Source organism: Schistocerca nitens, chromosome 5 (genome assembly GCF_023898315.1).
Source record: "Schistocerca nitens isolate TAMUIC-IGC-003100 chromosome 5, iqSchNite1.1, whole genome shotgun sequence".
In the NCBI taxonomy this organism is placed as follows: Eukaryota; Metazoa; Arthropoda; class Insecta; order Orthoptera; family Acrididae; genus Schistocerca; species Schistocerca nitens.
Window position 1 is genome coordinate 30,837,523 of NC_064618.1, and position 72,089 is coordinate 30,909,611.

A 72,089-nucleotide genomic window follows, 5' to 3' on the forward strand; every position below is an offset into this window, starting at 1 on the left:
AAACATCTGAATTACTATTATGTCAGTACACAAGTGTGACAGAAAACTCTCTATGTGTAAAAAAACATTGTTACCATGTTTCCAGAAACAAATGTGCGAGCTGTTAATTATCGACAAAGTTCTATTACAGAATAAATCCAACTCTAAATCTCCAGATACATATAGAACTCAATGTATGATGTAAAAATAGCAGCACCATCTATACCACATATCCTCCATACATACTCGTATATTTCTCTACAGATAACTGTAATACAACACCTTTTCAGCACTCACACTCCACATATCAAACCATTTACACTAACACTACATGAAGAATGAAGAAAGAAGATTTTGTCTCATGGAGATATATGTCTCTACAAAACACTATATAAGCTACACAACATACCCACTCACACAAACACATCATAACACAACTTTACTACATCACTCTACATATGAAACTATAAACCCAATTACACTCATTTTACATACTTCTCAGACAAATGACATGAAGAATCAAGAGAGAAGAGAACCCCACATGAAGAAATACGACTCCGAAGTACAACATTAATACAATGCATCAAACACACTTCAAATATCTCAACTGGACACACACTCAACAACACAAAGCATTCATACTACAGAACTATTTTACACAGTATTTACACAATACAAAATTAAAAACAACAAAAATTAAATTACATGATGAATCAAGAAAGAAGATTTCCAAACATGAAGAGAGAAGATTAACTTCCACAAACAATGAGTCTATACAACGCTAAACAAGCAACCAAACAAACTTCAGTACACTGACACAAAACATGCAATGGAGGATATGTGACGGTCACTGAGACCTACAAAGCCATTAGCTGCATCTTAAAATTGATACATATTAGGTGATGACACCTAACACAAATGGTTCTCTAAATGAACGAACTTGAATTTATCTCGAGAGTAATTGACATATGCAATTGCGTACTGTGATGAATACAGGAAATAACTGAAAGAGATGAAAAGATATTACCAAAAAAACATGACTAATGTAGCGCACTATATGCTAAGTACATGGAAGGATTAAAGTATCAGACACCTCGGCATTGAAACGGATTACCACTTATGATGTATGCAATTCTGGTATGTATCAGTTACAAAGGAAAATGGGAAAAAACCTAATAAACCTAAACATCTGAATTACTATTATGTCAGTACACAAGTGTGACAGAAAACGCTCTATGTGTAAAAAACATTGTTACCATGTTACCAGAAACAAATGTGCAAGCTGTTAATTATTGACAAAGTTCTATTACAGAATAAATCCAAGTCTAAATCTCCAGATACATATAGAACTCTATGTATGAAGTATAAAATGGCACAAACATCTATACCACATATGCTCCATACATACTCGTATATTTCTCTACAGATAACTGTAATACAACACCTTTTCAACACTCACACTCGACATATCAAACCATTTACACTAACACTACATGAAGAATGAAGAAAGAAGATTTTGTCTCATGAAGAAATATGTCTCTACAAAACACTATATATGCTATACAACAAACCCACTCACACAAACATATCAGAATACAATATTACATCACTCTACATATGATACTATAAACCCAATTACACTCATTTTACATACTTCTCAGAAAAATGACATGAAGAATAAAGAGAGAAGATAACCCCACATGAAGAAATATGTCTCCAAAATACAACATTAACACTATTCATCAAACACACTTCAATTATCTCAACTGGACACAGGCACAACAACACAATGCATTCATACAACAGATCTCTCGTACACATTATTTACACAATACAAAATTAAAAATACCAAAAATGAAATTACATGAAGAATCAAGAAAGAAGATTTCCAAACATGAAGAGAGAAGATGAACTTACTCAAACAACGACTCTAAACAACACAAACAAACTTCCTAATACATTTCAGTACACTGACATAAAACATGCAATGGAGGATATGTGATGGTCACTGAGACCTACAAAGCCATTAGCTGCATCTTAAAATTGATACATATTAGGTGATGACACCTACCACAAATGGTTCTCTAAATGAACGAACTTGAATTTATCTCGAGAGTAATTGACATATGCAATTGCGTACTGCGATGAACACAGTAAATAACTGAAAGAGTTGAAAATATATTACCAAAAAAACATGACTAATGTAGCGCACTATATGCTAAGTACATGGATGGATTAAAGTATCGGACACCTCGGCATTGAAACGGATTACCACTTATGATGTGTACAATTCTGGCATGTATTAGTTATAAATGAAAATGGGAAAAACCTAATAAACCTAAACATCTGAATTACTATTGTGTCAGTACACAAGTGTGACAAAAACTCTCTATGTGTAAAAAAATATTCTTACCATGTTTCCAGAAACAAATGTGCAAGCTGTTAATTATCGACAAAGTTCTATTACAGAATAAATCCAACTCTAAATCTCCAGATACATATAGAACTCTATGTATGATGTAAAAATGGCAGAACCATCTATACCACATATCCTCCATACATACTCGTATATTTCTCTACAGATAACTGTAATACAACACCTTTTCAACACTCACACTCCACATATCAAACCATTTACACTAACACTACATGAAGAATGAAGAAAGAAGATTTTGTCGCATGGAGATATTGGTCTGTACAAAACACTATATAAGCTACACAACAAACCCACTCACACAAACAGACCAGAACCGTACATTACATCACACTACATATGAAACTATAAACCCAATTACACTAATTTTACATACTTCTCAGACAAATGACATGAAGAATCAAGAGAGAAGAGAAACACACATGAAGAAATATGTCTCCAAAATACAACATTAACACTATTCATCAAATACACTTCAATTATCTCAACTGGACACAGACTCAACAACACAAAGCTTTCATACTACAGAACTATTTTACACAGTATTTACACAATACAAAATTAAAAACAACAAAAATTAAATTACATGATGAATCAAGAAAGAAGATTTCCAAACATGAAGAGAGAAGATTAACTTCCACAAACAATGAGTCTATACAACGCTAACAAGCAACCAAACAAACTTCAGTACACTGACACAAAACATGCAATGGAGGATATGTGACGGTCACTGAGACCTACAAAGCCATTAGCTGCATCTTAAAATTGATACATATTAGGTGATGACACCTACCACAAATGGTTCTCTAAAAGAACGAACTTGAATTTATTTAGAGAGTAATTGACATATGCAATTGCGTACTGTGATGAATACAGTAAATAACTGAAAGAGTTGAAAAGATATTACCAAAAAAACATGACTAATGTAGCGCACTATATGCTAAGTACATGGATGGATTAAAGTATCGGACACCTCGGCATTGAAACGGATTACCACTTATGATGTGTACAATTCTGGCATGTATTAGTTACAAATGAAAATGGGAAAAAACCTAATAAACCTAAACATCTGTATTACTATTGTGTCAGTACACAACTGTGACAGAAAACTCTCTATGTGTAGAAAAACATTCTTACCATGTTTCCAGATCAAATGTGCAAGCTGTTAATTATCGACAAAGATCAATGACAGAATAAATCCAAGTTTAAATCTCCAGATACATATAGAACTCTATGTACGATGTAAAAATGGCACAACCATCTATACCACATATCCTCCATACATACTCGTATATTTCTCTATAGTTAACTGTAATACAACACCTTTTCAGCACTCACACTCCACATATCAAACCATTTACATTAACACTAAATGAAGAATGAAAAAATAAGATTTTGGCTCATGATTAAATATGTCTCAACAAAACACTATATATGCTATACAACAAACGTACTCACACAAACATATCAGAATACAATATTACATCACTCTACATATGATACTATAAACCCAATTACACTCATTTTACATACTTCTCAGACAAATGACATGAAGAATCAAGAGAGAAGAGAACCACACATGAAGAAATACGACTCCGAAGTACAACATTAATACAATGCATCAAACACACTTCAAATATCTCAACTGGACACACACTCAACAACACAAAGCATTCATACTACAGAACTATTTTACACAGTATTTACACAATACAAAATTAAAAACAACAAAAATTAAATTACATGATGAATCAAGAAAGAAGATTTCCAAACATGAAGAGAGAAGATTAACTTCCACAAACAATGAGTCTATACAACGCTAACAAGCAACCAAACAAACTTCAGTACACTGACACAAAACATGCAATGGAGGATATGTGACGGTCACTGAGACCTACAAAGCCATTAGCTGCATCTTAAAATTGATACATATTAGGTGATGACACCTAACACAAATGGTTCTCTAAATGAACGAACTTGAATTTATCTCGAGAGTAATTGACATATGCAATTGCGTACTGTGATGAATACAGGAAATAACTGAAAGAGATGAAAAGATATTACCAAAAAAACATGACTAATGTAGCGCACTATATGCTAAGTACATGGAAGGATTAAAGTATCGGACACCTCGGCATTGAAGCTGATTACCACTTATGATGTATGCAATTCTGGTATGTATTAGTTACAAATGAAAATGGGAAAAAACCTAATAAACCTAAACATCTGTATTACTATTGTGTCAGTATACAACTGTGACAGAAAACTCTTTATGTGTAGAAAAACATTCTTACCATGTTTCCAGATCAAATGTGCAAGCTGTTAATTATCGACAAACATCAATGACAGAATAAATCCAAGTTTAAATCTCCAGATACATATAGAACTCTATGTACGATGTAAAAATGGCACAACCATCTATACCACATATCCTCCATACATACTCGTATATTTCTCTATAGTTAACTGTAATAAAACACCTTTTCAGCACTCACACTCCACATATCAAACCATTTACATTAACACTACATGAAGAATGAAAAAAGAAGATTTTGGCTCATGATTAAATATGTCTCTACAAAACACTATATATGCTATACAACAAACGTACTCACACAAACATATCAGAATACAATATTACATCACTCTACATATGATACTATACACCCAATTACACTCATTTTACATACTTCTCAGACAAATGACATGAAGAATCAAGAGAGAAGAGAACCACACATGAAGAAATACGACTCCAAAGTACAACATTAATACAATTCATCAAACACACTTCAAATATCTCAACTGGACACACACTCAACAACACAAAGCATTCATACTTCAGAACTATTTTACACAATATTTAGACAATACAGAATTAAAAACACAAAAAATGAAATTACATGATGAACCTAGAAAGATTTCCAAACATGAAGAGAGAAGATGAACTTCTTCACACAACGACTCTAAACAACACAAACAAACTTCCTAATACATTTCAGTACACTGACACAAAACATGCAATGGAGGATATGTGACGGTCACTGAGACCTACAAAGCCATTAGCTGCATCTTAAAATTGATACATATTAGGTGACGACACCTACCACAAATGGTTCTCTAAATGAACGAACTTGAATTTATCTCGAGAGTAATTGACATATGCAATTGCGTACTGCGATGAATACAGTAAATAACTGAAAGAGTTGAAAAGATATTACCAAAAAAACATGACTAATGTAGCGCAATATATGCTAAGTACATGGATGGATTAAAGTATCGGACACCTCGGCATTGAAACGGATTACCACTTATGATGTGTACAATTCTGGCATGTATTAGTTGTAAATGAAAATGGGAAAAACCTAATAAACCTAAACATCTGAATTACTATTGTGTCAGTACACAAGTGTGACAAAAACTCTCTATGTGTAAAAAAATATTGTTACCATGTTTCCAGAAACAAATGTGCGAGCTGTTAATTATCGACAAAGTTCTATTACAGAATAAATCCAACTCTAAATCTCCAGATACATATAGAACTCTATGTGTGATGTAAAAATGGCAGAACCATCTATACCACATATCCTCCATACATACTCGTATATTTCTCTATAGATAACTGTAATACAACACCTTTTCAACACTCACACTCCACATATCGAACCATTTACACTAACACTACATGAAGAATGAAGAAAGAAGATTTTGTCTCATGGAGATATATGTCTGTACAAAACACTATATAAGCTACACAACAAACCCACTCACACAAACAGACCAGAACAGTACATTACATCACACTACATATGAAACTATAAAACCAATTACACTAATTTTACATACTTCTCAGACAAATGACATGAAGAATCAAGAGAGAAGAGAACCACACATGAAGAAATACGACTCCAAAGTACAACATTAATACAATTCATCAAACACACTTCAAATATCTCAACTGGACACACACTCAACAACACAAAGCATTCATACTACAGAACTATTTTACACAATATTTACACAATACATAATTAAAAACACAAAAAATGAAATTACATGATGAACCAAGAAAGAAGATTTCCAAACATGAAGAGAGAAGATGAACTTCTTCAAACTACGACTCTAACAACACAAATAAACTTCCTAATACATTTCAGTACACTGACATAAAACATGCAATGGAGGATATGTGACGGTCACTGAGACCTACAAAGCCATTAGCTGCATATTAGAATTGATACATATTAGGTGATGACACCTAACACAAATGGTTCTCTAAATGAACGAAATTGAATTTATCTCTAGAGTAATTGACATATGCAATTGCATACTGCGGTGAATACAGTAAATAACAGAAATAGATGAAAAGATATTACCAAAATAACATGACTAATGTAGCGCACTATATGCCAAGTACATGCATGGATTAAAGTATCGCACACCTCGGCATTGAAACGGATTACCACTTATGATGTATGCAATTCTGGTATGTATTAGTTACAAATGAAAATGGGAAAAAACCTAATAAACCTAAACATCTGAATTACTATTATGTCAGTACACAAGTGTGACAGAAAACTCTCTATGTGTAAAAAAACATTGTTACCATGTTTCCAGAAACAAATGTGCGAGCTGTTAATTATCGACAAAGTTCTATTACAGAATAAATCCAACTCTAAATCTCCAGATACATATAGAACTCAATGTATGATGTAAAAATAGCAGCACCATCTATACCACATATCCTCCATACATACTCGTATATTTCTCTACAGATAACTGTAATACAACACCTTTTCAGCACTCACACTCCACATATCAAACCATTTACACTAACACTACATGAAGAATGAAGAAAGAAGATTTTGTCTCATGGAGATATATGTCTCTACAAAACACTATATAAGCTACACAACATACCCACTCACACAAACACATCATAACACAACTTTACTACATCACTCTACATATGAAACTATAAACCCAATTACACTCATTTTACATACTTCTCAGACAAATGACATGAAGAATCAAGAGAGAAGAGAACCCCACATGAAGAAATACGACTCCGAAGTACAACATTAATACAATGCATCAAACACACTTCAAATATCTCAACTGGACACACACTCAACAACACAAAGCATTCATACTACAGAACTATTTTACACAGTATTTACACAATACAAAATTAAAAACAACAAAAATTAAATTACATGATGAATCAAGAAAGAAGATTTCCAAACATGAAGAGAGAAGATTAACTTCCACAAACAATGAGTCTATACAACGCTAAACAAGCAACCAAACAAACTTCAGTACACTGACACAAAACATGCAATGGAGGATATGTGACGGTCACTGAGACCTACAAAGCCATTAGCTGCATCTTAAAATTGATACATATTAGGTGATGACACCTAACACAAATGGTTCTCTAAATGAACGAACTTGAATTTATCTCGAGAGTAATTGACATATGCAATTGCGTACTGTGATGAATACAGGAAATAACTGAAAGAGATGAAAAGATATTACCAAAAAAACATGACTAATGTAGCGCACTATATGCTAAGTACATGGAAGGATTAAAGTATCAGACACCTCGGCATTGAAACGGATTACCACTTATGATGTATGCAATTCTGGTATGTATCAGTTACAAAGGAAAATGGGAAAAAACCTAATAAACCTAAACATCTGAATTACTATTATGTCAGTACACAAGTGTGACAGAAAACGCTCTATGTGTAAAAAACATTGTTACCATGTTACCAGAAACAAATGTGCAAGCTGTTAATTATTGACAAAGTTCTATTACAGAATAAATCCAAGTCTAAATCTCCAGATACATATAGAACTCTATGTATGAAGTATAAAATGGCACAAACATCTATACCACATATGCTCCATACATACTCGTATATTTCTCTACAGATAACTGTAATACAACACCTTTTCAACACTCACACTCGACATATCAAACCATTTACACTAACACTACATGAAGAATGAAGAAAGAAGATTTTGTCTCATGAAGAAATATGTCTCTACAAAACACTATATATGCTATACAACAAACCCACTCACACAAACATATCAGAATACAATATTACATCACTCTACATATGATACTATAAACCCAATTACACTCATTTTACATACTTCTCAGAAAAATGACATGAAGAATAAAGAGAGAAGATAACCCCACATGAAGAAATATGTCTCCAAAATACAACATTAACACTATTCATCAAACACACTTCAATTATCTCAACTGGACACAGGCACAACAACACAATGCATTCATACAACAGATCTCTCGTACACATTATTTACACAATACAAAATTAAAAATACCAAAAATGAAATTACATGAAGAATCAAGAAAGAAGATTTCCAAACATGAAGAGAGAAGATGAACTTACTCAAACAACGACTCTAAACAACACAAACAAACTTCCTAATACATTTCAGTACACTGACATAAAACATGCAATGGAGGATATGTGATGGTCACTGAGACCTACAAAGCCATTAGCTGCATCTTAAAATTGATACATATTAGGTGATGACACCTACCACAAATGGTTCTCTAAATGAACGAACTTGAATTTATCTCGAGAGTAATTGACATATGCAATTGCGTACTGCGATGAACACAGTAAATAACTGAAAGAGTTGAAAATATATTACCAAAAAAACATGACTAATGTAGCGCACTATATGCTAAGTACATGGATGGATTAAAGTATCGGACACCTCGGCATTGAAACGGATTACCACTTATGATGTGTACAATTCTGGCATGTATTAGTTATAAATGAAAATGGGAAAAACCTAATAAACCTAAACATCTGAATTACTATTGTGTCAGTACACAAGTGTGACAAAAACTCTCTATGTGTAAAAAAATATTCTTACCATGTTTCCAGAAACAAATGTGCAAGCTGTTAATTATCGACAAAGTTCTATTACAGAATAAATCCAACTCTAAATCTCCAGATACATATAGAACTCTATGTATGATGTAAAAATGGCAGAACCATCTATACCACATATCCTCCATACATACTCGTATATTTCTCTACAGATAACTGTAATACAACACCTTTTCAACACTCACACTCCACATATCAAACCATTTACACTAACACTACATGAAGAATGAAGAAAGAAGATTTTGTCGCATGGAGATATTGGTCTGTACAAAACACTATATAAGCTACACAACAAACCCACTCACACAAACAGACCAGAACCGTACATTACATCACACTACATATGAAACTATAAACCCAATTACACTAATTTTACATACTTCTCAGACAAATGACATGAAGAATCAAGAGAGAAGAGAAACACACATGAAGAAATATGTCTCCAAAATACAACATTAACACTATTCATCAAATACACTTCAATTATCTCAACTGGACACAGACTCAACAACACAAAGCTTTCATACTACAGAACTATTTTACACAGTATTTACACAATACAAAATTAAAAACAACAAAAATTAAATTACATGATGAATCAAGAAAGAAGATTTCCAAACATGAAGAGAGAAGATTAACTTCCACAAACAATGAGTCTATACAACGCTAACAAGCAACCAAACAAACTTCAGTACACTGACACAAAACATGCAATGGAGGATATGTGACGGTCACTGAGACCTACAAAGCCATTAGCTGCATCTTAAAATTGATACATATTAGGTGATGACACCTACCACAAATGGTTCTCTAAAAGAACGAACTTGAATTTATTTAGAGAGTAATTGACATATGCAATTGCGTACTGTGATGAATACAGTAAATAACTGAAAGAGTTGAAAAGATATTACCAAAAAAACATGACTAATGTAGCGCACTATATGCTAAGTACATGGATGGATTAAAGTATCGGACACCTCGGCATTGAAACGGATTACCACTTATGATGTGTACAATTCTGGCATGTATTAGTTACAAATGAAAATGGGAAAAAACCTAATAAACCTAAACATCTGTATTACTATTGTGTCAGTACACAACTGTGACAGAAAACTCTCTATGTGTAGAAAAACATTCTTACCATGTTTCCAGATCAAATGTGCAAGCTGTTAATTATCGACAAAGATCAATGACAGAATAAATCCAAGTTTAAATCTCCAGATACATATAGAACTCTATGTACGATGTAAAAATGGCACAACCATCTATACCACATATCCTCCATACATACTCGTATATTTCTCTATAGTTAACTGTAATACAACACCTTTTCAGCACTCACACTCCACATATCAAACCATTTACATTAACACTAAATGAAGAATGAAAAAATAAGATTTTGGCTCATGATTAAATATGTCTCAACAAAACACTATATATGCTATACAACAAACGTACTCACACAAACATATCAGAATACAATATTACATCACTCTACATATGATACTATAAACCCAATTACACTCATTTTACATACTTCTCAGACAAATGACATGAAGAATCAAGAGAGAAGAGAACCACACATGAAGAAATACGACTCCGAAGTACAACATTAATACAATGCATCAAACACACTTCAAATATCTCAACTGGACACACACTCAACAACACAAAGCATTCATACTACAGAACTATTTTACACAGTATTTACACAATACAAAATTAAAAACAACAAAAATTAAATTACATGATGAATCAAGAAAGAAGATTTCCAAACATGAAGAGAGAAGATTAACTTCCACAAACAATGAGTCTATACAACGCTAACAAGCAACCAAACAAACTTCAGTACACTGACACAAAACATGCAATGGAGGATATGTGACGGTCACTGAGACCTACAAAGCCATTAGCTGCATCTTAAAATTGATACATATTAGGTGATGACACCTAACACAAATGGTTCTCTAAATGAACGAACTTGAATTTATCTCGAGAGTAATTGACATATGCAATTGCGTACTGTGATGAATACAGGAAATAACTGAAAGAGATGAAAAGATATTACCAAAAAAACATGACTAATGTAGCGCACTATATGCTAAGTACATGGAAGGATTAAAGTATCGGACACCTCGGCATTGAAGCTGATTACCACTTATGATGTATGCAATTCTGGTATGTATTAGTTACAAATGAAAATGGGAAAAAACCTAATAAACCTAAACATCTGTATTACTATTGTGTCAGTATACAACTGTGACAGAAAACTCTTTATGTGTAGAAAAACATTCTTACCATGTTTCCAGATCAAATGTGCAAGCTGTTAATTATCGACAAACATCAATGACAGAATAAATCCAAGTTTAAATCTCCAGATACATATAGAACTCTATGTACGATGTAAAAATGGCACAACCATCTATACCACATATCCTCCATACATACTCGTATATTTCTCTATAGTTAACTGTAATAAAACACCTTTTCAGCACTCACACTCCACATATCAAACCATTTACATTAACACTACATGAAGAATGAAAAAAGAAGATTTTGGCTCATGATTAAATATGTCTCTACAAAACACTATATATGCTATACAACAAACGTACTCACACAAACATATCAGAATACAATATTACATCACTCTACATATGATACTATACACCCAATTACACTCATTTTACATACTTCTCAGACAAATGACATGAAGAATCAAGAGAGAAGAGAACCACACATGAAGAAATACGACTCCAAAGTACAACATTAATACAATTCATCAAACACACTTCAAATATCTCAACTGGACACACACTCAACAACACAAAGCATTCATACTTCAGAACTATTTTACACAATATTTAGACAATACAGAATTAAAAACACAAAAAATGAAATTACATGATGAACCTAGAAAGATTTCCAAACATGAAGAGAGAAGATGAACTTCTTCACACAACGACTCTAAACAACACAAACAAACTTCCTAATACATTTCAGTACACTGACATAAAACATGCAATGGAGGATATGTGACGGTCATTGAAACCTACAAAGCCATTAGCTGCATCTTAAAATTGATACATATTAGGTGATGACACTTAACACAAATGGTTCTCTATATGAAGGAACTTGAATTTATCTGGAGAGTAACTGACATATGCAATTGCGTACTGCGGTGAATACAGTAAATAACTGAAATAGATGAAAAGATATTACCAAAATTAAATGACTAATGAAGCGCACTATGTGCTAAGTACATGGAAGGATTAAAGTATCGGACACCTCGGCATTAAAACGGATTAGCACAAATGACATGAAGAATCAAGAGAGAAGAGAACCACACATGAAGAAATACGACTCCGAAGTACAACATTAATACAATGCATCAAACACACTTCAAATATCTCAACTGGACACACACTCAACAACACAAAGCATTCATACTACAGAACTATTTTACACAGTATTTACACAATACAAAATTAAAAACAACAAAAATTAAATTACATGATGAATCAAGAAAGAAGATTTCCAAACATGAAGAGAGAAGATTAACTTCCACAAACAATGAGTCTATACAACGCTAACAAGCAACCAAACAAACTTCAGTACACTGACACAAAACATGCAATGGAGGATATGTGATGGTCACTGAGACCTACAAAGCCATTAGCTGCATCTTAAAATTGATACATATTAGGTGATGACACCTAACACAAATGGTTCTCTAAATGAACGAACTTGAATTTATCTCGAGAGTAATTGACATATGCAATTGCGTACCGTAATGAATACAGGAAATAACTGAAAGAGATGAAAAGATATTACCAAAAAAACATGACTAATGTAGCGCACTATATGCTCAGTACATGGAAGGATTAAAGTATCGGACACCTCGGCATTGAAGCTGATTACCACTTATGATGTATGCAATTATGGTATGTATTAGTTACAAAAGAAAATGGGAAAAAACCAAATAAACCTAAACATCTGAATTACTATTATGTCAGTAAACAAGTGTGACAGAAAACTCTCTATGTGTAAAAAAAAATTGTTACCATGTTACCAGAAACAAATGTGCAAGCTGTTAATTATCGACAAAGTTCAATTACAGAATAAATCCAAGTCTAAATCTCCAGATACATATAGAACTCTATGTATGAAGTATAAAATGGCACAACCATCTATACCACATATCCTCCATACATACTCATATATTTCTCTACAGATAACTGTAATACAACACCTTTTCAACACTCACACTCCACATATCAAACCATTTACACTAACACTACATGAAGAATGAAGATTTTGTCTCATGAAGAAAAATGTCTCTTCAAAACACTATATCTGCTATACAACAAACCTACTCACACAAACATATCAGGACACAATATTTCATCACTCTACATATGACACTATATACCCAATTACACTCATTTTACATACTTCTCAGAAAAATGACATGAAGAATCAATAGAGAAGAGAACCACACATGAAGAAATATGTCTCCAAAATACAACATTAACACTATTCATCAAACACACTTCAATTATCTCAACTGGACACAGGCACAACACAAAGCATTCATGCTACAGAACTATTTTACACAATATTTACACAATACATAATTAAAAACACAAAAAATGAAATTACATGATGAACCAAGAGAGAAGATTTCCAAACATGAAGAGAGAAGATGAACTTCCTCAAACAATGACTCTAAACAACACAAACAAACTTCCTAATACATTTCAGTACACTGACATAAAACATGGAATGGAGGATATATTTCTCTACATATAACTGTAATACAACACCTTTTCAACACTCACACTCCACATATCAAACCATTTACACTAACACTACATGAAGAATGAAGAAAGAAGATTTTGTCTCATGGAGATATATGTCTATACAAAACACTAAATAAGCTACACAACAAACCCACTCACACAAACAGACCAGAACAGTACATTACATCACACTACATATGAAACTATAAAACCAATTACACTAATTTTACATACTTCTAAGACAAATGACATGAAGAATCAAGAGAGAAGATAACCACACATGAAGAAATATGTCTCCAAAATACAACATTAACACTATTCATCAAATACACTTCAATTATCTCAACTGGACACAGGCACAACAACACAATGCATTCATACAACAGATCTCTCGTACACAGTATTTACACAATACAAAATTAAAAATACCGAAAATGAACGAAGATTTCCAAACATGAAGAGAGAAGATTAACTTCCTCAAACAACGACTCTAAACAACACAAACAAACTTCCTAATACATTTCAGTACACTGACACAAAACATGCAATGGAGGATATGTGACGGTCACTGAGACCTACAAAGCCATTAGCTGCATCTTAAAATTGATACATATTAGGTGATGACACCTAACACTTATGGTTCTCTAAATGAATGAACTTAAATTCATCTCGAGAGTAATTGACATATGCAATTGCGTGCTGTGATGAATACAGTAAATAACTGAAAGAGATGAAAAGATATTACCAAAAAAACATGACTAATGTAGCGCACTATATGCTAAGTACATGGATGGATTAAAGTACCGGACAACTCGGCATTGAAACGGATTACCACTTATGATGTATACAATTCTGGCATGTATTAGTTATAAATGAAAATGGGAAAAACCTAATAAACCTAAACATCTGAATTCCTATTTTGTCAGTATTCAAGTGTGTCAGAAAAAAACTCTCTATGTGTAAAAAATGCATTGTTACCATGTTTCCAGAAAGAAATGTGCGAGCTATTAATTATCAACAAAATTCAATGACAGAATAAATCCAAGTCTAAATCTCCAGATACATATAGAACTCTATGTACGATGTAAAAACGGCACAACCATCTATACCACATATCCTCCATACATACTCGTATATTTCTCAACAGTTAACTGTAATACAACACCTTTTCAACACTCACACTCCACATATCAAACCATTTACACTAACACTACATGAAGAATGAAGAAAGAAGACTTTGACTCATGGAGATAAATGTCTACAAAACACTATATAAGCTACACAACAAACCCACTCACACAAACACATCAGAACACAACTTTACATCACTCTACATATGAAACTATAAACCCATTTACACTCATTTTACATACTTCTCAGACAAATGACATGAAGAATCAAGAGAGAAGATAACCACACATGAAGAAATATGTCTCCGAAATGCAACACTAATACAATTCATCAAACACACTTCAATTATCTCAACTGGACACAGGCACAACAACACAAAGCATTCATACTAAAGAACTATTTTACACAGTATTTACACAATACATAATTAAAAACACAAAAAACGAAATTACATGAAGAATCAAGAAAGAAGATTTCCAAACATGAAGACAGAAGATGAACTTACTCAAACAACGACTCTAAACAACACAAACAAACTTCCTAATACATTTCAGTACACTGACATAAAACATGCAATGGAGGATATGTGATGGTCACTGAGACCAACAAAGCCATTAGCTGCATCTTAAAATTGATACGTATTAGGTGGTGGCACCTAACACAAATATTTTTCTAAATGAACGAACTTGAATTTATCTCGAGAGTAATTGACATATGCAATTGCGAACTGTGATGAATACAGTAAATAACTGAAAGAGATGAAAAGATATTACCAAAAAAACATGACTATTGTAGCACACTATATGCTAAGTACATGGATGGATTAAAGTATCGGAAATCCTCGGCATTGAAACGGATTACCATTTATGATGTATACAATTCTGGCATGTATTAGTTATAAATGAAAATGGGAAAAAACCTAATAAACCTAAACATCTGAATTCCTATTACGTCAGTATACAAGTGTGACAGAAAACTCTCTATGTGTAAAAAATACATTGTTACCATGTACAGAAACAAATGTGCAAGCTGTTAACTATCGACAAAGTTCAATGACAGAATAAATCCAAGTCTAAATCCCCAGATATACATAGAACTCTATGTACGATGTAGAAATGGCACAACCATCTATACCACATATCCTCCATACATACTCGTATATTTCTCTGCAGGTAACTGTAATACAACACCTTTTCAACACTCACACTCCACATATCAAACCATTTACACTAACACTACATGAAGAATGAAGAAAGAAGATTTTGTCTCATGGAGATATATGTCTCTACAAAACACTATATAAGCTACACAACATACCCACTCACACAAACACATCATAACACAACTTTACTACATCACTCTACATATGAAACTATAAACCCAATTACACTCATTTTACATACTTCTCAGAAAAATGACATGAAGAATCAAGAGAGAAGAGAACCCCACATGAAGAAATATGTCTCCGAAATACAACATTAATACAATTCAGCAAACACACGTCAATTATCTCAACTGGACACAGGCACAACACAAAGCATTCATATTACAGAACTATTTTACACAATATTTAAACAATAAATAATTAAAAACACAAAAAATGAAATTACATGATGAACCAAGAAAGAAGATTTCCAAACATGATAAGAGAAGATGAACTTCTTCAAACGACGACTCTAACAACACAAACAAACTTCCTAATACATTTCAGTACACTGACATAAAACATGCAATGGTGGATATGTGATGGTCACTGAGACCTACAAAGCCATTAGCTGCATCTTAAAATTGATACATATTAGGTGATGACACCTACCACATATGGTTCTCTAAAAGAACGAACTTGAATTTATCTCGAGAGTAATTGTCATATGCAATTGCGTACTGTGATGAATACAGTAAATAACTGAAAGAGTTGAAAAGATATTACCAAAAAAACATGACTAATGTAGTGCACTATATGCTAAGTACATGGATGGATTAAAGTATCGGACACCTCGGCATTGAAACGGATTACCACTTATGATGTATGCAATTCTGGTATGTATTAGTTACAAATGAAAATGGGAAAAAACCTAATAAACCTAAACATCTGAATTACTATTATGTCAGTACACAAGTGTGACAGAAAACTCTCTATGTGTAAAAAAACATTGTTACCATGTTTCCAGAAACAAATGTGCGAGCTGTTAATTATCGACAAAGTTCTATTACAGAATAAATCCAACTCTAAATCTCCAGATACATATAGAACTCTATGTATGATGTAAAAATGGCAGAACCATCTATACCACATATCCTCCATACATACTCATATATTTCTCTACATATAACTGTAATACAACACCTTTTCAACACTCACACTCCACATATCAAACCATTTACACTAACACTACATGAAGAATGAAGAAAGAAGATTTTGTCTCATGGAGATATATGTCTGTACAAAACACTAAATAAGCTACACAACAAACCCACTCACACAAACAGACCAGAACAGTACATTACATCACACTACATATGAAACTATAAAACCAATTACACTAATTTTACATACTTCTAAGACAAATGACATGAAGAATCAAGAGAGAAGATAACCACACATGAAGAAATATGTCTCCAAAATACAACATTAACACTATTCATCAAATACACTTCAATTATCTCAACTGGACACAGGCACAACAACACAATGCATTCATACAACAGATCTCTCGTACACAGTATTTACACAATACAAAATTAAAAATACCAAAAATGAACGAAGATTTCCAAACATGAAGAGAGAAGATGAACTTCCTCAAACAACGACTCTAAACAACACAAACAAACTTCCTAATACATTTCAGTACACTGACACAAAACATGCAATGGAGGATATGTGACGGTCACTGAGACCTACAAAGCCATTAGCTGCATCTTAAAATTGATACATATTAGGTGATGACACCTAACACTTATGGTTCTCTAAATGAATGAACTTAAATTCATCTCGAGAGTAATTGACATATGCAATTGCGTGCTGTGATGAATACAGTAAATAACTGAAAGAGATGAAAAGATATTACCAAAAAAACATGACTAATGTAGCGCACTATATGCTAAGTACATGGATGGATTAAAGTACCGGACAACTCGGCATTGAAACGGATTACCACTTATGATGTATACAATTCTGGCATGTATTAGTTATAAATGAAAATGGGAAAAACCTAATAAACCTAAACATCTGAATTCCTATTTTGTCAGTATTCAAGTGTGTCAGAAAAAAACTCTCTATGTGTAAAAAATGCATTGTTACCATGTTTCCAGAAAGAAATGTGCGAGCTATTAATTATCAACAAAATTCAATGACAGAATAAATCCAAGTCTAAATCTCCAGATACATATAGAACTCTATGTACGATGTAAAAACGGCACAACCATCTATACCACATATCCTCCATACATACTCGTATATTTCTCAACAGTTAACTGTAATACAACACCTTTTCAACACTCACACTCCACATATCAAACCATTTACACTAACACTACATGAAGAATGAAGAAAGAAGACTTTGACTCATGGAGATAAATGTCTACAAAACACTATATAAGCTACACAACAAACCCACTCACACAAACACATCAGAACACAACTTTACATCACTCTACATATGAAACTATAAACCCATTTACACTCATTTTACATACTTCTCAGACAAATGACATGAAGAATCAAGAGAGAAGATAACCACACATGAAGAAATATGTCTCCGAAATGCACCACTAATACAATTCATCAAACACACTTCAATTATCTCAACTGGACACAGGCACAACAACACAAAGCATTCATACTAAAGAACTATTTTACACAGTATTTACACAATACATAATTAAAAACACAAAAAACGAAATTACATGAAGAATCAAGAAAGAAGATTTCCAAACATGAAGACAGAAGATGAACTTACTCAAACAACGACTCTAAACAACACAAACAAACTTCCTAATACATTTCAGTACACTGACATAAAACATGCAATGGAGGATATGTGATGGTCACTGAGACCAACAAAGCCATTAGCTGCATCTTAAAATTGATACGTATTAGGTGGTGGCACCTAACACAAATATTTTTCTAAATGAACGAACTTGAATTTATCTCGAGAGTAATTGACATATGCAATTGCGAACTGTGATGAATACAGTAAATAACTGAAAGAGATGAAAAGATATTACCAAAAAAACATGACTATTGTAGCACACTATATGCTAAGTACATGGATGGATTAAAGTATCGGACAACTCGGCATTGAAACGGATTACCACTTATGATGTGTACAATTCTGGCATGTATTAGTTGTAAATGAAAATGGGAAAAACCTAATAAACCTAAACATCTGAATTACTATTGTGTCAGTTTACAAGTGTGACAAAAACCTCTATGTGTAAAAAAATATTGTTACCATGTTTCCAGAAACAAATGTGCGAGCTGTTAATTATCGACAAAGTTCTATTACAGAATAAATCCAACTCTAAATCTCCAGATACATATAGAACTCTATGTATGATGTAAAAATGGCAGAACCATCTATACCACATATCCTCCATACATACTCGTATATTTCTCTACAGATAACTGTAATACAACACCTTTTCAACACTCACACTCCACATATCGAACCATTTACACTAACACTACATGAAGAATGAAGAAAGAAGATTTTGTCTCATGGAGATATATGTCTGTACAAAACACTATATAAGCTACACAACAAACCCACTCACACAAACAGACCAGAACAGTACATTACATCACACTACATATGAAACTATAAAACCAATTACACTAATTTTACATACTTCTCAGACAAATGACATGAAGAATCAAGAGAGAAGAGAACCACACATGAAGAAATACGACTCCAAAGTACAACATTAATACAATTCATCAAACACACTTCAAATATCTCAACTGGACACACACTCAACAACACAAAGCATTCATACTACAGAACTATTTTACACAATATTTACACAATACATAATTAAAAACACAAAAAATGAAATTACATGATGAACCAAGAAAGAAGATTTCCAAACATGAAGAGAGAAGATGAACTTCTTCAAACTACGACTCTAACAACACAAATAAACTTCCTAATACATTTCAGTACACTGACATAAAACATGCAATGGAGGATATGTGACGGTCACTGAGACCTACAAAGCCATTAGCTGCATATTAGAATTGATACATATTAGGTGATGACACCTAACACAAATGGTTCTCTAAATGAACGAAATTGAATTTATCTCTAGAGTAATTGACATATGCAATTGCGTACTGCGGTGAATACAGTAAATAACAGAAATAGATGAAAAGATAATACCAAAATAACATGACTAATGTAGCGCACTATATGCCAAGTACATGCATGGATTAAAGTATCGCACACCTCGGCATTGAAACGGATTACCACTTATGATGTATGCAATTCTGGTATGTATTAGTTACAAATGAAAATGGGAAAAAACCTAATAAACCTAAACATCTGAATTACTATTATGTCAGTACACAAGTGTGACAGAAAACTCTCTATGTGTAAAAAAACATTGTTACCATGTTTCCAGAAACAAATGTGCGAGCTGTTAATTATCGACAAAGTTCTATTACAGAATAAATCCAACTCTAAATCTCCAGATACATATAGAACTCAATGTATGATGTAAAAATAGCAGCACCATCTATACCACATATCCTCCATACATACTCGTATATTTCTCTACAGATAACTGTAATACAACACCTTTTCAGCACTCACACTCCACATATCAAACCATTTACATTAACACTACATGAAGAATGAAGAAAGAAGATTTTGTCTCATGAAGAAATATGTCTCTACAAAACACTATATATGCTATACAACAAACCCACTCACACAAACATATCAGAATACAATATTACATCACTCTACATATGATACTATAAACCAATTACACTCATTTTACATACTTCTCAGACAAATGACATGAAGAATCAAGAGAGAAGAGAACCACACATGAAGAAATACGACTCCGAAGTACAACATTAATACAATGCATCAAACACACTTCAAATATCTCAACTGGACACACACTCAACAACACAAAGCATTCATACTACAGAACTATTTTACACAGTATTTACACAATACAAAATTAAAAACAACAAAAATTAAATTACATGATGAATCAAGAAAGAAGATTTCCAAACATGAAGAGAGAAGATTAACTTCCACAAACAATGAGTCTATACAACGCTAAACAAGCAACCAAACAAACTTCAGTACACTGACACAAAACATGCAATGGAGGATATGTGACGGTCACTGAGACCTACAAAGCCATTAGCTGCATCTTAAAATTGATACATATTAGGTGATGACACCTAACACAAATGGTTCTCTAAATGAACGAACTTGAATTTATCTCGAGAGTAATTGACATATGCAATTGCGTACTGTGATGAATACAGGAAATAACTGAAAGAGATGAAAAGATATTACCAAAAAAACATGACTAATGTAGCGCACTATATGCTAAGTACATGGAAGGATTAAAGTATCAGACACCTCGGCATTGAAACGGATTACCACTTATGATGTATGCAATTCTGGTATGTATCAGTTACAAAGGAAAATGGGAAAAAACCTAATAAACCTAAACATCTGAATTACTATTATGTCAGTACACAAGTGTGACAGAAAACGCTCTATGTGTAAAAAAACATTGTTACCATGTTACCAGAAACAAATGTGCAAGCTGTTAATTATTGACAAAGTTCTATTACAGAATAAATCCAAGTCTAAATCTCCAGATACATATAGAACTCTATGTATGAAGTATAAAATGGCACAAACATCTATACCACATATCCTCCATACATACTCGTATATTTCTCTACAGATAACTGTAATACAACACCTTTTCAACACTCACACTCGACATATCAAACCATTTACACTAACACTACATGAAGAATGAAGAAAGAAGATTTTGTCTCATGAAGAAATATGTCTCTACAAAACACTATATATGCTATACAACAAACCCACTCACACAAACAGACCAGAACCGTACATTACATCACACTACATATGAAACTATAAACCCAATTACACTAATTTTACATACTTCTCAGACAAATGACATGAAGAATCAAGAGAGAAGAGAAACACACATGAAGAAATATGTCTCCAAAATACAACATTAACACTATTCATCAAATACACTTCAATTATCTCAACTGGACACAGGCACAACAACACAATGCATTCATACAACAGATCTCTCGTACACAGTATTTACACAATACAAAATTAAAAATACCAAAAATGAAATTACATTAAGTATCAAGAAAGAAGGTTTCCAAACATGAAGAGAGAAGATGAACTTCCTCAAACAACGACTCTAAACAACACAAACAAACTTCCTAATACATTTCAGTACACTGACATAAAACATGCAATGGTGGATATGTGATGGTCACTGAGACCTACAAAGCCATTAGCTGCATCTTAAAATTGATACATATTAGGTGATGACACCTACCACACATGGTTCTCTAAAAGAACGAACGTGAATTTATCTCGAGAGTAATTGACATATGCAATTGCGTACTGTGATGAATACAGTAAATAACTGAAAGAGTTGAAAAGATATTACCAAAAAAACATGACTAATGTAGCGCACTATATGCTAAGTACATGGATGGATTAAAGTATCGGACACCTCGGCATTGAAACGGATTACCACTTATGATGTATGCAATTCTGGCATGTATTAGTTATAAATGAAAATGGGAAAAAACCTAATAAACGTAAACATCTGAATTACTATTGTGTCAGTATACAAGTGTGACAGAAAACTCTCTATGTGTAAAAAAAATTATTACCATGTTTCCAGAAACAAATGTGCAAGCTGTTAACTATCGACAAAGTTCAATGACAGAATAAATCCAAGTCTAAATCTCCAGATACATATACAACTCTATGTACGATGTAAAAATGGCAGAACCATCTATACCACATATCCTCCATACATACTCTTATATTTCTCTACAGATAACTGTAATACAACACCTTTTCAACACTCACACTCCACATATCAAACCATTTACACTAACACTACATGAAGAATGAAGAAAGAAGATTTTGTCGCATGGAGATATATGTCTGTACAAAACACTATATATGCTACACAACAAACCCACTCACACAAACAGACCAGAACAGTACATTACATCACACTACATATGAAACTATAAAACCAATTACACTAATTTTACATACTTCTCAGACAAATGACATGAAGAATCAAGAGAGACGAGAACCACACATGAAAAAATATGTTTCCAATATACAACATTAACACTATTCATCAAATACACTTCAATTATCTCAACTGGACACAGACTCAACAACACAAAGCATTCATACTACAGAACTATTTTACACAGTATTTACACAATACAAAATTAAAAACAACAAAAATTAAATTACATGATGAATCAAGAAAGAAGATTTCCAAACATGAAGAGAGAAGATTAACTTCCACAAACAATGAGTCTATACAACGCTAACAAGCAACCAAACAAACTTCAGTACACTGACACAAAACATGCAATGGAGGATATGTGACGGTCACTGAGACCTACAAAGCCATTAGCTGCATCTTAAAATTGATACATATTAGGTGATGACACCTACCACAAATGGTTCTCTAAAAGAACGAACTTGAATTTATTTAGAGAGTAATTGACATATGCAATTGCGTACTGTGATGAATACAGTAAATAACTGAAAGAGTTGAAAAGATATTACCAAAAAAACATGACTAATGTAGCGCACTATATGCTAAGTACATGGATGGATTAAAGTATCGGACACCTCGGCATTGAAACGGATTACCACTTATGATGTGTACAATTCTGGCATGTATTAGTTACAAATGAAAATGGGAAAAAACCTAATAAACCTAAACATCTGTATTACTATTGTGTCAGTACACAACTGTGACAGAAAACTCTCTATGTGTAGAAAAACATTCTTACCATGTTTCCAGATCAAATGTGCAAGCTGTTAATTATCGACAAAGATCAATGACAGAATAAATCCAAGTTTAAATCTCCAGATACATATAGAACTCTATGTACGATGTAAAAATGGCACAACCATCTATACCACATATCCTCCATACATACTCGTATATTTCTCTATAGTTAACTGTAATACAACACCTTTTCAGCACTCACACTCCACATATCAAACCATTTACATTAACACTACATGAAGAATGAAAAAATAAGATTTTGGCTCATGATTAAATATGTCTCTACAAAACACTATATATGCTATACAACAAACGTACTCACACAAACATATCAGAATACAATATTACATCACTCTACATATGATACTATAAACCCAATTACACTCATTTTACATACTTCTCAGACAAATGACATGAAGAATCAAGAGAGAAGAGAACCACACATGAAGAAATACGACTCCGAAGTACAACATTAATACAATGCATCAAACACACTTCAAATATCTCAACTGGACACACACTCAACAACACAAAGCATTCATACTACAGAACTATTTTACACAGTATTTACACAATACAAAATTAAAAACAACAAAAATTAAATTACATGATGAATCAAGAAAGAAGATTTCCAAACATGAAGAGAGAAGATTAACTTCCACAAACAATGAGTCTATACAACGCTAACAAGCAACCAAACAAACTTCAGTACACTGACACAAAACATGCAATGGAGGATATGTGACGGTCACTGAGACCTACAAAGCCATTAGCTGCATCTTAAAATTGATACATATTAGGTGATGACACCTAACACAAATGGTTCCCTAAATGAACGAACTTGAATTTATCTCGAGAGTAATTGACATATGCAATTGCGTACTGTGATGAATACAGGAAATAACTGAAAGAGATGAAAAGATATTACCAAAAAAACATGACTAATGTAGCGCACTATATGCTAAGTACATGGAAGGATTAAAGTATCGGACACCTCGGCATTGAAGCTGATTACCACTTATGATGTATGCAATTCTGGTATGTATTAGTTACAAATGAAAATGGGAAAAAACCTAATAAACCTAAACATCTGTATTACTATTGTGTCAGTATACAACTGTGACAGAAAACTCTTTATGTGTAGAAAAACATTCTTACCATGTTTCCAGATCAAATGTGCAAGCTGTTAATTATCGACAAACATCAATGACAGAATAAATCCAAGTTTAAATCTCCAGATACATATAGAACTCTATGTACGATGTAAAAATGGCACAACCATCTATACCACATATCCTCCATACATACTCGTATATTTCTCTATAGTTAACTGTAATAAAACACCTTTTCAGCACTCACACTCCACATATCAAACCATTTACATTAACACTACATGAAGAATGAAAAAAGAAGATTTTGGCTCATGATTAAATATGTCTCTACAAAACACTATATATGCTATACAACAAACGTACTCACACAAACATATCAGAATACAATATTACATCACTCTACATATGATACTATAAACCCAATTACACTCATTTTACATACTTCTCAGACAAATGACATGAAGAATCAAGAGAGAAGAGAACAACACATGAAGAAATACGACTCCAAAGTACAACATTAATACAATTCATCAAACACACTTCAAATATCTCAACTGGACACACACTCAACAACACAAAGCATTCATACTTCAGAACTATTTTACACAATATTTAGACAATACAGAATTAAAAACACAAAAAATGAAATTACATGATGAACCTAGAAAGATTTCCAAACATGAAGAGAGAAGATGAACTTCTTCACACAACGACTCTAAACAACACAAACAAACTTCCTAATACATTTCAGTACACTGACATAAAACATGCAATGGAGGATATGTGACGGTCATTGAAACCTACAAAGCCATTAGCTGCATCTTAAAATTGATACATATTAGGTGATGACACTTAACACAAATGGTTCTCTAAATGAAGGAACTTGAATTTATCTGGAGAGTAACTGACATATGCAATTGCGTACTGCGGTGAATACAGTAAATAACTGAAATAGATGAAAAGATATTACCAAAATTAAATGACTAATGAAGCGCACTATATGCTAAGTACATGGAAGGATTAAAGTAGCGAACACCTCGGCATTAAAACGGATTAGCACAAATGACATGAAGAATCAAGAGAGAAGAGAACCACACATGAAGAAATACGACTCCGAAGTACAACATTAATACAATGCATCAAACACACTTCAAATATCTCAACTGGACACAGACTCAACAACACAAAGCATTCATACTACAGAACTATTTTACACAGTATTTACACAATACAAAATTAAAAACAACAAAAATTAAATTACATGATGAATCAAGAAAGAAGATTTCCAAACATGAAGAGAGAAGATTAACTTCCACAAACAATGAGTCTATACAACGCTAACAAGCAACCAAACAAACTTCAGTACACTGACACAAAACATCTAATGGAGGATATGTGATGGTCACTGAGACCTACAAAGCCATTAGCTGCATCTTAAAATTGATACATATTAGGTGATGACACCTAACACAAATGGTTCTCTAAATGAACGAACTTGAATTTATCTCGAGAGTAATTGACATATGCAATTGCGTACCGTAATGAATACAGGAAATAACTGAAAGAGATGAAAAGATATTACCAAAAAAACATGACTAATGTAGCGCACTATATGCTCAGTACATGGAAGGATTAAAGTATCGGACACCTCGGCATTGAAGCTGATTACCACTTATGATGTATGCAATTATGGTATGTATTAGTTACAAAAGAAAATGGGAAAAAACCAAATAAACCTAAACATCTGAATTACTATTATGTCAGTAAACAAGTGTGACAGAAAACTCTCTATGTGTAAAAAAAAATTGTTACCATGTTACCAGAAACAAATGTGCAAGCTGTTAATTATCGACAAAGTTCAATTACAGAATAAATCCAAGTCTAAATCTCCAGATACATATAGAACTCTATGTATGAAGTATAAAATGGCACAACCATCTATACCACATATCCTCCATACATACTCATATATTTCTCTACAGATAACTGTAATACAACACCTTTTCAACACTCACACTCCACATATCAAACCATTTACACTAACACTACATGAAGAATGAAGATTTTGTCTCATGAAGAAAAATGTCTCTTCAAAACACTATATCTGCTATACAACAAACCTACTCACACAAACATATCAGGACACAATATTTCATCACTCTACATATGACACTATATACCCAATTACACTCATTTTACATACTTCTCAGAAAAATGACATGAAGAATCAATAGAGAAGAGAACCACACATGAAGAAATATGTCTCCAAAATACAACATTAACACTATTCATCAAACACACGTCAATTATCTCAACTGGACACAGGCACAACACAAAGCATTCATGCTACAGAACTATTTTACACAATATTTACACAATACATAATTAAAAACACAAAAAATGAAATTACATGATGAACCAAGAGAGAAGATTTCCAAACATGAAGAGAGAAGATGAACTTCCTCAAACAATGACTCTAAACAACACAAACAAACTTCCTAATACATTTCAGTACACTGACATAAAACATGCAATGGAGGATATGTGATGGTCACTGAGACCTACAAAGCCATTAGCTGCATCTTAAAATTGATACATATTAGGTGATGACACCTACCACAAATGGTTCTCTAAAAGAACGAACTTGAATTTATCTCGAGAGTAATTGACATAAGCAATTGCGTACTTCGTCGAATACAGTAAATAACTGAAAAAGTTGAAAAGATATTACCAAAAAAACATGACTAATGTAGCGCACTATATGCTAAGTACATGGATGGATTAAAGTATCGGACACCTCGGCATCGAAACGGATTACCCCTTATGATGTGTACAATTCTGGCATGTATTAGTTACAAATGAAAATGGGAAAAAACCTAATAAACCTAAACAGCTGAATTACTATTGTGTCAGTATACAAGTGTAACAGAAATCTCTCTATGTGTAGAAAAACATTGTTACCATGTTTCCAGATCAAATGTGCAAGCTGTTAATTATCGACAAAGATCAATGACAGAATAAATCCAAGTCTACATCTCCAGATACATATAGAACTCTATGTACGATGTAAAAATGGCACAACCATCTATACCACATATCCTCCATACATACTCGTATATTTCTCTACAGTTAACTGTAATACAACACCTTTTCAGCACTCACACTCCACATATCAAACCATTTACATTAACACTACATGAAGAATGAAGAAAGAAGATTTTGTCTCATGAAGAAATATGTCTCTACAAAACACTATATATGCTACACAACAAACCCACTCACACAAACATATCAGAATACAATATTACATCACTCTTCATATGATACTATAAACCCATTTACACTCATTTTACATACTTCTCAGACAAATGACTTGAAGAATCAAGAAAGAAGAGAACCACACATGAAGAAATACGACTCCGAAGTACAACATTAATACAATGCATCAAACACACTTCAAATATCTCAACTGGACACAGACTCAACAACACAAAGCATTCATACTACAGAACTATTTTACACAATATTTACACAATACATAATTAAAAACACAAAAAATGAAATTACATGATGAACCAAGAAAGAAGATTTCCAAACATGAAGAGAGAAGATGAACTTCTTCAAACAACGACTCTAACAACACAAATAATCTTCCTAATACATTTCAGTACACTGACATAAAACATGCAATGGAGGATATGTGACGGTCACTGAGACCTACAAAGCCATTAGCTGCATATTAGAATTGATACATATTAGGTGATGACACCTAACACAAATGGTTCTCTAAATGAACGAAATTGAATTTATCTCTAGAGTAATTGACATATGCAATTGCGTACTGCGGTGAATACAGTAAATAACAGAAATAGATGAAAAGATATTACCAAAATAACATGACTAATGTAGCGCACTATATGCTAAGTACATGGATGGATTAAAGTATCAGACACCTCGGCATTGAAACGGATTACCACTTATGATGTATGCAATTCTGGTATGTATTAGTTACAAATGAAAATGGGAAAAAACCTAATAAACCTAAACATCTGAATTACTATTATGTCAGTAAACAAGTGTGACAGAAAACTCTCTATGTGTAAAAAAACATTGTTACCATGTTTCCAGAAACAAATGTGCGAGCTGTTAATTATCGACAAAGTTCTATTACAGAATAAATCCAACTCTAAATCTCCAGATACATATAGAACTCAATGTATGATGTAAAAATGGCAGAACCATCTATACCACATATCCTCCATACATACTCGTATATTTCTCTACAGATAACTGTAATACAACACCTTTTCAACACTCACACTCCACATATCGAACCATTTACACTAACACTACATGAAGAATGAAGAAAGAAGATTTTGTCGCATGGAGATATATGTCTGTACAAAACACTATATAAACTACACAACAAACCCTCTCACACAAACAGGCCAGAACAGTACATTACATCACACTACATACGAAACTATAAAACCAACTACACTAATTTTACATACTTCTCAGACAAATGACATGAAGAATCAAGAGAGAAGAGAACCACACATGAAGAAATATGTCTCCAAAATACAACATTAACACTATTCATCAAACACACTTCAATTATCTCAACTGGACACAGGCACAACAACACAATGCATTCATACAACAGATCTCTCGTACACAGTATTTACACAATACAAAATTAAAAACACAAAAATGAAATTACATGATGAACCAAGAGAGAAGATTTCCAAACATGAAGAGAGAAGATGAACTTCTTCGAACAACGACTCTAACAACACAAACAAACTTCCTAATACATTTCAGTACTTTGACATAAAACATGCAATGGAGGATATGTGATGGTCACTGAGACCTACAAAGCCATTAGCTGCATCTTAAAATTGATACATATTAGGTGATGACACCTACCACAAATGGTTCTCTAAAAGAACGAACTTGAATTTATCTCGAGAGTAATTGACATATGCAATTGCGTACTGCGATGAATACAGTAAATAACTGAAAGAGATGAAAATATATTACCAAAAAAACATGACTAATGTAGCGCACTATATGCTAAGTACATGGAAGGATTAAAGTATCGGACACCTCGGCATTGAAACGGATTACCACTTATGATGTATGCAATTCTGGCATGTATTAGTTATAAATGAAAATGGGAAAAAACCTAATAAACCTAAACATCTGAATTACTATTATATCAGTATACAAAAGTGACAGAAAACTCTCTATGTGTAAAAAAAATTATTACCATGTTTCCATAGACAAATGTGCAAGCTGTTAACTATTGACAAAGTTCAATGACAGAATAAATCCAAGTCTCAATCTCCAGATACATATAGAACTCTATGTACGATATAAAAATGGCACAACCATCTATACCACATATCCTCCATACATACTCTTATATTTTTCTAGAGGTAACTGTAATACAACACCTTTTCAACACTCACACTCCACATATCAAACCATTTACATTAACACTACATGAAGAATGAAGAAAGAAGATTTTGTCTCATGGAGAAAAACGTCTCTACAAAACACTATATATGCTATACAACAAACCCACTCACACAAACATATCAGAACACAATATTACATCACTCTACATATGATACTATAAACCAATTACACTCATTTTACATACTTCTCAGACAAATGACATGAAGAATCAAGAGAGAAGAGAACCACACATGAAGAAATATGACTCCAAAGTACAACATTAATACAATTTATCAAACACACATCAAATATCTCAACTGGACACACACGCAAGAACACAAAGCATTCATACTACAGAACTATTTTACACAATATTTACACAATAAATAATTAAAAACACAAAAAATGAAATTACATGATGAACCAAGAAAGAAGATTTCCAAACATGAAGAGAGAAGATGAACTTCTTCGAACAACGACTCTAACAACACAAACAAACTTCCTAATACATTTCAGTACTTTGACATAAAACATGCAATGGAGGATATGTGACGGTCACTGACACCTACAAAGCCATTAGCTGCATATTAAAATTGATACATATTAGGTGATGACACCTAACACTAATGGTTCTCTAAATGAACGAAATTGAATTTATCTCGAGAGTAATTGACATATGCAATTGCGTACTGCGGTGAATACAGTAAATAACTGAAATAGATGAAAAGATATTACCAAAATAACATGACTAATGCAGGGCACTATATGCTAAGTACATGGATGGATTAAAGTATCGCACACCTCGGCATTGAAACGGATTACCACTTATGATGTATGCAATTCTGGCATGTATTAGTTATAAATGAAAATGGGAAAAAACCTAATAAACCTAAACATCTGAATTACTATTGTGACAGTATACAAGTGTGACAGAAAAATCTCTATGTGTAGAAAAACATTCTTACCATGTTTCCAGAAACAAATGTGCAAGCTGTTAACTATCGACAAAGTTCAATGACAGAATAAATCCAAGTCTAAATCTCCAGATACATATAGAACTCTATGTACGATGTAAAAATGGCAGAACCATCTATACCACATATCCTCCATACATACTCTTATATTTCTCTACTGATAACTGTAATACAACACCTTTTCAGCACTCACACTCCACATATCAAACCATTTACATTAACACTACATGAAGAATGAAGAAAGAAGATATTGTCTCATGAAGAAATATGTCTCTACAAAACACTATATATGCTATACAACAAACCCACTCACACAAACATATCAGAATACAATATTACACCACTCTACATATGATACTATAAACCAATTACACTCATTTTACATACTTCTCAGACAAATGACATGAAGAATCAAGAGAGAAGAGAACCACACATGAAGAAATACGACTCCGAAGTACAACATTAATACAATGCATCAAACACACTTCAAATATCTCAACTGGACACACACTCAACAACACAAAGCATTCATACTACAGAACTATTTTACACAGTATTTACACAATACAAAATTAAAAACAACAAAAATTAAATTACATGATGAATCAAGAAAAAAGATTTCCAAACATGAAGAGAGAAGATTAACTTCCACAAACAATGAGTCTATACAACGCTAAACAAGCAACCAAACAAACTTCAGTACACTGACACAAAACATGCAATGGAGGATATGTGACGGTCACTGAGACCTACAAAGCCATTAGCTCCATCTTAAAATTGATACATATTAGGTGATGACACCTAACACAAATGGTTCTCTAAATGAACGAACTTGAATTTATCTCGAGAGTAATTGACATATGCAATTGCGTACCGTAATGAATACAGGAAATAACTGAAAGAGATGAAAAGATATTACCAAAAAAACATGACTAATGTAGCGCACTATATGCTAAGTACATGGAAGGATTAAAGTATCAGACACCTCGGCATTGAAACGGATTACCACTTATGATGTATGCAATTCTGGTATGTATCAGTTACAAAGGAAAATGGGAAAAAACCTAATAAACCTAAACATCTGAATTACTATTATGTCAGTACACAAGTGTGACAGAAAACTCTCTATGTGTAAAAAAACATTGTTACCATGTTACCAGAAACAAATGTGCAAGCTGTTAATTATTGACAAAGTTCAATTACAGAATAAATCCAACTCTAAATCTCCAGATACATATAGAACTCTATGTATGATGTAAAAATGGCAGAACCATCTATACCACATATCCTCCATACATACTCGTATATTTCTCTACAGATAACTGTAATACAACACCTTTTCAACACTCACACTCCACATATCAAACCATTTACACTAACACTACATGAAGAATGAAGAAAGAAGATTTTGTCGCATGGAGATATTGGTCTGTACAAAACACTATATAAGCTACACAACAAACCCACTCACACAAACAGACCAGAACCGTACATTACATCACACTACATATGAAACTATAAACCCAATTACACTAATTTTACATACTTCTCAGACAAATGACATGAAGAATCAAGAGAGAAGAGAAACACACATGAAGAAATATGTCTCCAAAATACAACATTAACACTATTCATCAAATACACTTCAATTATCTCAACTGGACACAGGCACAACAACACAATGCATTTATACAACAGATCTCTCGTACACAGTATTTACACAATACAAAATTAAAAATACCAAAAATGAAATTACATTAAGTATCAAGAAAGAAGGTTTCCAAACATGAAGAGAGAAGATGAACTTCCTCAAACAACGACTCTAAACAACACAAACAAACTTCCTAATACATTTCAGTACACTGACATAAAACATGCAATGGTGGATATGTGATGGTCACTGAGACCTACAAAGCCATTAGCTGCATCTTAAAATTGATACATATTAGGTGATGACACCTACCACACATGGTTCTCTAAAAGAACGAACGTGAATTTATCTCGAGAGTAATTGACATATGCAATTGCGTACTGTGATGAATACAGTAAATAACTGAAAGAGTTGAAAAGATATTACCAAAAAAACATGACTAATGTAGCGCACTATATGCTAAGTACATGGATGGATTAAAGTATCGGACACCTCGGCATTGAAACGGATTACCACTTATGATGTATGCAATTCTGGCATGTATTAGTTATAAATGAAAATGGGAAAAAACCTAATAAACCTAAACATTTGAATTACTATTGTGTCAGTATACAAGTGTGACAGAAAACTCTCTATGTGTAAAAAAAATTATTACCATGTTTCCAGAAACAAATGTGCAAGCTGTTAACTATCGACAAAGTTCAATGACAGAATAAATCCAAGTCTAAATCTCCAGATACATATAGAACTCTATGTACGATGTAAAAATGGCAGAACCATCTATACCACATATCCTCCATACATACTCTTATATTTCTCTACAGATAACTGTAATACAACACCTTTTCAACACTCACACTCCACATATCAAACCATTTACACTAACACTACATGAAGAATGAAGAAAGAAGATTTTGTCGCATGGAGATATATGTCTGTACAAAACACTATATATGCTACACAACAAACCCACTCACACAAACAGACCAGAACAGTACATTACATCACACTACATATGAAACTATAAAACCAATTACACTAATTTTACATACTTCTCAGACAAATGACATGAAGAATCAAGAGAGAAGAGAACCACACATGAAAAAATATGTCTCCAATATACAACATTAACACTATTCATCAAATACACTTCAATTATCTCAACTGGACACAGACTCAACAACACAAAGCATTCATACTACAGAACTATGTTACACAGTATTTACACAATACAAAATTAAAAACAACAAAAATTAAATTACATGATGAATCAAGAAAGAAGATTTCCAAACATGAAGAGAGAAGATTAACTTCCACAAACAATGAGTCTATACAACGCTAACAAGCAACCAAACAAACTTCAGTACACTGACACAAAACATGCAATGGAGGATATGTGACGGTCACTGAGACCTACAAAGCCATTAGCTGCATCTTAAAATTGATACATATTAGGTGATGACACCTACCACAAATGGTTCTCTAAAAGAACGAACTTGAATTTATTTAGAAAGTAATTGACATATGCAATTGCGTACTGTGATGAATACAGTAAATAACTGAAAGAGTTGAAAAGATATTACCAAAAAAACATGACTAATGTAGCGCACTATATGCTAAGTACATGGATGGATTAAAGTATCGGACACCTCGGCATTGAAACGGATTACCACTTATGATGTGTACAATTCTGGCATGTATTAGTTACAAATGAAAATGGGAAAAAACCTAATAAACCTAAACATCTGTATTACTATTGTGTCAGTATACAACTGTGACAGTAAACTCTTTATGTGTAGAAAAACATTCTTACCATGTTTCCAGATCAAATGTACAAGCTGTTAATTATCGACAAACATCAATGACAGAATAAATCCAAGTCTAAATCTCCAGATACATATAGAACTCTATGTACGATGTAAAAATGGCAGAACCATCTATACCACATATCCTCCATACATACTCTTATATTTCTCTACTGATAACTGTAATACAACACCTTTTCAGCACTCACACTCCACATATCAAACCATTTACATTAACACTACATGAAGAATGAAGAAAGAAGATTTTGTCTCATGAAGAAATATGTCTCTACAAAACACTATATATGCTATACAACAAACCCACTCACACAAACATATCAGAATACAATATTACATCACTCTACATATGATACTATAAACCAATTACACTCATTTTACATACTTCTCAGACAAATGACATGAAGAATCAAGAGAGAAGAGAACCACACATGAAGAAATTCGACTCCGAAGTACAACATTAATACAATGCATCAAACACACTTCAAATATCTCAACTGGACACACACTCAACAACACAAAGCATTCATACTACAGAACTATTTTACACAGTATTTACACAATACAAAATTAAAAACAACAAAAATTAAATTACATGATGAATCAAGAAAGAAGATTTCCAAACATGAAGAGAGAAGATTAACTTCCACAAACAATGAGTCTATACAACGCTAACAAGCAACCAAACAAACTTCAGTACACTGACACAAAACATGCAATGGAGGATATGTGACGGTCACTGAGACCTACAAAGCCATTAGCTGCATCTTAAAATTGATACATATTAGGTGATGACACCTACCACAAATGGTTCTCTAAATGAACGAACTTGAATTTATCTCGAGAGTAATTGACATATGCAATTGCGTACTGCGATGAATACAGGAAATAACTGAAAGAGTTGAAAAGATATTACCAAAAAAACATGACTAATGTAGCGCACTATATGCTAAGTACATGGATGGATTAAAGTATCGGACACCTCGGCATTGAAACGGATTACCACTTATGATGTGTACAATTCTGGCATGTATTAGTTATAAATGAAAATGGGAAAAACCTAATAAACCTAAACATCTGAATTACTATTGTGTCAGTACACAAGTGTGACAAAAACTCTCTATGTGTAAAAAAATATTCTTACCATGTTTCCAGAAACAAATGTGCGAGCTGTTAATTATCGACAAAGTTCTATTACAGAATAAATCCAACTCTAAATCTCCAGATACATATAGAACTCTATGTACGATGTAAAAATGGCAGAACCATCTATACCACATATCGTCCATACATACTCTTATATTTCTCTACTGATAACTGTAATACAACACCTTTTCAGCACTCACACTCCACATATCAAACCATTTACATTAACACTACATGAAGAATGAAGAAAGAAGATTTTGTCGCATGGAGATATATGTCTGTACAAAACACTATATATGCTACACAACAAACCCACTCACACAAACAGACCAGAACAGTACATTACATCACACTACATATGAAACTATAAAACCAATTACACTAATTTTACATACTTCTCAGACAAATGACATGAAGAATCAAGAGAGAAGAGAACCACACATGAAAAAATATGTCTCCAATATACAACATTAACACTATTCATCAAATACACTTCAATTATCTCAACTGGACACAGACTCAACAACACAAAGCATTCATACTACAGAACTATTTTACACAGTATTTACACAATACAAAATTAAAAACAACAAAAATTAAATTACATGATGAATCAAGAAAGAAGATTTCCAAACATGAAGAGAGAAGATTAACTTCCACAAACAATGAGTCTATACAACGCTAACAAGCAACCAAACAAACTTCAGTACACTGACACAAAACATGCAATGGAGGATATGTGACGGTCACTGAGACCTACAAAGCCATTAGCTGCATCTTAAAATTGATACATATTAGATGATGACACCTACCACAAATGGTTCTCTAAAAGAACGAACTTGAATTTATTTAGAGAGTAATTGACATATGCAATTGCGTACTGTGATGAATACAGTAAATAACTGAAAGAGTTGAAAAGATATTACCAAAAAAACATGACTAATGTAGCGCACTATATGCTAAGTACATGGATGGATTAAAGTATCGGACACCTCGGCATTGAAACGGATTACCACTTATGATGTGTACAATCCTCGCATGTATTAGTTACAAATGAAAATGGGAAAAAACCTAATAAACCTAAACATCTGTATTACTATTGTGTCAGTATACAACTGTGACAGAAAACTCTCTATGTGTATAAAAACATTCTTACCATGTTTCCAGATCAAATGTGCAAGCTGTTAATTATCGACAAACATCAATGACAGAATAAATCCAAGTTTAAATCTCCAGATACATATAGAACTCTATGTACGATGTAAAAATGGCACAACCATCTATACCACATATCCTCCATACATACTCGTATATTTCTCTATAGTTAACTGTAATACAACACCTTTTCAGCACTCACACTCCACATATCAAACCATTTACATTAACACTACATGAAGAATGAAAAAAGAAGATTTTGGCTCATGATTAAATATGTCTCTACAAAACACTATATATGCTATACAACAAACGTACTCACACAAACATATCAGAATACAATATTACATCACTCTACATATGATACTATAAACCCAATTACACTCATTTTACATACTTCTCAGACAAATGACATGAAGAATCAAGAGAGAAGAGAACCACACATGAAGAAATACGACTCTGAAGTACAACATTAATACAATGCATCAAACACACTTCCAATATCTCAACTGGACACACACTCAACAACACAAAGCATTCATACTACAGAACTATTTTACACAGTATTTACACAATACAAAATTAAAAACAACAAAAATTAAATTACATGATGAATCAAGAAAGAAGATTTCCAAACATGAAGAGAGAAGATTAACTTCCACAAACAATGAGTCTATACAACGCTAACAAGCAACCAAACAAACTTCAGTACACTGACACAAAACATGCAATGGAGGATATGTGACGGTCACTGAGACCTACAAAGCCAATAGCTGCACCTTAAAATTGATACATATTAGGTGATGACACCTAACGCAAATGGTTCTCTAAATGAACGAACTTGAATTTATCTCGAGAGTAATTGACATATGCAATTGCGTACTGTGATGAATACAGGAAATAACTGAAAGAGATGAAAAGATATTACCAAAAAAACATGACTAATGTAGCGCACTATATGCTAAGTACATGGAAGGATTAAAGTATCGGACACCTCGGCATTGAAGCTGATTACCACTTATGATGTATGCAATTCTGGTATGTATTAGTTACAAATGAAAATGGGAAAAAACCTAATAAACCTAAACATCTGAATTACTATTATGTCAGTACACAAGTGTGACAGAAAACTCTCTATGTGTAAAAAAACATTGTTACCATGTTACCAGAAACAAATGTGCAAGCTGTTAATTATCGACAAAGTTCAATTACAGAATAAATCCAACTCTAAAGCTCCAGATACATATAGAACTCTATGTATGAAGTATAAAATGGCACAACCATCTATACCACATATTCTCCATACATACTCTTATATTTTTCTAGAGATAACTGTAATACAACACCTTTTCAACACTCACACTCCACATATCAAACCATTTACACTAACACTACATGAAGAATGAAGATTTTGTCTCATGAAGAAAAATGTCTCTTCAAAACACTATATCTGCTATACAACAAACCTACTCACACAAACATATCAGAACACAATATTTCATCACTCTACATATGACACTATATACCCAATTACACTCATTTTACATACTTCTCAGAAAAATGACATGAAGAATGAATAGAGAAGAGAACCACACATGAAGAAATATGTCTCCAAAATACAACATTAACACTATTCATCAAACACACTTCAATTATCTCAACTGGACACAGGCACAACAACACAAAGCATTCATACTAAAGAACTATTTTACACAATACTTACACAATAGAAAATTTAAAACACAAAAAAAGAAATTACATGATGAACCAAGAAAGATGATTTCCAAACATGAAGAGAGAAGATGAACTTCTTCAAACAACGACTCTAACAACACAAACAAACTTCTTAATACATTTCAGTACACTGACATAAAACATGCAATGGAGGATATTTGACAGTCACTGAGACTTACAAAGCCATTAGCTGCATCTTAAAATTGATACATATTAGGTGATGACACCTAACACAAATATTTCTCTAAATGAACGAACTTGAATTTATCTCGTGAGTAATTGACATATGCAATTGCGTACTGTGATGAATACAGTAAATAACTGAAAGAGTTGAAAAGATATTACCAAAAAAACATGACTAATGTAGCGCACTATATGCTAAGTACATGGATGGATTAAAGTATCGGACACCTCGGCATTTAAACGGATTACCACTTATGATGTATACAATTCTGGCATGTATTAGTTACAAATGAAAATGGGAAAAAACCTAATAAACCTAAACATCTGAATTCCTATTATGTCAGTATACAAGTGTGACAGAAAACTCACTATGTGTAAAAAAACATTGTTACCATGTTTCCAGAAACAAATGTGCAAGCATTTAATTATCGACAAAGTACAATTACAGAATAAATTCAAGTCTAAATCTCCAGATACATATAGAACTCAATGTACGATGTAAAAATGGCACAACCACCTATACCACATATCCTCCATACATACTCGTATATTTCTCTGCAGGTAAGTGTAATACAACACCTTTTCAACACTCACACTACACATATCAAACCATTTACATTAACACTACGTGGAGAATGAAGAAAGAAGATTTTGTCTCATGAAGAAAAATGTCTCTTCAAAACACTATATATGCTATACAACAAACCCACTCACACAAACATATCAGAACACAATATTACATCACTCTACATATGATACTATAAACCCAATTACACTCATTTTACATACTTCTCAGACAAATGACATGAAGAATCAAGAGAGAAGATAACCACACATGAAGAAATATGTCTCCAATATACAACATTAACACTATTCATCAAACAAACTTCAATTATCTCAACTGGACACAGGCACAACACAAAGCATTCATGCTACAGAACTATTTTACACAATATTTACACAATACAAAATTAAAATCACAAAAATGAAATACATGATGAACCAAGAGTGAAGATTTCCAAACATGAAGAGAGAAGATGAACTTCCTCAAACAACGACTCTAACAACACAAACAAACTTCCTAATACATTTCAGTACACAGACATAAAACATGCAATGGAGGATATGTGACGGTCACTGAGACCTACAAAGCCATTAGCTGCATATTAGAATTGATACATATTAGGTGATGACACCTAACACAAATGGTTCTCTAAATGAACGAAATTGAATTTATCTCTAGAGTAATTGACATATGCAATTGCGTACTGTGATGAATACAGTAAATAACTTAAAGAGATGAAAAGATATTACCAAAAAAACATGACTAACGTAGCGCACTATATGCTAAGTACATGGAAGGATTAAAGTATCGGACACCTCGGCATTGAAACGGATTACCACTTATGATGTATGCAATTCTGGCATGTATTAGCTATAAATGAAAATGGGAAAAAACCTAATAAACCTAAACATCTGAATTACTATTATGTCAGTATACAAGTGTAACAGATAACTCTCTATGTGTAAAAAAAATTATTACCATGTTTCCAGAAACAAATGTGCAAGCTGTTAACTATCGACAAAGTTCAATGACAGAATAAATCCATGTCTAAATCTCCAGATACATATAGAACTCTATGTACGATGTAAAAATGGCAGAACCATCTATACCACATATCCTCCATACATACTCGTATATTTCTCTACAGATAACTGTAATACAACACCTTTTCAACACTCACACTCCACATATCAAACCATTTACACTAACACTACATGAAGAATGAAGAAAGAAGATTTTGTCGCATGGAGATATATGTCTGTACAAAACACTATATATGCTACACAACAAACCCACTCACACAAACAGACCAGAACAGTACATTACATCACACTACATATGAAACTATAAACCCAATTACACTAATTTTACATACTTCTCAGACAAATGACATGAAGAATCAAGAGAAACACACATGAAGAAATATGTCTAAAAAATACAACATTAACACTATTCATCAAATACACTTCAATTATCTCAACTGGACACAGGCACAACAACACAATGCATTCATACAACAGATCTCTCGTACACAGTATTTACACAATACAAAATTAAAAATACCAAAAATGAAATTACATGAAGTATCAAGAAAGAAGATTTCCAAACATGAAGAGAAAAGATGAACGTCCTCAAACAACGACTCTAAACAACACAAACAAACTTCCTAATACATTTCAGTACACTGACATAAAACATGCAATGGTGGATATGTGATGGTCACTGAGATCTACAAAGCCATTAGCTGCATCTTAAAATTGATACATATTAGGTGATGACACCTACCACATATGGTTCTCTAAAAGAACGAACTTGAATTTATCTCGAGAGTAATTGACATATGCAATTGCGTACTGTGATGAATACAGTAAATAACTGAAAGCGTTGAAAAGATATTACCAAAAAAACATGACTAATGTAGCGCACTATATGCTAAGTACATGGATGGATTAAAGTATCGGACACCTCGGCATTGAAACGGATTACCACTTATGATGTGTACAATTCTGGCATGTATTAGTTACAAATGAAAATGGGAAAAAACCTAATAAACCTAAACATCTGAATTACTATTGTGTCAGTATACAAGTGTGACAGAAAACTCTCTATGTGTAAAAAAACATTGTTACCATGTTCCCAGAAACAAATGTGCAAGCTGTTAATTATCGACAAAGATCAATGACAGAATAAATCCAAGTCTAAATCTCCAGATACATATAGAACTATATGTACGATATAAAAATGGCACAACCATCTATACCACATATCCTCCATACATACTCTTATATTTTTCCAGAGATAACTGTAATACAACACCTTTTCAACACTCACACTCCACATCTCAAACCATTTACATTAACACTACATGAAGAATGAAGAAACAAGATTTTGTCTCATGGAGAAAAACGTCTCTACAAAACACTATATATGCTATACAACAAACCAACTCCCACAAACATATCAGAACACAATATTACATCACTCTACGTATGATACTATAAACCCAATTACACTCATTTTACATACTTCTCAGACAAATGACATGAAGAATCAAGAGAGAAGAGAACCACACATGAAGAAATACGACCCAAAAGTACAACATTAATACAATTCATCAAACACACTTCAAATATATCAACTGGACACACACTCAACAACACAAAGCATTCATACTACTGAACTATTTTACACAATATTTACACAATACATAATTAAAAACACAAAAAATGAAATTACATGATGAACCAAGAGAGAAGATTTCCAAACATGAAGAGAGAAGATGAACTTCCTCAAACAATGACTCTAAACAACACAAACAAACTTCCTAATACATTTCAGTACACTGACATAAAACATGCAATGGAGGATATGTGATGGTCACTGAGACCTACAAAGCCATTAGCTGCATCTTAAAATTGATACATATTAGGTGATGACACCTACCACAAATGGTTCTCTAAAAGAACGAACTTGAATTTATCTCGAGAGTAATTGACATATGCAATTGCGTACTTCGTTGAATACAGTAAATAACTGAAAAAGTTGAAAAGATATTACCAAAAAAACATGACTAATGTAGCGCACTATATGCTAAGTACATGGATGGATTAAAGTATCGGACACCTCGGCATCGAAACGGATTACCCCTTATGATGTGTACAATTCTGGCATGTATTAGTTACAAATGAAAATGGGAAAAAACCTAATAAACCTAAACAGCTGAATTACTATTGTGTCAGTATACAAGTGTGACAGAAATCTCTCTATGTGTAGAAAAACATTGTTACCATGTTTCCAGATCAAATGTGCAAGCTGTTAATTATCGATGTAAAAATGGCACAACCATCTATACCACATATCCTCCATACATACTCGTATATTTCTCTACAGTTAACTGTAATACAACACCTTTTCAGCACTCACACTCCACATATCAAACCATTTACATTAACACTACATGAAGAATGAAGAAAGAAGATTTTGTCTCATGAAGAAATATGTCTCTACAAAACACTATATATGCTACACAACAAACCCACTCACACAAACATATCAGAATACAATATTACATCACTCTACATATGATACTATAAACCCATTTACACTAATTTTACATACTTCTCAGACAAATGACATGAAGAATCAAGAGAGACGAGAACCACACATGAAAAAATATGTTTCCAATATACAACATTAACACTATTCATCAAATACACTTCAAATATCTCAACTGGACACAGACTCAACAACACAAAGCATTCATACTACAGAACTATTTTACACAGTATTTACACAATACAAAATTAAAAACAACAAAAATTAAATTACATGATGAATCAAGAAAGAAGATTTCCAAACATGAAGAGAGAAGATTAACTTCCACAGACAATGAGTCTATACAATGCTAACGAGCAACCAAACAAACTTCAGTACACTGACACAAAACATGCAATGGAGGATATGTGATGCTCACTGAGACCTACAAAGCCATTAGCTGCATCTTAAAATTGATACATATTAGGTGATGACACCTAACACAAATGGTTCTCTAAATGAACGAACTTGAATTTATCTCGAGAGTAATTGACATATGCAATTGCGTACTGTGATGAATACAGGAAATAACTGAAAGAGATGATTAGATTAGATTAGATTAGATTAATACTAGTTCCATGGATCATGAATACGATATTTCGTAATGATGTGGAACGAGTCGAATTTTCCAATACATGACATAATTAGGTCAATTTAACAACATACTTAAGTTAATATAACAACTTTATTTTATTGTGTTTTTTTTGTTTTTCTTTATTTTTTTATTTTTTTTAATTTTTTTTAATATTTTTTGTTTTTTTCTTAATTTATATCTAAAAATTCCTCTATGGAGTAGAAGGAGTTGTCATTCAGAAATTCTTTTAATTTCTTCTTAAATACTTGTTGGTTATCTGTCAGACTTTTGATACTATTTGGTAAGTGACCAAAGACTTTAGTGCCAGTATAATTCACCCCTTTCTGTGCCAAAGTTAGATTTAATCTTGAATAGTGAAGATCATCCTTTCTCCTAGTATTGTAGTTATGCACACTGCTATTACTTTTGAATTGGGTTTGGTTGTTAATAACAAATTTCATAAGAGAGTATATATACTGAGAAGCTACTGTGAATATCCCTAGATCCTTAAATAAATGTCTGCAGGATGATCTTGGGTGGACTCCAGCTATTATTCTGATTACACGCTTTTGTGCAATAAATACTTTATTCCTCAGTGATGAATTACCCCAAAATATGATGCCATATGAAAGCAATGAGTGAAATAGGCGTAGTAATCTAATTTACTAAGATGTTTATCACCAAAATTTGCAATGACCCTTATTGCATAAGTAGCTGAACTCAAACGTTTCAGCAGATCATCAATGTGTTTCTTCCAATTTAATCTCTCATCAATGGACACACCTAAAAATTTGCAATATTCTACCTTAGCTATATGTTTCTGATTAAGGTCTATATTTATTAATGGCGTCATACCATTCACTGTACGGAACTGTATGTACTGTGTCTTATCAAAATTCAGTGAGAGTCCGTTTACAAGGAACCACTTAGTAATTTTCTGAAAGACAGTATTGACAATTTCATCAGTTAATTCTTGTTTGTCAGGTGTGATTACTATACTTGTATCATCAGCAAAGAGAACTAACTTTGCCTCTTCATGAATATAGAATGGCAAGTCATTAATATATAATAAGAACAACAAAGGACCCAAGACTGACCCTTGTGGAACCCCATTCTTGATAGTTCCCCAGTTTGAGGAATGTGCTGATCTTTGCATGTTACGAGAACTACTTATTTCTACTTTCTGCACTCTTCCAGTTAGGTACGAATTAAACCATTTGTGCACTGCCCCACTCACGCCACAATACTTGAGCTTGTCTAGCAGAATTTCATGATTTACACAATCAAAAGCCTTTGAGAGATCACAAAAAATCCCAATGGGTGGTGTTCGGTTATTCAGATCATTCAAAATTTGACTGGTGAAAGCATATATGGCATTTTCTGTTGAAAAACCTTTCTGGAAACCAAACTGACATTTTGTTAGTACTTCATTTTTACAGATATGTGAAGCTACTCTTGAATACATTACTTTCTCAAAAATTTTGGATAAAGCTGTTAGAAGGGAGATTGGACGGTAATTGTTGACATCAGATCTATCCCCCTTTTTATGCAAAGGTATAACAATAGCATATTTCAGTCTATCAGGGAAAATGCCCTGTTCCAGAGAGCTATTACACAGGTGGCTGAGAATCTTACTTATCTGTTGAGAACAAGCTTTTAGTATTTTGCTGGAAATGCCATCAATTCCATGTGAGTTTTTGCTTTTAAGCAAGTTTATTATTTTCCTAATTTCAGAGGGAGAAGTGGGTGAGATTTCAATTGTATCAAATAGCATAGGTATGGCCTCTTCCATTAACAGCCTAGCATCTTCTAATGAACACCTGGATCCTACTATATCCACAACATTTAGAAAATGATTATTAAAAATATTTTCAACTTCTGACTTTTTGTTCATAAAGTTTTCATTCAATTTGATGGTAATACTGTCTTCCTCTGCTCTTGGTTGACCTATTTTCTCTTTTAATAATATTCCAAATTGTTTTAATTTTATTATCAGAGTTGCTGATTTCAGACATGATACACATACTCCTGGATTTTTTAATAACTTTTCTTAATATAACACAGTAGTTTTTATAATTTTTGATAGTGTCTGGGTCACTACTCTTTCTTGCTGTCAGATACATTTCCCTTTTCCGGTTACAAGATATTTTTATACCCTTAGTAAGCCATGGTTTGTTACAAGGTTTCTTACGAGTATATTTAACTATTTTCTTGGGGAAGCAGTTTTCAAATGCATTTACAAAAATGTCATGAAATAAATTATATTTTAAATTGGCATCAGGTTCACGGTACACCTCATCCCAGTCTAACTGCTGTAGGCTTTCCCTGAAATTTGCAATTGTTAAATCGTTGACTGAACGTACTACTTTGGAGGACTGTTTAGTATTGCTGAATGGAGCTATGTCATATATTGTAACTAGCTGTGCACCATGATCAGAAAGATATTACCAAAAAAACATGACTAATGTAGCGCACTATATGCTAAGTACATGGAAGGATTAAAGTATCGGACACCTAGGCATTGAAACAGATTATCACTTATGATGTATGCAATTCTGGTATGTATTAGTTATAAATGAAAATGGGAAAAGACCTAATAAACCTAAACATCTGAATTACTATTATGTCAGTACACAAATGTGACAGAAAACTCTCTATGTGTAAAAAAACATTGTTACCATGTTACCAGAAACAAATGTGCAAGCTGTTAATTATCGACAAAGTTCAATTACAGAATAAATTCAAGTCTAAATCTCCAGATACATATAGAACTCTATGTATGAAGTATAAAATGGCACAACCATCTATACCACATATCCTCCATACATACTCGTATATTTCTCTACAGATAACTGTAATACAACACCTTTTCAACACTCACACTCCATATATCAAATCATTTACACTAACACTACATGAAGAATGAAGAAAGAAGATTTTATCTCATGAAGAAAAATGTCTCTACAAAACACTATATAAGCTACACAACAAACCCACTCACACAAACACATCATAACACAACTTTACATCACTCTACATATGAAATTATAAACCCAGTTACACTCATTTTACATACTTCTCAGAAAAATGACATGAAGAATCAAGAGAGAAGAGAACCACACATGAAGAAATATGTCTCCAAAATACAACATTAACACTATTCATCAAACACACTTCAATTATCTCAACTGGACACTGGCACAACAACACAATGCATTCATACAACAGATTTCTCGTACACAGTATTTACACAATACAAAATTAAAAATACCAAAAATGAAATTACATGAAGAATCAAGAAAGAAGATTTCCAAACATGAAGAGAGAAGATTAACTTCCGCAAACAACGACTCTAAACAACACAAAACAACTTCGTAATATGTTTCAGTACACTGACATAAAACATGCACTGGAGGATATTTGACAGTCACTGAGACCTACAAAGCCATTAGCTGCATCTTAAAATTGATACATATTAGGTGATGACAACTACCACCAATGGTTCTCTAAAAGAACGAACTTGAATTTATCTCGAGAGTAATTGACATATGCAATTGCGTACTGTGATGAATACAGTAAATAACTGAAAGAGATGAAAAGATATTACCAAAAAAACATGACTAATGTAGCGCACTATATGCTAAGTACATGGATGGATTAAAGTATCGGACACCTCGGCATTGAAACGGATTACCACTTATGATGTATGCAATTCTGGCATGTATTAGTTATAAACGAAAATGGGAAAAAACCAAATAAACCTAAACATCTGAATTCCTATTATGTCAGTATACAAGTGTGACAGAAAACTCACTATGTGTAAAAAAACATTGTTACCATGTTTCCAGAAACAAATGTGCAAGCTGTTAATTATCGACAAAGTACAATTACAGAATAAATCCAAGTCTAAATCTCCAGATACATATAGAACTTTATGTACGATGTAAAAATGGCACAACCATCTATACCACATATCCTCCATACATACTCGTATATTTCTCTGCAGGTAAGTGTAATACAACACCTTTTCAACACTAACTCTCCACATATCAAACCATTTACATTAACACTACATGAAGAATGAAGAAAGAAGATTTTGTCTCATGGAGATATATGTCTGTACAAAACACTATATAAGCTACACAACAAACTCATTCACACAAACAGACCAGAACAGTACATTACATCACACTACATATGAAAGTATAAACCCAATTACACTCATTTTACATACTTCTCAGAAAAATGACATGAAGAATCAAGAGAGAAGAGAACCACAAATGAAGAAATATGTCTCCAAAATACAACATTAACACTATTCATCAAACACACTTCAATTATCTCAACTGGACACTGGCACAACAACACAATGCATTCATACAACAGATTTCTCGTACACAGTATTTACACAATACAAAATTAAAAATACCAAAAATGAAATTACATGAAGAATCAAGAAAGAAGATTTCCAAACATAAAGAGAGAAGATGAACTTCCTCAAACACCGACTCTAAACAACACAAACAAACTTCCTAATACATTTCAGTACACTGACATAAAACATGCAATGGAGGATATGTGATGGTCACTGAGACCTACAAAGCCATTAGCTGCATCTTAAAATTGATACATATTAGGTGATGACACCTACCACAAATGGTTCTCTAAAAGAACGAACTTGAATTTATCTCGAGAGTAATTGACATATGCAATTGCGTACTGTGATGAATACAGTAAATAACTGAAAGAGATGAAAATATATTACCAAAAAAACATGACTAATGTAGCGCACTATATGCTAAGTACATGGAAGGATTAAAGTATCGGACACCTTGGCACTGAAACGGATTACCACTTATGATGTATGCAATTCTGGCATGTATTAGTTATAAATGAAAATGGGAAAAAACCTAATAAACCTAAACATCTGAATTACTATTATGTCAGTATACAAGTGTGACAGAAAACACTCTATGTGTAAAAAAAATTGTTACCATGTTTCCAGAAACAAATGGGCAAGCTGTTAACTATCGACAAAGTTCAATGACAGAATAGATCCAAGTCTAAATCTCCAGATCCATATAGAACTCTACGTATGAAGTATAAAATGGCACAACCCTCTATACCACATATCCTCCATACATACTCGTATATTTCTCTACAGATAACTGTAACACAACACCTTTTCAACACTCACACTCCACATATCAAACCATTTACACTAACACTACATGAAGAATGAAGAAAGAAGATTTTGTCCCATGGAGATATATGTCTCTACAAAACACTATATAAGCTACACAACAAACCCACTCACACAAACACATCATAACACAACTTTACATCACTCTACATATGAAACTATAAACCCAATTACACTCATTTTACATACTTCTCAGAAAAATGAGATGAAGAATCAAGAGAGAAGTTAACCCCACATGAATAAATATGTCTCCAAAATACAACATTAACACCACTCATCAAACACACTTCAGTTATCTCAACTGGACACAGACACGACAACACAATGAATTCATACAACAGATCTCTTGTACACAGTATTTACACAATACAAAATTAAAAATACCAAAAATGAAATTACATGAAGAATCAAGAAAGAAGATTTCCAAACATGAAGAGAGAAGATGAACTTCCGCAAACAACGACTCTAAACAACACAAAACAACTTCGTAATATGTTTCAGTACACTGACATATTTCTCTGCAGGTAAGTGTAATACAACACCTTTTCAACACTCACTCTCCACATATCAAACCATTTACATAAACACTACATGAAGAATGAAGAAAGAAGATTTTGTCTCATGAAGAAAAATGTCTCTTCAAAACACTATATATGCTATACAACAAACCCACTCACACAAACATATCAGAACTCAATATTACATCACTCTACATATGATACTATAAACCCAATTACACTCATTTTACATACTTCTCAGACAAATGACATGAAGAATCAAGAGAGAAGAGAACCACACATGAAGAAATACGACTCTAAAGTACAACATTAATACAATTCATCAAACACACTTCAAATATCTCAACTGGACACAGACTCAACAACACAAAGCATTCATACTACAGAACTATTTTTAACAATATTTACACAATACAAAATTAAAAACACAAATATGAAATTACATGATGAACCAAGAGAGAAGATTTCCAAACATGAAGAGAGAAGATGAACTTCTTCAAACAACGACTCTAACAACACAAACAAACTTCCTAATACATATCAGTGCACTGACATAAAACATGCAATGGAGGATATGTGACGGTCACTGAGACCTACAAAGCCATTAGCTGCATCTTAAAATTGATACATATTAGGTGATGACACCTAACACAAATGGTTCTCTAAATGAACGAAATTGAATTTATCTCGAGAGTAATTGACATATGCAAATGCGTACTGCGGTGAATACAGTAAATAACTGAAATAGATGAAAAGATATTACCAAAAAAACATGACTAATGTAGCGCACTATATGCTAAGTACATGGATGTATTAAAGTATCGGACACCTCGGCATTGAAACGGATTACCACTTATGATGTATGAAATTCTGGCATGTATTAGTTACAAATGAAAATGGGAAAATACCTAATAAACCTAAACATCTGAATTACTATTATGTCAGTACACAAGTGTGACAGAAAACTCTCTATGTGTCAAAAAACATTATTTCCATGTTTCCAGAAACAAATGTGCAAGCTGTTAATTATCGACAACGTTCAATTACAGAATAAATCCATGTCTAAATCTCCAGATACATATAGAACTCTATGTATGATGTAAAAATGGCAGAACCATCTATACCACATATCCTCCATACATACTCGTATATTTCTCTACAGATAACTGTAATACAACACCTTTTCAACACTCACACTCCACATATCCAACCATTTACACTAACACTACATGAAGAAAGAAGATTTTGTCTCATGGAGATATATGTCTGTACAAAACACTATATAAGCTACACAACAAACCCACTCACACAAACATATCAGAATACAATATTACATCACTCTACATATGAAACTATAAACCCAATTACACTCATTTTACATACTTCTCAGACAAATGACATGAGGAATCAAGAGAGAAGATAACCACACATGAAGAAATACGACTCCAAAGTACAACATTAATACAATTCATCAAACACACTTCAAATATCTCAACTGGACACAGACTCAACAACACAAAGCATTCATACTACAGAACTATTTTACGAAGTATTTACACAATACAAAATTAAAAACAACAAAAATTAAATTACATGAAGAATCAAGAAAGAAGATTTTCAAACATTAAGAGAGAAGATGAACATCCGTAAACAACGACTCTAAACAACACAAACCAACTTCCTAATACATTTCAGTACACTGACATAAAACATGCAATGGAGGATATGTGACGGTCATTGAGACCTACAAAGCCATTAGCTGCATCTTAAAATTGATACATATTAGGTGATGACACCTAACACAAATATTTCTCTAAATGAACGAACTTGAATTTATCTCGAGAGTAATTGACATATGCAATTGCGTATTGTGATGAATACAGTAAATAACTGAAATAGATGAAAAGATATTACCAAAATAACATGACTAATGTAGCGCACTATATGCTAATTACATGGATGGATTAAAGTATCGGACACCTCGGCATTGAAACGGATTACCACTTATGATGTATACAATTCTGGCATGTATTAGTTACAAATGAAAATGGGAAAAAACCTAATAAACCTAAACATCTGAATTACTATTATGTCACAAATACTAACAAAGAGATAGAGGGGCTGGCCAGTACTTACCTCAGCTCAGTACAGCCGATAGATACACATAAAACAGAACTGAAAATTTACATTCCTAGCTTTCGGAACTTTGTTCCTTCATCAGGGAGGAGAGAGGGGAAAAAAGGGAAGAAGGGAAAGTGGCTTCAGTTACTCACAACCCAGGTTATGAAGCAACAGGGAAAGGTAAACAGGGAGGGTAGCAAGGATGGAGGCATGGTTGTCAGAGGGAAGCCAAAGATATTCTACTGTAAGTACTGTGCCAGCTTCAAACCAAAGAGGATGCATACAGAAGTAAAGAGGTATATAGTATAAAGATAAACACAACTATGTAGGATGAAAAGATGCGTGAATGGCTAAAGAGGGAAGGGAAAGAGGAGAAGACTGAAGAGTGAATGGGAGTGAGGTTGTTTAACGTAGGTTCAGTCCAGGGGGATGGCGGGATGAAAGGATGTGTTGGAGTCCAAGTTCCCATCTCCGCAGTTCAGAGGGACTGGTGTTGGGTGGGAGAAGCCAAATGGCACTTACGGTGTAGCAGGTTCCTAGGTACCTAGAATTATGCTGGAGGGCATGCTCCGCTACTGGGTATTGGGTATCTGCTAGGCGGACAGTTCGTCTGTGTCCGTTCATGCGCTCAGCCAGTTTGGTTGTTGTCATGCCGATGTAAAAGGCTGTGCAGTGCAGGCATGTCAGTTGATAAATGACATGTGTAGTTTCACACGTAGCCCTGCCTTGAATTGTGTAGGTTTTACCAGTAGCGGGGCTGGAGTGGGTGGTTGTGGGGGGATGCATGGGGCAGGTTTTGCAGCGGGGTCGGTTACATGGGTAGGAACCGCTGGGTAGAGAAGGTAGTCTGGGAATATTGTAGGGTTTAACAAGGATGTTACGGAGGTTAGGGGGGCGACGAAAGGCAACTCTGGGTGGTGTGGCTATGAGGGGGGTTTGTTGAAGGTTCTGTTGTGGTTGGTGTTTGTGAGGGATAGGGAGAGGGACCCCACTTCTTAGGTGTTGCACTAGCACTGTGGATAGTTTTTTCAGGTGGTGTGTGGCATGGAACTCAAGTTTGCATATCAAACCCACAAACAAACAACAGTACCTTCACTTTGATAGCTGCCATCCTTTCCACATCAAACGCTCCCTTCCCTACAGCCTAGGTATTCGTGGCAAACGTATCTGCTCCAGTGACGAATCCCTCAACAACTACACCAATAACCTGACCAGTGCTTTCCTCTCCCGCAACTATCCTGCAGACCTTGTCCACAAACAGATTTCCCGAGCAATACATTCCTCCCCGTCCAACAACAATGTTCCTACCTCCAGACCACACAGAAGCATCCCCCTTGTCACCCAATATTATCCTGGCCTCGAAAACATCAACAAATTACTCCGCCAGGGATATGACTTTCTCAAGTCAACCCCTGAAATGAGATCATCCCTTGACAAAATTCTCCCCACACCACCCAGGGTTGCCTTTCGTCGCCCCCCTAACCTCCGTAACATCCTTGTTAAACCCTACAATATTCCCAGACTACCTTCTCTACCCAGCGGTTCCTACCCCTGTAACCGACCCCGCTGCAAAACCTGCCCCATGCATCCCCCCACAACCACCTACTCCAGCCCCGCTACTGGTAAAACCTACACAATTCAAGGCAGGGCTACGTGTGAAACTACACATGTCATTTATCAACTGACATGCCTGCACTGCACAGCCTTTTACATCGGCATGACAACAACCAAACTGGCTGAGCGCATGAACGGACACAGACGAACTGTCCGCCTAGGAGATGCCCAATACCCAGTAGCGGAGCATGCCCTCCAGCATAATTCTAGGGACCTAGGAACCTGCTACACCGTATGTGCCATTTGGCTTCTCCCACCCAACACCAGTCCCTCTGAACTGCGGAGATGGGAACTTGCACTCCAACACATCCTTTCATCCCGCCATCCCCCTGGACTGAACCTACGTTAAACAACCTCACTCCCATTCACTCTTCAGTCTTCTCCTCTTTCCCTTCCCTCTTTAGCCATTCACGCATCTTTTCATCCTACATAGTTGTGTTTATCTTTATACTATATACCTCTTTACTTCTGTATGCATCCTCTTTGGTTTGAAGCTGGCACAGTACTTACAGTAGAATATCTTTGGCTTCCCTCTGACAACCATGCCTCCATCCTTGCTACCCTCCCTGTTTCCCTTTCCCTGTTGCTTCATAACCTGGGTTGTGAGTAACTGAATCCACTTTCCCTTCTTCCCTTTTTTCCCCTCTCTCCTCCCTGATGAAGGAACAAAGTTCCGAAAGCTAGGAATGTAAATTTTCAGTTCTGTTTTATGTGTATCTATCGGCTGTACTGAGCTGAGGTAAGTACTGGCCAGCCCCTCTATCTCTTTGTTAGTATTTGTTTCACATCTTATATGAGATTTTCCATTAATCGTTTAGATCACCTATATGGTCCACATCCTTCATTGTTTTGTCCCTTTTGTTAGCTATCACTTACGTCTGTCATCTTAACACTTTCTCTTCTTCATTGTTTTATATATACATAAATAAATATTTTCGTCACCAACTGTGCTAGTTTCATATTCCTCCTATTATCTTGTTCCGTTTATAGTCCTCTTCTCTTTTTTATTTATTGATTTATTTATTCAACATTCCATAGTTTTAACGTTCGTTATTCGCTGTTTCCCAGCCAACAATCACTGCCAACAATCTCTTCCACACCTACCAGTATCATCCATTTCCGTCGATTTCTTGTTGCTGGCGATATTTTTGTGCCATTGACTATCTGTCTCTGCCACAAGAAAAATTTTTTGGGACATTTCTGCCCCACCCGCGATCTTTTTTGCGGCACGCGCGATCTTTTTTGCGTCACGCGCGATCTTTTTTGCGGCACGCGCGATCTTTTTTGCGGCACGCGCGATCTTTTTTGCGGCACGCGCGATCTTTTTTCGCCACTCGCTATCTCTGTTTTTGAGCTACGTGTGTTCTTTTTCCCCTGATCTGGACATACTTGCTTGGTCTGGTCAACTTTTTCCGTATTTTCTTATTTAGTGGTCTTCCTTTGGTATTGAACATTACCAACACAATTTCTTTCCTTCTCGTCCTTCCCTCCGTGTTTTACTCCTTCTTATGATTACTATTTCAACTTAAGTTATTTAATTTCCCTACCCACCAGTTACCCACTATGTACCCTAATCCTATACCACATTATTTACATTCATTCCGGAAACATGCATTCACCGTAGCCAAACTGCAATCCCACATACTTCTCCTCCAGTCCTGCTTAACCTTTGGAATTACCCCTAAAGGGCTTACCTTAAAAGTTCCCATCTCTGGGTGCAATTCCTCCTTCCACAAGTCTCTCCTGGACTTCCAGAACCTTCAATCCTTAGCCCTTACCCAACTTGTCCTGAATCTCTACACTACTTCATGTAACCACCACTCCCAACAGCTCCTATCTCTCTTCAAAGTCCTCCACCTCCCAAACCCTTGCTTGGAGAACACACTGAGGAACATCATCCTAGAAGCCAGCTGCAAACTTGAGTTCCATGCCACACACCACCTGAAAAAACTATCCACAGTGCTAGTGCAACACCTAAGAAGTGGGGTCCCTCTCCCTATCCCTCACAAACACCAACCACAACAGAACCTTCAACAAACCCCCCTCATAGCCAACAAACCTAGCCTAGCCACCCTACTCAATCTCCCCATCCCAGCACATACCCCACACAGACCAAATCTCAACTATAACCACAGTCAAATGCCACATATCACCAGTCCCAATTCAGTCCTAAACCTCTCATCCAGATCCCTCTCTCCTCCAGAGACATCTGTTCTATCAAAAGGTTTAACCTTTAGCCCCACACCTAAATTCAACCACACTGCCCTGGTTAAAGATCTCCTCTCATTCACCCGGAACCTCAACTGGAAATATCACTTCACTACCCAAACACAGCCCCCAAGTACTAGACCCAGTGTTGAACCCTGTCTAGAACAGTTCCGACTGCCTTCTCAAAGGGATCCTCCTCCCCTCCCCCAAAACCATCCCTTGCAGACATTTCAGGAATTCCTCACATCCAGTGTTGCCTCCCAGTCCTTCTTGAAGAACATCCCGACAACCCCCAACATCACCCCAGCTGAATCCCGTGCCATTAAGGAGCTGAAAATAGACCGCTCTATTGTCATCCTCCCGGCGGATAAAGGCTCCACAACTGTCGTACTTGACCGTGTGGAGTATGTGGCAGAAGGACTGCGTCAACTCTCTGACACCTCAACCTACAAAGCTGTTACCCAGGATCCCATTCCCTCCATCCAGACTGAGCTGCAAAAAATCCTAAAAATCCAAGGTCCCTCACAAGGCCTCACAACGGTTTCCATAGACTTACTCACTCCACCTGAGCCACGTACCCCTACCTTCTACCTACAAACAAATCAGGGGAACGGCCATGGGAACCAGGATGGCTCCCTCCTATGCCAACCTCTTCATGGGCCGCATGGAGGAGGTTTTCCTGAAGACCCAACAGCTGCTTATCCTGGCCTGGTATAGGTTTATAGATGACATCTTTGTGGTCTGGACTCATGGTGAAGAAACACTCCTTAATTTCCTCCATAACCTCAACTCCTTTTCGAATCTGAATTTCACCTGGTCCTTCTCCAAAACCCAAGCCACCATCCTGGATGTTGACCTTCATCTTGTTGAAGCTCACATCCACACCTCTGTCCATATCAAACCCACAAACAAACAACAGTACCTTCACTTTGATAGCTGCCATCCTTTCCACATCAAACGCTCCCTTCCCTACAGCCTAGGTATTCGTGGCAAACGTATCTGCTCCAGTGACGAATCCCTCAACAACTACACCAATAACCTGACCAGTGCTTTCCTCTCCCGCAACTATCCTGCAGACCTTGTCCACAAACAGATTTCCCGAGCAATACATTCCTCCCCGTCCAACAACAATGTTCCTACCCCCAGACCACACAGAAGCATCCCCCTTGTCACCCAATATTATCCTGGCCTCGAAAACATCAACAAATTACTCCGCCAGGGATATGACTTTCTCAAGTCAACCCCTGAAATGAGATCATCCCTTGACAAAATTCTCCCCACACCACCCTGAGTTGCCTTTCGTCGCCCCCCTAACCTCCGTAACATCCTTGTTAAACCCTACAATATTCCCAGACTACCTTCTCTACCCAGCAGTTCCTACCCCTGTAACCGACCCCGCTGCAAAACCTGCCCCATGCATCCCCCCACAACCACCTACTCCAGCCCCGCTACTGGTAAAACCTACACAATTCAAGGCAGGGCTACGTGTGAAACTACACATGTCATTTATCAACTGACATGCCTGCACTGCACAGCCTTTTACATCGGCATGACAACAACCAAACTGGCTGAGCGCATGAACGGACACAGACGAACTGTCCGCCTAGGAGATGCCCAATACCCAGTAGCGGAGCATGCCCTCCAGCATAATTCTGGGTTGTGAGTAACTGAATCCACTTTCCCTTCTTCCCTTTTTTCCCCTCTCTCCTCCCTGATGAAGGAACAAAGTTCCGAAAGCTAGGAATGTAAATTTTCAGTTCTGTTTTATGTGTATCTATCGGCTGTACTGAGCTGAGGTAAGTACTGGCCAGCCCCTCTATCTCTTTGTTAGTATTTGTTTCACATCTTATATGAGATTTTCCATTAATCGTTTACTATTATGTCAGTACACAAGTGTGACAGAAAACTCTCTATGAGTAAAAAAACATTGTTACCATGTTTCCAGAAACAAATGTGCAAGCTGTTAATAATCGACAAAGTTCAATGAAAGAATAAATCCAAGTCTAAATCTCCAGATACATACGAACTCTATGTACGATGTAAAAATGGCAGAACCATCTATACCACATATCCTCCATACATACTCGTATATTTCTCTACAGGTAACTGTAATACAACACCTTTTCAACACTCACACTCCACATATCAGACCATTTACACTAACACTACATGAAGAATGAAGAAAGAAGATTTTGTCTCATGGAGAAAAATGTCTCTACAAAACACTATATATGCTATACAACAAACACACTCACACAAACATATCAGAACACAATATTACATCACTCTACATATGATACTATAAACACAATTACACTCATTTTACATATTTCTCAGACAAATGACTTAAGAATCAAGAGAGAAGAGAACCACACATGAAGAAATACGATTCCGAAGTACAACATTAATACAATTCATCAAACACACTTCAAATATCTCAACTGGACACAGACTCAACAACAAAAAGCATTCATACTTCAGAACTATTTTACACAATATTTACACAATACATAATTAAAAACACAAAAAATGAAATTAAATGATGAACCAAGAAAGAAGATTTCCAAACATGAAGCGAGAAGATGAACTTCTTCAAACAACGACTCTAACAACACAAACAAAATTCCTAATACATTTCAGTACACTGACATAAAACATGCAATGGAGGATATGTGACGGTCATTGAGACCTACAAAGCCATTAGCTGCATCTTAAAATTGATACATATTAGGTGATGACACCTAACACAAATGGTTCTCTAAAAGAACGAACTTGAATTTATCTTGAGAGTAATTGACATATGCAATTGCGTACTGCGATGAATACAGTAAATAACTGAAAGAGTTGAAAAGATATTACCAAAAAAACATGACTAATGTAGCGCACTATATGCTAAGTACATGGATGGATTAAAGTATCGGACACCTCGGCATTGAAACGGATTACCACTTATGATGTATGCAATTCTGGTATGTACACTCCTGGAAATTGAAATAAGAACACCGTGAATTCATTGTCCCAGGAAGGGGAAACTTTATTGACACATTCCTGGGGTCAGATACATCACATGATCACACTGACAGAACCACAGGCACATAGACACAGGCAACAGAGCATGCACAATGTCGGCACTAGTACAGTGTATATCCACCTTTCGCAGCAATGCAGGCTGCTATTCTCCCATGGAGACAATCGTAGAGATGCTGGATGTAGTCCTGTGGAACGGCTTGCCATGCCATTTCCACCTGGCGCCTCAGTTGGACCAGCGTTCGTGCTGGACGTGCAGACCGCGTGAGACGACGCTTCATCCAGTCCCAAACATGCTCAATTGGGGACAGATCCGGAGATCTTGCTGGCCAGGGTAGTTGACTTACACCTTCTAGAGCACGTTGGGTGGCACGGGATACATGCGGACGGCATTGTCCTGTTGGAACAGCAAGTTCCCTTGCCGGTCTAGGAATGGTAGAACGATGGGTTCGATGACGGTTTGGATGTACCGTGTACTATTCAGTGTCCCCTCGACGATCACCAGTGGTGTACGGCCAGTGTAGGAGATCGCTCCCCACACCATGATGCCGGGTGTTGGCCCTGTGTGCCTCGGTCGTATGCAGTCCTGATTGTGGCGCTCACCTGCACGGCGCCAAACACGCATACGACCATCATTGGCACCAAGGCAGAAACGACTCTCATCGCTGAAGACGACACGTCTCCATTCGTCCCTCCATTCACGCCTGTCGCGACACCACTGGAGGCGAGCTGCACGATGTTGGGGCGTGAGCGGAAGACGGCCTAACGGTGTGTGGGACCGTAGCCCAGCTTCATGGAGACGGTTGCGAATGGTCCTCGCCGATACCCCAGGAGCAACAGTGTCCCTAATTTGCTGGGAAGTGGCGGTGCGGTCCCCTACGGCACTGCGTAGGATCCTACGGACTTGGCGTGCATCCGTGCGTCGCTGCGGTCCAGTCCCAGGTCGACGGGCACGTGCACCTTCCGCCGACCACTGGCGACAACATCGATGTACTGTGGAGACCTCACGCCCCACGTGTTGAGCAATTCGGCGGTACGTCCACCCGGCCTCCCGCATGCCCACTATACGCCCTCGCTCAAAGTCCGTCAACTCCACATACGGTTCACGTCCACGCTGTCACGGCATGCTACCAGTGTTAAAGACTGCGATGGAGCTCCGTATGCCACGGCAAACTGGCTGACACTGACGGCGGCGGTGCACAAATGCTGCGCAGCTAGCGCCATTCGACGGCCAACACCGCGGTTCCTGGTGTGTCCGCTGTGCTGTGCGTGTGATCATTGCTTGTACAGCCCTCTCGCAGTGTCCGGAGCAAGTATGGTGGGTCTGACACACCGGTGTCAATGTGTTCTTTTTTCCATTTCCAGGAGTGTATTAGTTATAAATGAAAATGGGAAAAAACCTAATAAACCTAAACATCTGAATTACTATTATGTCAGTACACAAGTGTGACAGAAAACTCTCTATGAGTAAAAAAACATTGTTACCATGTTTCCAGAAACAAATGTGCAAGCTGTTAATAATCGACAAAGTTCAATGAAAGAATAAATCCAAGTCTAAATCTCCAGATACATACGAACTCTATGTACGATGTAAAAATGGCAGAACCATCTATACCACATATCCTCCGTACATACTCGTATATTTCTCTACAGGTAACTGTAATACAACACCTTTTCAACACTCACACTCCACAAATCAGACCATTTACACTAACACTACATGAAGAATGAAGAAAGAAGATTTTGTCTCACGGAGAAAAATGTCTCTACAAAACACTATATATGCTATACAACAAACCCACTCACACAAACATATCAGAACACAATATTACATCACTCTACATATGATACTATAATCACAATTACACTCATTTTAAATATTTCTCAGACAAATGACTTAAGAATCAAGAGAGAAGAGAACCCCACATGATGAAATATGTCTCCGAAATACAACATTAATACAATTCATCAAACACACTTCAATTATCTCAACTGGACACAATCACAACAACAAAAAGCATTCATACTACAGAAATATTTTACACAGTATTTACACAATAGAAAATTAAAAACACAAAAAATGAAATTACATGATGAACCAAGAAAGAAGATTTCCAAACATGAAGAGAGAAGATTAACTTCCGCAAACAACGACGCTAAACAACACAAACTAACTTCCTAATACATTTCAGTACACTGACATAAAACATGCAATGGAGGATATGTCACGGTCACTGAGACCTACAAAGCCATTAGCTGCATCTTAAAATTGATACATATTAGGTGATGACACCTAACACAAATGGTTCTCTAAATGAACGAACTTGAATTTATCTCGAGAGTAATTTACATATGCAATTGCGTACTGTGATGAATACATTAAATAACTGAAAGAGATTTAAAGATATTACCAAAAAAACATGACTAATGTAGCGCACTATATGCTAAGTACATGGATGGATTAAAGTATCGGACACCTCGGCATTGAAACGGATTACCACTTATGATGTATACAATTCTGGCATGTATTAGTTATAAATGAAAATGGGAAAAAACCTAATAAACCTAAACATCTGAATTCCTACTATGTCAGTATTCAAGTGTGACAGAAAACTCTCTATGTGTTAAAAATACATTGTTACCATGTTTCCAGAAACAAATGTGCAAGCTGTTAATTATCGACAAATTTCAATGACAGAATAAATCCTAGTCTTATTCTCCAGATACATATAGAATGCTACGCACGAAGTAAAAATGGCAGAACCATCTATACCACATATCATCCATACATACTCGTATATTTCGCTACAGACAACTGTAATACAAAGCCTTTTCAACACTCACACTCCTCATATCAAACCACTTACATTATCACTACATGAAGAATGAAGAAAGAAGATTTTGTCTCTTGAAGACAAATGTCTCTACAAAACACTATATATGCCATACAACAGACCCACTCACACAAACATATCAGAACACAATATTACATCCCTCTACATATGAAACTATAAACCCAATTACACTCATTTCACATACTTCTCAGACAAATGACATGAAGAATCAAGAGAGAAGAGAACCACACATGAAGAAATATGACTCCAAAATACAACATTAATACAATTCATCAAACACACTTCAAATATCTCAACAGGACACAGACACAACAACACAAAGCATTCATACTACAGAACTATTTTACACAGTATTTACACAATACAAAATTATAAAACACCAAAAATGAAATTACACGATGAATCAAGAAATAAGCTTTCCAAACATGAAGAGAGAAGATGAACTTCCACAAACAATGACTCTATACAACACAAACAAGCTTCCAAGCACACTTCAGTACACTTGCACATAACATGCAATGGAGGATACGTGACGGTCACTGAGACCTACAAAGCCATTAGCTGCCATCGTAAAATTGATACATAATAGGTGATGACACGTACTACTGATTGTTCTCTCATTGAGCGAACATGAATTTATCTACAGAGTAACTGATATATACAATTGCATACTGCGAATAAGAAAGTAAATAACTGAAACGGAGGAAAAGATACTACTAATACAACATGACAAAAATAGCTCATTACATGCCAAATTCATCGATGGATTAAAGTATCAGACACCTTTAATTTGAAATGGATTAGCATTTATGATCTATACAATTCTGGCATATATTAGTATACAAATGAAGATGGGAAAAAACCTAATAAACCTAAACATTTGAATTCCTATTATGTCAGTATACAAGTGTGACAGAAAACTCCCCGTATGGAGAAAATACATTGTCGCCATGTTTCCAGAAACAAATGTGCAAGCTGTTACTTATCGAGAAAGTTCAATGACAGAATAAATCCAACTCTAAACCGCCAGATACATATAGAACTCTATGTACGATGTAAAAATGGCAGAACAATCTATAGCACATTTCCTCCATACATACTCGTATATTTCTCTACAGATAAATGCAATACAACACCTTTTCAACACACACACTACACATATCCAACCACTTAAATTAACACTACATGAAGAATGCAGAAAGAAGATTCTATAATCTGAAGAAATATGCCTCTACAAAACACTATATACTCTATACAACAAAACCACTCACACAAACAGATCAGAACATAACTTAAAATCACTCTACATATGAAACTCTAAACACAACTACATTCATTTTACACATTACTCAGACAAATAACATGAAGAATCTAGAGAGAAGAGAAGCACAAATTAAGAAATATCATGAAACACATTTCAAATATTTCAACTGGACACAGACACCACAACACAATGCATTCATACAACAGATCTCTCTTATACAGTATTTACACAATCCAAATTTAAAAACACCAAAAATGAAATTACATGAAGAATCGAGAAAGAAGGTTTCCAAACATTAAAAGAGAAGATGAACTTCCACAAACAATGACTCTATACAACACAAACAAGCTTCCAGACACACTTCAGTACACTGACACAAAACATGCAATGGAGGATACGTGACGGTGACTCAGACCTACAAAGCCATTAGCTGCCATCGTAAAATTGATACATATTAGGTGACGACACCTACCACTGACTGTTCTCTCATTGAGCGAACATGAATTTATCTACAGAGTAACTGACATATGCAATTGCATATTGCGATTAATAAAGTAAATAACTGAAACCGATGAAAAGATACTACTAATAAAATGTGACTAATATACCTCATTATATGCTAAGTTCATTGATGGATTAAAGTATCGGACACCTCGAATTTGAAATGGATTAGCATTTATGATGTATAAAATTCTGGCACGTATTAGTTACAAATGACAATGGGAAAAAACCTAATAAACCTAAACATTGAATTCCTATTATGTCAGTATACAAGTGTGACAGAAAGCTCAGCATGTTAAAAAAAAAACATTAAAACTATGTTTCCAGAAACAAATGTGCAGCTGTAAGTTATTGAGAAAAATCAATGACAGAATAAATTCAACCCTATGTCTCCAGATACATATGAAACACTAAGTACGATGTAAAAGTGGCAGAACTATCTATACCACATATCCTCCATACATACTCGTATATTTCTCTACAGATAACCGCAATACAACACCTATTCAACACTAACACTCCACATATCAAACCACTTACATTAACACTACATGAAGAATGCAGAAAGAAGATTTTGTCTCATGAAGAAATATGTCTCTATGAAACACTATATACCCTATACAACAAAACTACTCACACAAACAGATCAGAACAAAACTTTACATGACTCTACATATGAAACTCTAAGCACAATTACACTCATTATACACACTACTCAGACAAGTGACATGAAGAATCAATATAGAAAAGAACCGCACATGAGAAATATGCCTCCGAAATACAACATTAATACTAATCATCAAACACATTTCAAATATCTCAACTGGACACAGACACAACAACACAATGCATTCATACAACAGATCTCTCTTACACAGTATGTACACAATCCAAATTTAAAAACACAAAAATGAAATTACATGAAGAATCAAGAAATAAGGTTTCCAAACATGAAGAGAGAAGATGAACTTCCACAAACAATGACTCTATACAACACAAACAAGCATCCAAATACACTTCAGTATATTGACACAAAACATGTAATGGAGGATATGTGACGGTCACTGAGACCTACAAAGCCCTTAGCAGCATCGTAAAATTGATACATATTACGTGATGACACCTACCATTGACTGTTCTTTCATTAAGCGAACATGAATTTATCTAGAGAGTAACTGACATATGCAATTGCATACTGTTTTAATAAAGTAACTAACTGAACCAGATGAAAAGATATTACTAATAAAAAATTACTAATATATGGCTTAACGTATCGGACACGTCGGTATTGAAAAGGGCTTCCATTTATTATATATAAAATTCGGCATGTATTGCATACAAATGAAAATGGGAAAAACCCGAATAAACCTAAGCATTTTAATTTCTATTATGTCAGTATACAAGTGTGCCAGAAATCTCTGTATGTGAAAAAAATACATATGTTTCCAGAAACAAATGTGCAAGCTGTAAATTATTGAGAAAGTTCAATGTCTGAGTAAAACAACTCTAAATCTCCAGATACATATAGAACTCTATGTACGATGTAAAAATGGCAGAACAATCTACGCCACATATCCTCTGTACATACTTGTATATTTCTCTACAGATAACTGCAATACAACACCTTTTCAACACTCACACTCCACATATCAAACCACTTACATTAACACTACATGAAGAAGAATGCAGAAAGAAGATTTTGTCTCATGGAGATATATGTCTCTACAAAACACTACATACTCTATACAACAATTCCACTCACACAAACAGATCAGAACACAACTTTACATCAATCCACATATGAAACTATAAACCCAATTACACGCTTTTTACACATTACTCAGACAAATGACATGAAGTATCAAGAGAGAAGAGAACCGCACATGAAGAAATATGTCTCCAAAATGCAACATTAATACTAATCATCAAACACACATCAAATATCTCAACTGGACACAGACACAACAACACAATGCATTCATACTACAGAACTACCTTACACAGTATTTACAAAATTAAAAACACCAAAAATGAAATTACATGAAGAATCAAGAAAGAAGATTTCTAAACATGAAGAGAGAAGATGAACTTCCACAAACAATGACTCTATACAACACAAACAAGCATCCAAATACACTTCAGTACACTGACACAACACATGCAATGGACGATATGTGACAGTCACTAAGACCTACAAACCCATCAGCTGCATCGTAAAATTGATACATATTAGGTGACGACATCTACCACCGACTGTTCCCTCATTGAGCGAACATGAATTTATCTACAGAGTAACTGGCATATGAAATTGCATTCTGCGATTAATAAAATGAATAACTGAAACCGATGAAAAGATATTACTAATATGACTAATATAACTCATTATATGCTAAGTTCATGGATGGATTAAAGTATCGGACACCTCCGTATTGAAACAGAGAAGCACTTACGATGTATACAATTCTGGCTTATATTAGTTTACAGATGAAAATGGGAAAAAAACCTAATAAACCCAACCATTCTAATTCCTATTATGTCAATATACAAGTGTGCCAGAAAACACTCTATGTGGAAAAAATACATTGTTACCATGTTTGCAGAAACAAATTTGGAAGCTGTAAGTTATTGAGAAAGTTCAACGACAGATTAAATCCAACTCTATGTCTCCAGATACAAATAGAATTCTATGTATGATGTAAAAATGGCAGAACCATCTATACCACATATCCTCCATACATACTCGTATATTTCACTAAAGATAACTGCAATACAACACCTATTCAACACTCACACTCCACATAGCAAACCACTTACATTAACACTACATGATGAATGCAGAAAGAAGACTTTGTCTCATGAAGAAATATGTCTCTACGAAACACTATATACTCTATACAACAAAACCACTCACACAAACAGATCAGAACACAACTTTACATCACTCTACATATGAAATGACATGAAGAATCAAGAGAGAAGAGAACCGCACATGAAGAGATATGTCTCCGAAATACAACATTAATACTAATCATCAAACACATTTCAAATATCTCAACTGGACACAGACACAACAACTCAATGCATTCATACAACAGATCTCTCTCACATAGTATTTACACAATACAATTTTAAAAACACCAAAAATGAAATTACATCAAGAATCAAGAGAGAAGATTTCCAAACATGAAGTGAGAAGATGAACTTCCACAATCAATGACTCTATACAACACAATCAAGCTTCCAAGCACACTTCAGTACACTGACACAAAACATGCAATGGAGGATACGTGACGATCACTGAGACCTACAAAGCCATCAGCTGCATAGTAAAATCGATACATATTAGGTGATGACACCTACCAATGAGTGTTCTCTCAATGAGCGACATGAATTTACTTAGAGAGTAACTGAGATATGCAATTGTATACTGGGATGAATAAAGTAAATAACTGAAACAAATGAAAAGATATTACTAATAAAACAGAACTAATATAGCTCACTAAATGCAACATTCTTGGATGGATTAAAGTATCGGACGCCTCGGTATTGAGACGGGTTAGGATTTATGATGTATACCATTCTGGCATATATTAGTATACAAATGAAAATGGGAAAAAACCTAATACACCTAAACATTTGAATTCCTATTATGTCAGTATACAAGTGTAACAGAAAACTGTCTACATATAGAACTCTATGTACAATGTAAAAATGGCAGATTATCTATACCCCATTTCCTCCTTACAAACTCGTATATTTCTCTACAGATAACTACAATACAACACCTATTCAACGCTCACACTCCACATATCAAACCACTTACATTAACACTAAATGAAGAATGCAGAAAGAAGATTTTGTCTGATGAAGAACTATATCTCTACAAAACACTATATATTCTATACAACAAACCCACTCACACAAACAGATCAGAACACACTTTTTCATCACTTTACATATGAAACTATAAACCCAATTGCACTCATTTTACACACGACTCAGACAAATGACATGAAGAATCAAGAGAGAAGAGCACCGCACATGAAGAAATATGTCTCCAAAATACAACATTAATACTATTCAACAAACACACTTCAAATATCTCAATTCAACACAGACACAACAATACAATACATTCATACTACAGAACTCTCTTACATAGTATTTACACAATACAAAATTAAAAACACCAAAAATGAAATTACACGAAGAGTCAAGAAAGATGATTTCCAAAGATGAAGAGGGAAGCGAACATACACAAACACAGGCTCTATACAACAGAAAAATGCTTCCAACCACACTTGAGTACACTGACAAAACACATGCATTGGAGGATATGGGATGATTACTTTTTTATTATTAGTATTTACTTTGCTTTTAAAATTGTTTCTGATATTGACAGGGTCTAAGATTGAACATTACATCCGGTCTTATACTTTCATCTTTGTGTACTTATCGATGTATCTGCTGCTATACAACGTCTGTTTAATTTCATTAGTCATTTTTATATCAAATTCTTTTGTCTACCGTCTGCTGGTTTTTGTTCGCTTCTGTTCCTTCTCTGATTAGGTATTGACGCATTGTCATGACTCTCTGTATGAATCTGTGTTAAAATGTTCCTTAAGTGCTTATAGTCAAGATTAACCTTACAATGTATTTCATTTCTAAATTTCTACCCTCCATGTCACTTTGTTATTAATATTTGATGATTTACATTTTTCAGAGGATCATGCTTCGAAAAGAGGCACTGATGACCCATTGTTAGTGGACATATTATGGCCGAACACTTCTCATTTTCAGTTATTAATTCCAAACCACGTATAACACTTCATGTCCCTGAGATCGGTGCCCCGATCATTTCATTGCATCTTGCTACAGTTTCCACACGAGTGACACAAAAAATGATTTGCCCCACTGTCCACTAATAGTGACGTCGTTGTGCGATTTACACCAGTCAGACACAAGCCTAGCTTCATTCAAATTATTGATGCTGGTGCATGTTTTACATTTTAATTTATAATAGCTGCTTCACACCAAACTCGGTGCGGAGCACTGCAGTTTCATCACTCTGTGCCGTCTGTATTGCGGCCGAGGAAACGCGCATGACCGCTATCTAATGTCACTTCCCTCCTTCTTCATTAATTTTAAATGCTAATTTACATTTTTGATTCCCCTTTGAGGCTAGTAACTGTGTCATTCTGGCACCCAACAGTGGGCCAGACATCATTACTGTTGTATTAATATATATTTTGTTCTATATTTCATGGTCTATTCTTACAACGGCCAACCTGTTGCGGAGAACTGTTGTATCTGAAAGTAATGGGACATTGACGGTAAATTGCTCGAATGGCCAGTGAAAGAGGAAATATTGTACAATCCTGGACTTACGAAAGTACGACGCTGTGCTTCACATCTGTAAAAAGGTAAGCGGTATCATCATTCTCACTCTGTTTTACGTGTTTGGCAACTTTGGTTGGTTGGTTTTGGGGAAGGAGACCAGACAGAGTGGTCATCAGTCTCATCGGATTATGGAAGGATGTGGAAGGAAGTCGGCCATGCCCTTTCAGAGGAACCATCCCGGCATTTGCCTGGAGTGATTTAGGGAAATCACGGAAAACCTAAATCAGGATGGCCGGACGCGGGATTGAACCGTCGTCCTCCTGAATGCGAGTCCAGTGTCTAACCACTGCACCACCTTGCTCAGTTTGGCAACTTTAAACGCGTGTTCAGTAACTCATATTTTGGCATTTTTTCTGTTAACTACATCGTTGGTGTTAACTTGTATTTTAATGTTGACTTCCATTGTTAAAAGTTTGTGAAACGTCTGTCATTGTGCTGTACTATCACAAGATGGTACACTCATCTTTCTAATGTTTTGCTTAGCCCTTCAGGCTGCCATCTTGTCCTTGCTTAATAATTATATTGCAGCTGCGCATAGTGTTAAAACCTCAGTACGTTGTCCAGCTTCATTTTATTATCATTCAAAGTCAGTGTTACCATATTTTACTGTTACTATTAGTCAATGCCGAAATATTTTCCACTATGAATACCAGTGACGAGACACACAGACAATCGCATCTGGATGCGACAAACAACCTAACAGATCAAAACGAAAATTTCTGTTCCGACACTGACAATGTTGAGTGTTTATGGAAAAAGTTTAAGGCAATTGTAAAATGCGTTTTAGACAGGTGCGTGCCTAGTAAAACTGTGAGGGACGGGAAAAACCCACCGTGGTTCAACAACAAAGTTAGGAAGCTACTGCAAAAGCAAAGAGAGCTTCACTCCAAATTTAAATGCAGCCAAAACCTCTCAGACAAACAGAAGCTAAATGATGTCAAAGTTATCGTAAGGAGGGCTATGCGTGAGGCGTTCAGTGAATTCGAAAGTAAAATTCTATGTACCGACTTGACAGAAAATCCTAGGAAGTTCTGGTCTTATGTTAAATCAGAAAGTGGCTCGAAACAGCATATCCAGACACTCCGGGATGATGATGCCATTGAAACAGAGGATGACACGCGTAAAGCTGAAATTATAAATACCTTTCTCCAAAGCTGTTTCACGGAGGAGGACCGCACTGCAGTTCCTTCTCTAAATCCTCGCACAAACGAAAAAATGGCTGACATCGAAATAAGTGTCCAAGGAATAGAAAAGCAACTGGAATCACTCAACAGAGGAAAGTCCACTGGACCTGACGGGAATTTACACAGAGTACGCGAAAGAACTTGCCCCCCTTCTGACAGCCGTGTACCGCAAGTCTCCAGAGAAACAGAAGGTTCCAAATGATTGGAAAAGAGCACAGGTAGTCCCAGTCTTCAAGAAGGGCTGTCGAGCAGATGCGCAAAACTATAGACCTATATCTCTGATGTCGATCTGTTGTAGAATCTTAGAACATGTTTTTTGCTCGAGTATCATGTCGTTTTTGGAAACCCAGAATCTACTCTGTAGGAATCAACATGGATTCCGGAAACAGCGATCGTGTGAGACCCAACTCGCTTCATTTGTTCATGAGACCCAGAAAATACTAGATACAGGCTCCCAGGTAGATGCTATTTTTCTTCACTTCCGGAAGGCGTTCGATACAGTTCCGCACTGTTGTCTGATAAACAAAGTAAGAGCCTACGGAATATCAGACCAGCTGTGTGGCTGGATTGAAGAGTTTTTAGCAAACAGAACACAGCATGTTGTTATCAATGGAGAGACGTCTACAGACGTTTAAGTAACCTCTGGCGTGCCACAGGGGAGTGTTATGGGACCCTTGCTTTTCACAATATATATAAATGACATAGTAGATAGTGTCGGAAGTTCCATGCGGCTTTTCGCGGATGATGCTGTAGTATACAGAGAAGTTGCAGCATTAGAAAATTGTAGCGAAATGCAGGAAGATCTGCAGCAGATAGGCACTTGGTGCAGGGAGTGGCAACTGACCCTTAACATAGACAAATGTAATGTATTGCGAATATATAGAAAGAAGGATCCTTTATTGTATGATTATATGATAGCGGAACAAACACTGGTAGCAGTTACTTCTGTAAAATATCTGGGAGTATGCGTGCGGAACGATTTGAATTGGAATGATCACATAAAATTAATTGTTGGTAAGGCGGGTACCAGGTTGAGATTCATTGGGAGAGTCCTTAGAAAATGTAGTCCATCAACAAAGGAGGTGGCTTACAAAACACTCGTTCGACCTATACTTGAGTATTGCTCAACAGTGTGGGATCCGTACCAGATCGGGTTGACGGAGGAGATAGAGAAGATCCAAAGAAGAGCGGCGCGTTTCGTCACAGGGATATTTGGTAACCGTGATAGCGTTACGGAGATATTTAGCAAACTCAAGTGGCAGACTCTGCAAGAGAGGCGCTGTGCATCGCGGTGTAGCTTGCTTGCCAGGTTTTGAGAGGGTGCGTTTTTGGATGAGGTATCGAATATATTGCTTCCCCCTACTTATACCTCCCGAGGAGATCACGAATGTAAAATTAGAGAGATTCGAGCGCGCTCGGAGGCCTTCAGAGAGTCGTTCTTCCCCCGAACCATACGCGACTGGAACAGAAAATGGAGGTAATTACAGTGGCACGTAAAGTGCCCTCCGCCACACACCGTTGGGTGGCTTGCGGAGTATAAATGTAGATGTAGATGACGGTACTGCTGCCGATGGGATAATGGCGGGAATGGGTTCCAAAATTGATGTTTTGGAAACCGGAAGCGCAAGTGCTCCAAATGTATTGTAATCTGAAGACATGCAATTGGGAACAAGTGAAGTAACTGCACAAGTGACACAGTCGATTGCATTGTTTGCAGATTCTTTCTAAGTTTAACAGATACGTTCAATAACATCTCCTCCAACATGTCAAAAAAGCTGGATGAGAAATTCAATGAACAACGCATTGAGTTACAAGAAAGCTTTAATGGACAACGTACTGATTTACAAGGTAA